Here is a 72,089-nt window from a genome sequence, read left to right on the forward strand (position 1 = left end):
CTCGAGCTAAGCCTTGCTGTTCTCGTGCAAGCGGGTTGCTCTTGCCCTTGCCTGTCCCGAAGAAGCCTTGGACACACATTTCCATGGATTTCATTTCAGATCTTCCGGTGTCTCAGGGCATGCCTGTCATCTGGGTGGTATGTGATCGCTTTTCCAAGATGGTCCATTTGGTATCTTTGCCTAAGCTGCCTTCCTCTTCCGATCTGGTTCCTTTGTTCTTTCAGAATGTGGTTCGTTTACACGGCATTCCTGAGAATATTGTGTCTGACAGAGGATCCCAGTTTGTTTCCAGGTTCTGGCGATCCTTTTGTGCTAAGATGGGCATTGATTTGTCGTTTTCGTCTGCCTTTCATCCTCAGACTAATGGACAAACGGAGCGAACTAATCAGACTCTGGAGGCTTATTTGAGGTGTTTTGTTACTGCAGATCAGGATGATTGGGTGACCTTCTTGCCGTTGGCTGAGTTTGCCCTTAATAATCGGGCTAGTTCCGCTACTTTGGTTTCGCCTTTTTTTTGCAACTCTGGTTTCCATCCTCGTTTTTCCTCGGGACATGTGGAGCCTTCTGACTGTCCTGGGGTAGATTCTGTGGTGGATAGGTTGCAGCAGATCTGGAATCATGTGGTGGACAACTTGAAGTTGTCACAGGAGAAGGCTCAGCGTTTTGCCAACCGCCGCCGCGGTGTGGGTCCCCGACTTCGTGTTGGGGATTTGGTATGGCTGTCTTCTCGATTTGTTCCTATGAAGGTCTCCTCTCCTAAATTTAAGCCTCGCTTCATCGGTCCTTACAAGATATTGGAAATCCTTAATCCTGTGTCCTTTCACTTGGATCTTCCGGTGTCGTTTGCCATTCACAACGTGTTCCATAGGTCTTTGTTGCGGCGGTACGTTGTACCTGTGGTTCCTTCTGTTGAGCCTCCTGCTCCGGTGTTGGTTGAGGGCGAGTTGGAGTACGTGGTGGAGAAGATCTTGGATTCTCGTCTCTCCAGGCGGAGGCTTCAGTATCTGGTCAAGTGGAAGGGCTATGGTCAGGAGGATAATTCCTGGGTGGTTGCCTCTGATGTGCATGCGGCCGATTTAGTTCGTGCCTTTCACGCTGCTCATCCTGATCGCCCTGGTGGTCTTGGTGAGGGTTCGGTGACCCCTCCTTAAAGGGGGGGTACTGTTGTGAATTAGACTTTTTTGGCTCCCTCTTGTGGTCACTAGTGATATCACTCTGGGATTGTCTTTCCTCAGTTTGGCACCCACCTGGGTCGTTAGTCCAGGGGTGTTGCTATATAAACTTCCTGGATTCTCAGTCCCGTGCCTGGCATCGTTGTAATCAGTTCCTTTCTGTTTGCTCCTGTCTGCTGGTCTTGGATCTTGCAAAATTAAGCTAAGTCCTGCTTCCTTGTTTTTTGGTTATTTGCATTGCTCATATTTTTTGTCCAGCTGGTACTAAATGTGATTCCTGATTTTGCTGGAAGCTCTAGGGGGCTGGTGTTCTCCCCCCGGGCCGTTAGACGGTTCGGGGGTTCTTGAATATCCAGCGTGGAAATTTTGATAGGGTTTTTGCTGACCATATAAGGCATATTACTATATTCTGCTATTAGTCAGTGGGCCTCTCTTTGCTAAATATCTAGTTCATTCTTACGTTTGTCTTTTCTCCTTACCTCACCGTTATTATTTGTTGGGGGCTTGTATCCAACTTTTGGGGTCTTTTCTCTGGAGGCAAGAAAGGTCTATCTTTTCCCTTCTAGGGTTAGTTAGTTCTCCGGCTGGCGCGAGACGTCTAGAACCAACGTAGGCACGTTCCCTGGCTGCTGCTATTTGTGGTGCTAGGATTAGATATATGGTCAGCCCAGTTACCACTGCCCTATGAGCTGGTTTTTTGTGTTTGCAGACTTGGTATGTACTTTTGAGACCCTCTGCCATTGGGGTCATAACAGGGCTGCCTATCCTTTGGGAATTTTCTCTGAGGCGAGATAGTTTTCCCTTTTCTATCTATAGGGTTAATTAGTCCTCCGGCTGTGTCGAGGTGTCTAGGATCAGTAGGTACATCCCACGGCTACTTCTAGTTGCGGTGTTAAGTTCAGGGTCTGCGGTCAGTATAGATAGCACCTTCTCCAGAGTACATCCAATGCTACTCCTGGGCCACCAGATCATAACAGTACAACTGGCCTCAATGAGTTAACCGCATCTCAGAAGAAGGGAAAGAAAGTGCTGAGCCATTTTTTTTTCTGTACTCTGTTGTGTTTTTTTCCCCTCTTTACCTCTGGGTGGTTCAGGATTTTGGCGCTGACATGGATGTTCAGGGACTTGCTTCTTGTGTGGATCAACTTGCTGCTAGAGTACAGGGTATTTCTGATTATATCGTTCAGACTCCAGCTTTGGAGCCTAGAATTCCAACTCCTGATCTGTTTTTTGGGGACAGGTCTAAATTTCTGAGCTTTAAAAATAACTGTAAACTGTTTTTTGCTCTGAAGCCCCGTTCCTCTGGTGATCCCATCCAGCAGGTTACAATTGTCATATCTCTGTTGCGTGGCGACCCCCAGGATTGGGCATTTGCCCTGGAACCTGGGAATCCGGCGTTGTTTAATGTAGACGCCTTTTTTCAGGCGCTTGGGTTATTGTATGATGAACCTAACTCTGTAGAGCATGCTGAGAAAACCTTGTTGGCCCTGTGTCAGGGTCAAGAAGCGGCAGAATCATATTGCCAGAAATTTAGAAAATGGTCTGTGTTGACTAAATGGAATGAGGATGCTTTGGCGGCAATTTTCAGAAAGGGTCTTTCTGAATCCGTTAAAGATGTTATGGTGGGGTTCCCCACGCCTGCTGGTTTGAGTGATTCTATGTCTCTGGCCATTCAAATTGATCGGCGCTTGCGTGAGCGCAGAGTTGTGCACACTATGGTGTTGTCTTCCGAGCGGAGTCCTGAGCCTATGCAATGTGATAGGATTGTGTCTAGAGCTGAACGACAAGGATTCAGACGTCAGAATGGGTTGTGTTTTTACTGCGGCGATTCTGCTCATGTTATTTCCAATTGCCCTAAGCGTGTCAAGAGAATCGCTAGTTCTGTTACCATCAGTACTGTACAACCTAAATTTCTGTTATCTGTGACCCTGATCTGCTCATTATCGTCATTTTTTGTCATGGCATTTGTGGATTCAGGCGCCGCTTTAAATTTAATGGACTTAGAATTTGCCAGACGTTGTGGGTTTCCCTTACAGCCTTTGCAGAGTCCTATCCCTTTGAGGGGCATTGATGCTACACCATTGGCTAAAAATAAACCTCAGTTTTGGACACAGTTAACCATGTGCATGGCGCCAGCCCATCAGGAAGATTGTCGTTTTCTGGTGTTGCATAATCTGCATGATGTTATTGTGCTGGGGTTTCCATGGTTACAGGTGCATAATCCGGTGTTGGATTGGAAATCTATGTCTGTGACTAGTCGGGGTTGTCAGGGGGTTCATGATGACGTTTCTTTGATGTCAATTTCCTCCTCCCCCTCTTCTGAAGTTCCTGAGTTTTTGTCAGATTTCCAGGATGTATTCAATGAGCCCAAGTCCAGTTCCCTTCCACCGCACAGGGACTGTGATTGTGCTATTGACTTGATTCCAGGCTGTAAATTCCCTAAGGGCCGACATTTCAACCTGTCTGTGCCAGAACATGCCGCCATGTGGAGTTATGTTAAGGAGTCTTTGGAGAAGGAGCATATTCGGCCATCTTCTTCTCCATTGGGAGCAGGTTTCTTTTTTGTTGCCAAGAAGGATGGCTCCTTGAGACCCTGTATTGATTATCGCCTCTTGAATAAGATCACGGTCAAATTCCAATACCCTTTGCCTTTGCTCTCTGATTTGTTTGCCAGGATTAAGGGTGCTAGTTGGTTTACTAAGATTGACCTTCGAGGGGCATATAATCTTGTTCGTATTAAGCAGGGCGACGAATGGAAAACTGCGTTCAATACGCCCGAGGGCCATTTTGAATACCTTGTGATGCCATTCGGACTCTCTAATGCTCCATCTGTGTTTCAGTCCTTCATGCATGATATATTTCGGAATTATCTTGAAATTCATGATTGTATATTTGGATGATATTTTGATTTTTTCGGATGATTGGGAGTCTCATGTGAAACAAGTCAGGATGGTATTTCAGATCCTTCGTGATAATGCCTTGTTTGTGAAGGGGTCTAAGTGCCTCTTTGGAGTACAGAAGGTTTCTTTTTTGGGCTTCATTTTTTCTCCCTCATCTATAGAAATGGATCCGGTTAAGGTTCAGGCCATTCATGATTGGATCCAGCCCACTTCTGTGAAGAGCCTTCAGAAATTTTTGGGCTTTGCTAATTTTTATCGCCGTTTCATTGCCAACTTCTCCAGTGTGGTTAAACCCCTGACCGATTTGACGAAGAAAGGCGCTGATGTGACGAATTGGTCCTCTGCGGCCGTTTCTGCCTTTCAGGAGCTTAAACGCCGATTTACTTCTGCCCCTGTGTTGCGTCAGCCGGATGTTTCTCTTCCTTTTCAGGTTGAGGTTGACGCTTCTGAGATTGGGGCAGGGGCCATTTTGTCTCAGAGGAATTCTGATGGTTCCTTGATGAAACCGTGTGCCTTCTTCTCTCGAAAATTTTCGCCTGCGGAACACAATTATGATGTCGGTAATCGTGAGTTGTTGGCTATGAAGTGGGCATTTGAGGAGTGGCGACATTGGCTTGAGGGGGCTAAACATCGTATTGTGGTCTTGACTGATCATAAGAATTTGATTTACCTCGAGTCTGCCAAACGGCTGAATCCTAGACAGGCCCGATGGTCCCTGTTTTTCTCCCGTTTTGATTTTGTTGTCTCGTATCTTCTGGGTTCTAAGAATGTTAAGGCTGATGCCCTCTCTACGAGTTTTTTGCCTGATTCCCCTGGGGTCCTTGAGCCGGTCGGCATTCTGAAGGAGGGGGTGTTTCTTTCTGCCATCTCCCCTGATTTACGAAGGGTTCTTCAGGAATTTCAGGCTGATAAACCTGACCGCTGTCCAGTGTGGAAACTGTTTGTTCCTGATAGATGGACTAGCAAAGTGATTTCTGAGGTTCACTGTTCTGTGTTGGCTGGCCATCCTGGGATTTTTGGTACCAGAGATTTGGTTAGTAGGTCATTTTGGTGGCCTTCTTTGTCACGGGATGTGCGCTCCTTTGTGCAGTCCTGTGGGACTTGTGCGCGGGCCAAACCTTGCTGCTCACGCGCCAGTGGGTTGCTTTTGCCTTTGCCGGTCCCTGAGAGGCCTTGGACGCATATTTCTATGGATTTTATTTTAGATCTTCCGGTTTCCCAGAGGATGTCTGTTATCTGGGTGGTTTGTGACCGGTTTTCTAAGATGGTTCATTTGGTACCTTTGCCTAAATTACCTTCCTCTTCTGAGTTGGTTCCGTTGTTTTTTCAGCATGTGGTTCGTTTGCATGGCATTCCGGAGAATATTGTGTCCGATAGGGGTTCCCAGTTTGTTTCCAGGTTTTGGCGGGCCTTTTGTGCTAGGCTGGGCATTGATTTGTCTTTTTCTTCCGCATTTCATCCTCAGACAAATGGCCAAACCGAGCAAACTAACCAGACTTTGGAAACTTATTTGAGATGCTTTGTGTCTGCCGATCAGGATGATTGGGTGGCTTTCTTGCCATTGGCCGAGTTTGCCCTTAATAATCGGGCTAGTTCTGCTACCTTGGTTTCACGTTTTTTTTTGTAATTCTGGGTTTCATCCTCGTTTTTCTTCGGGGCAGGTTGAGCCTTCTGATTGTCCTGGGGTGGACTCTGTGGTTGACAGGTTGCAGCAAACTTGGGCTCATGTTGTGGACAATTTGGTCTTGTCTCAGGAGGAGGCTCAGCGTTTTGCTAACCGTCGGCGGCGTGTGGGTTCCCGGCTTCGGGTTGGGGATTTGGTCTGGTTGTCTTCCCGTCATGTTCCTATGAAGGTTTCTTCCCCTAAGTTCAAGCCTCGGTTTATTGGTCCTTATAGGATTTCTGAGATTATCAATCCAGTGTCTTTTCGTTTGGCCCTTCCAGCCTCTTTTTCCATCCACAATGTTTTTCATAGATCTTTGTTGCGGAAATATGTGGTACCCGTCGTTCCCTCTGTTGATCCTCCTGCCCCGGTGTTGATTGATGGGGAGTTGGAGTATGTTGTTGAGAAGATCTTGGATTCTCGTTTTTCAAGGCGGAGGCTTCAGTATCTTGTCAAGTGGAAGGGTTATGGCCAGGAGGATAATTCTTGGGTTGTTGCCTCTGATGTTCATGCTGACGATTTGGTTCGTGCCTTCCATTTGGCTCGTCCTGATCGGCCTGGGGGCTCTGGTGAGGGTTCGGTGACCCCTCCTCAAGGGGGGGGTACTGTTGTGAATTCTGTTCTTGGGCTCCCTCCGATGGTTATAAGTGGTAGCGCTGCTGTCTGTCCTTCACAGCAGTTATCAGGTGTGTCCACTCTGGACTGGGCTATTTAGTCCGGCCTCACCCTTTAGTCAGTGCCAGTTGTCCATTGTATTCTGGAGGATTCACATCCCTTCATGGTTTCTCCTGCTTCCTGGTCTTTTCACCAAGATAAGTTCTGCTTGTTTTGCAGCCCACATGTTGTGGGCCTCATTGTTCAGTGCATTTCATGTTTTTTCTTGTCCAGCTTAATCTGTGTAAGGATTTATGCAGTCAAGCTGGAATCTCTGGAGAGGCAGATATACCCTCCATATCTTTAGTTAGATGTGGAGTTTTTTTTGTATTTTCTGTGGTGGATATTTCCTAGTATTTTAATACTGACCGCATAGTTCTCTGTCCTATCTTTCCTATTTAGCTAGATTGGCCTCCTTTGCTAAATCCTGTTTTCAGCCTGTGTATGTTTTTTCCTCTCCTCTCACAGTCAATATTTGTGGGGGGGCTGCCTATCCTTTGGGAATTTTCTCTGAGGCGAGATAGTTTTCCCTTTTCTATCTATAGGGTTAATTAGTCCTCCGGCTGTGTCGAGGTGTCTAGGATCAGTAGGTACATCCCACGGCTACTTCTAGTTGCGGTGTTAAGTTCAGGGTTCGCGGTCAGTATAGATACCACCTTCTCCAATGCTACTCCTGGGCCACCAGATCATAACAGGAAAGATGATGAATTATGTTTTGTACATGTTCAGTTTTAGAAAGTGAGCCGAAAAGAAGGCTGAGATAGCGGACAGACATTGTGGGATTTTGGTGAGTAAGGAGGTGAGGTCAGGTCTGGATAGGTAAATCTGAGTGTCATCGGTGTAGAGATGATACTGCAAACCATGGGATTCTATGAGCTGTCCCAGGCCGAAGGTGTAGATGGAGAAGAGTAGGGGTCCTAGAACTGAGCCTTGAGGAACACCAACAGACAAGGGGCGAGGTGAGGAGGTGGTGTGGAAGATGGAGACACTGAATAGATCTGTTAGATATGACGAGATCCAGGATAGGGCCAACTCTTCATGCTGGTCATGTTCTAGCAGCGTTTTAAATGTTTAAATAAAATTTTGCATTTTTATCCCGGAGCTGGATCCACACCGTTTCTTTCTACATACCAATCAGTGTTGTGGCAGCAACACTCTGTATCCGTGCTCGGACTGACTTCTACCATCTCGTCTGAACTAAGGGTGAGCTGAAATACCGTTCTTTTTTCATGTGCCAACTCTGTGATGCCAAGAGATGAGAGAATTTGTAGCAGGAGGGAGTGATCCACAGTGTCAAAGGCAGAAGACAGGTCCAGGAGAAAGAGGACAGAGTAGTGTCGCTTGCTCTTGATGGTTAGTAGGTCATTGGTGACTTTAGTTAAGGCAGTTTCAGTTGAGTGACGGGGTCGGAAGCCAGATTGTAACCGGTCAAAGAGGGAGCAGGAGGAGAGGTGGGAGGACAGTTCAAGATGGACATGCTGTTCCAGCAGTTTTGAGGCATAAGGGAGGAGAGATATCGGGCAATAGCTAGACACAGAGGATGTGTCGAAGGATGGCTTTTTGAGGATGGGTGTGATCGAGGCAAGCTTGAAGGATCAGGGGAAGAAACCAGTTGTGAGTGAGAGGTTGAAGAGTTTTGTTAGGGTTGGGATGAAGACTGTGGCGAGGTTAGGGATGAGGTGGGATGGGAGCGGGTCAAGGGTGCAAGTGTTGAGATATGATCTTGACAGGAGGGTGGAGAGCTGATCTTCTGTCATGGTGGAGAAGCTGGTTTTGGAGCAACAGGGTTGAGTGGCTAAGAGGGGCACTGGGGACTGCGGGCCAATGCTTTCTCTAGATAGATGTGAGGACATCGCATCATTGCATTGCAAACGCATTACACATGGATGACCATACGGAGAACATTTGTGTAACTCTCGGCAGAGAGAAATGGACCGATTTTTCATATGTTAAGTGTGAATCTGGCCTTATGACGAAATACTGTCACGATTTGGCTGAAAAACCAGGTCCATGAATAATGAATGTGGAGCGCCCCCACTGCCGCAGGGCCGAGGGGCACCCGGTACCGGGCCTCTGTGTCTCGGTTCTGGGGTTGTCACGGTGGCTGGGCCCGGTCCGTGACCCTGCTGAGGGGCGTCCAGTGAAAGTTGAGAATGTGATGAGGTTGTGGTGCGGTGCAGGTCGCAGTAAATAACGAGGACACCAGGTTGCAGTCTCTTTACCTCTTTACTGAAGGCTTCAGGATCCTCAGTCCGGAATACAGTTAACCGGGCTGCGTGAGTCCGGCCGGTCCGATGGCACCTCCAGAGTTCCCTTTGCAGGTGGAAATCTGTGCCTACCTTCTAGCGCTTGTGTGTTGTGGTCCTCCCCTGCTGTGCTTACAGGATAGTCCCCACAACTGTTGTGTCTGTTTCTGAAGTTCCCTCACCACTCGATTTTCATGTTCTTCTTCGTCCCCCCAGATGATATGGCTAGGACGCACCCGTATGACGGGTAGGCTCGGAGCTCTTCCGGGACCCTAGTGTCGACCCTCTCCAACTGTTGCCCCCTATGTCTTCTTAGGTGATTTGAGTGAGACAGCCCGCCTATAACTGACTGTCCTGCCGTAGGTTTGAAGTAAGGCCTGGAGCTCAATACTTCCTCGGCGTTTCCGGCCACCGGCTACGCGCCTCAGTAGGATGTTGCCTCGTCTTACAGCACGACTCCTACTGGTGTTTCTCCTTGTTGCGTTGATCTCGTTTCTCACTCAGCACAATAAACCTCGCTTCTTGTCCTTTCTTGGGGTACCGCCGCGATGAAGTGCAGGCGCGGTCCCATAACGTTCTTTCCTGTTCGCTAGGCCTCTGTCAGGATCCCACCCCTGACAGGGACCCCCCTGAATCTTCCCCTGCAACACCCTCTGCCACAGGATGTTGCCTGGTTCCAACCCAGTCAGCTTCTCTCTAACTTCCTATCTAACCCCCAGTTTTACCAGATTGTGAGGAGTGGCCTAATACATAGCACCCTTAGCTCCCCCTGGAGGCCAGACTGTGAAGTGTATTGGTGTCTGTGATACCTGGTCAGGTGAACTCCTTCAGTGCCATCAGACGTACCATAGCCCCCCTTAGCGGCGGAGCATCAGTACTGCAACGACCAGGACTCTGGGGCGCTGCAAATGCGCCTTTAGATGCTCTCATTTGCAAATTGTACCTTGGCTTTACATTGGCTGCAAAATGAAAAATATCCAGTTTCCTTTTAACTGATTTATTCCATGTCCTGTATATGTATATACAGTACTGTATCTATACAGCCTGTATGACAGTATATATAATATATATACAGGACAGGTGCTGGGGGCCTGGGCTGCGCGGCTGTTGAAATATATATACACTGCACAGTACCATCACTGCCCTGTATATATACACTGCACAGTACCCCTCCTCCTGTCCTGTATATATACACTGAACAGTACCGCTCCTCCTGTCCTGTATATATATACTGCACAGTACCATCACTCCCCTGTATATATACACTGCACAGTACCGCTCCTCGTGTCCTGTATATATACACTGCACAGTACCACTCCTCCTGTCCTGTATATATACACTGAACAGTACCGCTCCTCGTGTCCTGTATATATACACTGCACAGTACCACTTCTCCTGTCCTGTATATATACACTGCACAGTACCTCTCCCCTGTATATATACACCGCACAGTACCACTCCTCCTGTCCTGTATATATACACTGCACAGTACCTCTCCCCTGTATATATACACCGCACAGTACCACTCCTCCTGTCCTGTATATATACACTGCACACTACCGCTCCTCCTGTCCTGTATATATAAATTGCACAGTACCACTCCTCCTGTCCTGTATATATACACTGCACAGTACCTCTCCCCTGTATATATACACCGCACAGTACCACTCCTCCTGTCCTGTATATATACAGCGCACAGTACCTCTCCCCTGTATATATACACCGCACAGTACCTCTCCCCTGTATATATACACTGCACAGTTCCACTCCCCTGTATATATACACTGCACAGTACCGCTCCTCCTGTCCTGTATATATACACTGCACAGTACCATCACTCCCCTGTAATACATACACTGCACAGTACCTTCACGCCCCTGTATATATACCGTGCACAGTACCATCACTCCCCTGTATATATACACTGCACAGTACCACTCCTCCTGTCCTGTATATATACAGCGCACAGTACCTCTCCCCTGTATATATACACCGCACAGTACCTCTCCCCTGTATATATACACTGCACAGTTCCACTACCCTGTATATATACACTGCACAGTACCGCTCCTCCTGTCCTGTATATATACACTGCACAGTACCATCACTCCCCTGTAATACATACACTGCACAGTACCTTCACGCCCCTGTATATATACCGTGCACAGTACCATCACTCCCCTGTATATATACACTGCACAGTACCGCTCCTCGTGTCCTGTATATATACACTGCACAGTACCACTCCTCCTGTCCTGTATATATACACTGCAGAATTTACAATAGCTATCACTCATGTAAGAAGTGAAATCTGGCATTGTACTATAGCTATATTTCTCTGCTGTATCTGGGCATCATGAATCGTGGTATGTGTTAAAGGGGGGGGGGCCACTGAGACTCTTTCGCCCGGGGCCCTCAAAAACCTGGAGCCGGCCCTGCTGGTATGTATGGTTCCTCATCCCTATCCTAGTATGCATGGCTCCTCATCCCTCTCCTGGTATGCATGGCCCCATCAGAAAAACATTTAAAAAATAAGCCACACAACGTCTTGTTCCAATGCCAGCGGCTGCGGCGACCAGGTGATCACGTGTGTCCACTACTAAAGGAAAATTAATATTCACTATACTCGCAGTGAATATTCATTCCCTTAAGTTGCAAGCACACATGAGCAAGCGCAGTGAATATTCATGTCTCTTTAGCAGATGGCACAGGCTTTAGCTACAGCAGCCGGCTCCTGCCTCCTGTGACCCGCTGCTCCGCCACTGCCGCTCCCGCTCAGTCTTCCCGGACTCTCACTTGATTATAAGTTGAGGGGGGGTTTCAGCAGAAAAAATGTACTGAAAAACTCTTCTTATACTCGAGTATATAGGGTAAGTAAGTATTGCTGGTAAGTAGAAGATTATACACAGGGAACTTAGATTAGTGGCACCACTTCAGAGTTTGTTTGTTTTTTATATCAGTGCTGGAGTGGTGGCACTAATCTAAGTTCCCTGACCCTAGTACTGTACTTATCAGCCGCCATCTTCAGCTGCTCCCAGGGCCACCCTGGTCCTGCGCTGCCACTTTGTGACTGTAACATCTGAATAACTAGAACTCATAAGTAATGGTCACAAGCTCTCAGTGTAAGTCCATAAGAGCTTTGTTCTGGCCTCATTCTGGCTCTTGGTCTTACATTGAGTTGCTACTTCTGGATAGTCAAGCAAACACTGATATTTTAAATAAAGCTATGGCATTTGGGCAAGTGCAACAGCTCCCATGGCATTCCTCCAGCGTCGGACTGGAGCACCTTGGGCCCACCAGAGAAAATCATTCTTGGGGCGCACTATGTAGCTACATAGAAATAGATACAAGACCACGAATTGTGCAGTAGAATGCGCTAATATCAGGGTATAATATAAGGCAGTTCACGTCTTAATTATGTAGCAAGGGTTGGGGTAGCCCCCTCACAGAATATAATGTAGCCCCCTCATAAAATATAATACAGTCCCCTCTCATAGAATATAATGCAGCACCCCACAAAATATAATGCAACCCCCTCAGGTATAACGCAGTCCCCACCATAGAACAGAATATAATGTAGCACCCTCATAGGGTATAATGCAGCCCCCCTCATATAGTATAATGCAGCCCACCACAGAATATAATGTAGCCCCTGAGAGAATGCAGCCCCACCACAGAATATAATGCAGCCCCCCATAGAGTATACTGTAGCCCCCTCATATAGTATGATGTAGCCCCCCATAATATAATGTATCATACCGCTGCTGCCGCCTCCTCGCTCTCTCCCAGCCTCTGCTTCTCGTGCACGCGCGCCTACCAGGTTCAGTGCTGCGCGTGTGCACTTCTGATCTTCTGTCGGCACACATGGTCCTGGAGGACTAGTATCCGGAGGTCGGTCCTCCTTATTGTCCTCTCTATGATTCTGGAGGTCTGATACCCGGAAGTGCTACCCTGCCTTTAGGTATTTAAACTGCTTCCTGCTGTCCCTCTGTGCCTGCTTATCATTTGTTTCCTTCAGGTGTTCCTGGCCGCTCTTAGTCTCTGTGAAGTTCGGTTTCCCTCTGACTTTGGGTTTATCCTGTCTTTCCTGTATCCTGCTAGCCTCTGCGTTCCCTCAGTTCCTCCGCCAGTCCCTGCACTGCTGCAGTTTACCCACCAGTCCTGTGTCTCTGCAGTACTCACCTATCCTGTGGTCCTACTATCTCCGCCTCTTCTTGGTGTTCTCCCGTCCTGGTCCTCCAGCTTCCGTGGCGATAGTCCCTCACGGGCCTGCCCCTAACTCTCCCTGTATAGGGGGCGGTCTATCTGGTCAGCTCGTCCGTGAGGGGTTCGTCGTCGCGGTCTAGAGGGTCCACTTTCTGTTTTCCCTCTTTGAATCGTCACACTCACATTTGGACTGCACTCGGATGACATCTGAGTGCAGCCTGATTCTTACAGCATAACAGTATAACCAGGCCATGGACCCCGCTGGTGTCCATGCCACTCAAAAGGAGTTACTTTTTTTGCGGGAGAACCAGGCTAGAATCATGTCCTTTCTCAAGAACATGGAGTCTCGTCTCACGACGTTACAGTCTACCGACCCTGGTAATGCTACTCAGTTGGCGGCTCTTCAGCAAGAGTTAAGTCAACGGGACACTCAGTCCCATATTTTGAATTTTATGGCCTCTGTCGATAATCGACTTCTCTCTCTTCAGACTGCCGCTTCTGCTCCTGTACAGGCGTCCGCTCCACAGCCCTCACCCCATCTTGCCAGGCCACCTCGGTATGGTGGGGATCCTAAATTATGTTGCGGGTTTCTCAACCAGTGTCAACTACCCTTTGAATTATCCCCGCTACTGTACCCAACTGACCAAGCTAAGGTGGCTTTTGTGATGTCCCATTTGGAGGGCGAGGCTTGGGCTTGGGTGAACCCTCTTTGGGAGCGAGATGATCCAGTGGTTTCTCAACTTGCTCTCTTTTTAGACACCTTCCGCAAGGTGTTTGATGAACCTGGTCATCTGGTATCGACTGCTGAGTCCCTTTTCAACCTTAGTCAGGGGACCCTTTCTGTAGCTCAATATGCCATCCGTTTCCGGACGCTGTCCTCTGATTTAGGTTGGAATAATGAGGCTTTGGTGGGAGCATATTGGCGAGGTTTGTCTTCTCGTATTAAGGATGAGCTGGCAGGGCGGGATACTCCTTCTGCTTTAGATGACCTTATCTCTTTGGCGACTCGCATTGATTTGCGGTTCCAGGAGCGCTCTCGTGAGGTTGTCAGAGAGAGGAGATCTCCTCGTTTGTCCTCCGTTACACGTGGTACTTCTCTTTCCCAAACCACTGCAGCTTCTTCCTCTTCTTCCCCTGAGCCTATGCAGGTTGATCGCCTGAAGCCTGCCGAATAACGCCAAAAGGAGAGACTCGCACAGGGCTTAAGGTACCGTCACACTAAGCGACGCTGCAGCGATACAGACAACGATGCTGATCGCTGCAGCGTCGCTGTTTGGTCGCTGGAGAGCTGTCACACAGACCGCTCTCCAGCGACCAACGATGCCGAGGTCCCCGGGTAACCAGGGTAAACATCGGGTTACTAAGCGCAGGGCCGCGCTTAGTAACCCGATGTTTACCCTGGTTACCAGCGTAAAATGTAAAAAAAACAAACAGTACATACTTACATTCGCGTCCCCCGGCGTCCGCTTCCTGCACTGACTGAGCGCCGGCCCTAACAGCAGAGCGGTGACGTCACCGCTGTGCTGTACTTTCACTTTCACTTTACGGCGCTCAGTCAGTGTGGGAAGCGGACGCCGAGGGACGCGAAGGTGAGTATGTAGTTTGTTTTTTTAACATTTTACACTGGTAACCAGGGTAAACATCGGGTTACTAAGCGCGGCCCTGCGCTTAGTAACCCGATGTTTACCCTGGTTACCAGTGTAAAACATCGCTGGTATCGTTGCTTTTGGTGTCAAACACGACGATACACGCCAGTCTGACGACCAAATAAAGTTCTGAACTTTGTTCAACGACCAGCGATATCACAGCAGGATCCTGATCGCTGCTGCGTGTCAAACTAAACGATATCGCTAGCCAGGACGCTGCAACGTCACTGATCGCTAGCGATATCGTTTAGTGTGACGGTACCTTAATGCTTTTATTGTGGCAGCGCTTCTCATCTTCTGCGTTCTTGTCCCCAGAAGCCGGGAAACGCCTCCGCCTAGGTCAGGTAAGAGAGGCCTCCCTAGGTAGCCATGATTCCTCTCCACCTTTGATTTTGCCTGTTATTTTACACATGGGTTCCAGTCGCTTCTCTCTTGAGGCTTATGTAGATTCTGGTGCTGCTGGGAATTTTCTTCAACTTGAGTTGGTCGAGAGGCTTGAGATTCCTGTCAGATCCTTGGAGGTTCCTAGGCAAATAGCTTCTGTCGACGGTCAGCCTTTGCGGGAGGTCGTTTCTTTTGTCACAGAGGAGATTGAGATTCAAATTGGAGCTTTACATCGAGAAAAGTTGGCATTTTATGTTTTACCGTCTTTATCCCATTTCTTTTAGGACTCCCCTGGCTAAGAAACCATGAACCTACTCTGAATTGGCGTACTGGGGACGTTCTATCCTGGGGACAGTTTTGTCAAAACAGATGCCTGCTTCCCGTCAAGCCTGCTAGTGTCTCTCCCTCGGCTCCGGAATTAGCGAATCTACCCGCAGCTTATCACTCTTTTTCGGACGTTTTCGACAAAAAGGAAGCAGAGGTCTTACCTCCGCATCGCCCATACGACTGTCCGATAGATCTTGTATCCAGCTCTACTCCTCCTAGAGGTCGTATTTATCCTCTGTCACCCTCCGAGACTCAAGCCATGTCTGAATACGTTCAAGAGAATCTGGCCAGAGGCTTTATATGGAAGTCCTCCTCACCTGCAGGCGCTGGTTTTTTCTTCGTCAAGAAGAAGGACGGTTCCCTTCGTCCCTGCATTGATTACCGTGGCCTCAATAACATCACCATTAAAAACAAGTATCCACTTCCTCTCATCCCAGAACTTTTTCACCGTCTGCGTGGAGCACAAATCTGTACTAAACTGGATCTCAGAGGAGCTTACAACTTGATCCGAATTCGTTCGGGAGATGAATGGAAGACTGCGTTTAACACCAGAGACGGTCATTATGAGTATTTGGTGATGCCTTTCGGCTTATGTAATGCTCCTGCAGTTTTTCAAGAGTTGGTGAATGATGTTTTTCAGGACCTACTTTACACCTGTGTAGTGGTGTACTTGGACGACATCCTTGTGTTTTCACCGGATCTGCTTTCTCATAGGAGACATGTGCGGCAAGTTCTTCTCCGTCTGAGGGAGAATCGTCTGTATGCTAAACTTGAGAAGTGTGCCTTCGAACAGTCGTCCCTGCCGTTCCTGGGCTTCATCATCTCTGATTCTGGTCTGTGTATGGATCCGGCTAAAGTTTCTGCCGTACTCAACTGGCCACGTCCGCTTGGGGTTAACGTGATTCAGCGTTTTCTAGGATTCGCAAATTACTATCGGCAATTTATTCCTCATATCTCCTCCTTGTCGGCTTCCATCTCTTCTTTGATAAAGAAGGGTGCCAATCCTCGTCTTTGGCCAGCAGAGGCTGAAAAAGCTTTCCATTCTCTCAAAGAAGCATTCGCCTCCGCTCCTTTACTCCATCGCCCTGAAGCTAATAAACCCTTCTTCCTAGAGGTTGACGCCTCTGCTGTCGGTGCCGGAGCTGTGCTTTCTCAGAAATCTTCTACTGGTCGTCTTGTGCCCTGTGGTTTCTTCTCCAAGAGTTTCTCTTCTTCTGAAAGAAATTATTCCATTGGCGACAGAGAACTTTTGGCCATTAAATTGGCCTTAGAGGAGTGGAGATATCTGTTGGAAGGAGCCTTACACCCCTTTGTCATCTTTACGGATCATAAGAATTTGGCATACATCCGTTCAGCGCACCGACTGAATCCACCACAGGCTAGGTGGGCCTTGTTCTTTGCCCGATTTGACTTTGAACTTCGCTTCCTCAATGGAGAAAAGAACTTCAAAGCTGACGCTCTATCCAGGTCCTTCTTGTCGGTGGACACTGAGGAGGAGTCCTCGCACATCATTGACCCCGCCAGAATCATCACACTTGCTCCAGTATCTATGACCTCTTTACCTCCGGGTAAGACTTTCGTTTCTGAGAGGAACAGGAGATGTGTTTTACTCTGGGGACATGCTTCCAAGCTAGCGGGACATGTCGGTTTCAAGAAAACTCTTGATCTAATATCTCATTACTACTGGTGGCTGACTCTTTTGAAAGATGTCCAAGCTTTTGTGGTCTCTTGTTCTTCCTGTGCCAAGAACAAAGTACCCAGGCGGCTTCCTTCCGGGCTTCTTCTTCCTCTTCCAGTGCCTACCGCTCCGTGGCAACATATCTCAATGGATTTCTTAACTGATCTGCCTCGTTCCTGTGGTTGTACCGTCATGCTTGTGGTTGTGGACCGTTTTTCTAAAATGGCACATTTCATTGCTCTTCCTGGTCTGCCTTCGGCTCCTGAACTGGCGAAGATTTTTGTTCAACATATTTTTCGCATTCATGGTCTTCCACAGCACATTGTTTCTGACCGGGGAGTTCAGTTCACCACTCGTTTCTGGAGATCTCTCTGTAAGTCATTGAACATTTCGCTTGATTTTTCTTCGGCCTATCATCCACAGTCCAACGGCCAAGTGGAGCGTACCAATCAGATCCTGGTTACTTATCTCTGGCATTTCTCCAACGCTCATCAAAATGATTGGTCTGACTTACTACCATGGGCCGAGTTTTCTTATAATAACCACACCAGCGAAGCTTCTACCAAATCTCAATTTTTTGTCATCTACGGACAACACCCTGGTCTTCCTCTACCAGTTCCTCCTGTCTCTACTGTGCCAGCGGCAGATCTTCTGTCTAGAGAATTCTCCAGAGTTTGGCAGTCTGCTCTCGAACTAGCTCAGCATAGGATGAAGAGGCATGCAGATAAAAGGCGTCTCGATTCTCCTGTGTTCCATCCGGGGGATAAGGTCTGGCTTTCTTCTAGATTTATTCGCCTTAAAATCCCTTCACATAAACTGGGTCCCCGTTATATTGGTCCTTTCGAGGTTTTGGCATGTATTAACAACGTTTCTTACAAACTTAAGTTACCTGCCTCTCTTCGTATCCCTAATTCCTTTCATGTATCTCTCCTTAAGCCTGTAGTTTTTAATCGGTTTCATACCTCGACTCTTTCTTCACCTTCGCCTGTTCCCGCAGACAATGTTTTTGAGGTTAAGGACATTTTGGCCATGAAAAAAATTAGAGGTAGAACTTTGTTTTTGGTCGATTGGAAGGGTTTCGGTCCTGAGGAGAGATCCTGGGAGCCTCGGGAGAATATTCAGGCTCCTCGAATTTTAGCTAAGTTTCTTTCTGGCCTAAAGAGGAGGCAGGGATGTAAAACCGGGGGTACTATCATACCGCTGCTGCCGCCTCCTCGCTCGCTCCCGGGCCTCTGCTTCTCGTGCACGCGCGCATACCAGGTTTAGCGCTGCGCGTGTGCACTTCTGATCTTCTGTCTGCGTCTCCTCTATGGTCCTGGAGGACTAGTATCCGGAGGTCGGTCCTCCTTATTGTCCTCTCTATGGTTCTGGAGGTCTGTTACCCGGAAGTGCTACCCTGCCTTTAGGTATTTAAACTGCTTCCTGCCGTCCCTCTGTGTCTGGTTATCATTTGTTTCCTTCAGGTGTTCCTGGCCGCTCTTAGTCTCTGTGAAGTTCGGTTTCCCTCTGACTTTGGGTTTATCCTGTCTTTCCTGTATCCTGCTAGCCTCTGCGTTCCCTCAGTTCCTCCGCCAGTCCCTGCACTGCTGCAGTTTACCCACCAGTCCTGTGTCTCTGCAGTACTCACCTATCCTGTGGTCCTACTATCTCCGCCTCTTCTTGGTCTTCTCCCATCCTGGTCCTCCAGCTTCCATGGCGATAGTCCCTCACGGGCCTGCCCCTAACTCTCCCTGTATAGGGGGCGGTCTATCTGGTCAGCTCGTCCGTGAGGGGTTCGTCGTCGCGGTCTAGAGGGTCCACTTTCCGTTTTCCCTCTTTGAATCGTCACACTCACATTTGGACTGCACTCGGATGCAGCCTGATTCTTACAGTGTTATGGAAATATTAGGGTTGGATAAATATATCCCTGTGTGTGCTGTGGCCGCTCCCAATTAGACTGAGTATTTTGAGCGCTCATCAAGAATGGACTGTACACAACTGTGACAGAACAACATTCCATCAATACTGATACTTTATTGTACATACATAGTTTTATATTTTCACATAGAAAGGAGTGGTTAGGGGTTGTCAGGGGTGGTTAGTTAATTACCATATTGTCTAGCTCCTCTGTCATTGGTTATCTAAACATATATGGAATATGGTGATTAATGCTCATATGACTGCTGATTAAGCTGAGACATTCGATCAGCAGTCATCAAACATCTGACATTCTTCTGCTTTTAAGGATGGAAAACCCCATACGATCTGTCTGGTTTATATTAGTTCATGTCAGCCATTTTATGATCTGTCTAGGTTATATTAGTTTGTGTCAGCCATTTTAAACCATTGATTATAATGTATATATTAGCTGTGAGCATATAAGTATATATTTGATTATAGAGGAGTACACATGCAAGTGAGATCTACATGATATATATATTTCTATCACAAGCCCCCCTTAGATATCACTTGCCCTAATCCTAGCCTCCTGTCCCAAAGCGCTGCAACTCTTTTGTGCTGTTGGCGAACTGACACAAGCCTAACGCCTGTGCCCCACTCCATACAGACTTTTCGCAAATGGGCGGTCAGGAGATCTGTCCCTAACGGGGGTTCGTTGCAATCAGTCTCTTTAGTCAATAGCATGTGTAGTGAGCGATGTGTAGTCTTTATCAGGTAGGTCATCTTTTCCGGTCAGGCAGGGCATCCACGACATCATTCTGGCTTGGGTGTCATCTTCTGGTAGGGGAGCTTTTCTTGCCATGCGATGAGTGGATCCAAGCGAGTCTTCCCTCCAGTTTCACAGAGTTTGGTGTCATCAGCAGCACTTGAGCAGGACCATCAAATCTGGGATCGAGTGGTGTTCTCCTTACAAGCTTTTCCACCAACACCCAGTCTCCTGGCTTCTAGGAGTGCGTACCGGACACTGAATCTGGATCTGGCAATGAAGAAAAAACTCGAGAATGGATGTTAGCAAGTTTCTTGGTGAGTTCAATTACATAAGCAGACAAAGTATCATATTACATAGTCAGCTGCTGAGGGAAAAGATACCCCTAACCTGGGACTAGACACAAACAAAATTTCATATGGTGACAACTTTTCTGGGCCTCTGGGAGTGTGCCTAACACTGAGTAGTGTGATTGGGAGTGTGTAGGCCTAAGTCTGACCCTACTGCTGACTAGATCTCTCATGTGAGGTTTGCTGTGAATGCAGGTCCCTGGTCACTCTCTATCACTTCTGGGACCCCATAGCTGCACATCTCGTCTCTGAGAGTAGCTTCTTTGCAGTAGTCTTTGCTGACTGGTTCTTCACTGGGAAAGCTTCTGGCTGTCATCTTGAGAACATGTCCACGGCCACAAGGGCATATTCGAATCCTCCACTTGGCGGCATCTGGATGTGGTCTATCTGGATCCTCTGGAAGGGGTACAGTGGTCTGGCAAGTTGATGAGTGGGAACTTTCTTGATTCTTCCAGGGTTGCATTTGCCACAGGTCAGACAGCTGTTTATGAACTTGGCTGTTAGGCTGGAGATTTCTGGAGCGAACCAGTAAGCACCAATCGGATCATTCATCTGTGTCTTTAATCTGTGTGTGGGCCCATGTGCCCACTGGACCACCATAGGGTACATGCTTCGGGGTAAACAGGGTTTGTAGTCCATTGAGTATACCCTTCCTTCTTCATGTGTTGCTCTCTTCTGCATCCAGCATTCCTTCTTGTCCTTTGGGGCTTGCTCTTGCAGCTTTTTTGAGCAGATCCCAGGATGTCATCTTGTCAGGTTTCCTGTCTTCAGCCGTCCTGTAGTAGCCGTCCGGCTCTACGACCTCTTCCACTTGTCCATATTGTCTTCCCTTGACTGCTTCTTTGGCTGCCATATTGACCATGTTGTTGCCCCGTGCCTCTACTGTGTTTAGTTTTCCATGCGCTTTGACTTTTAGCATTGTCACCACTTTTGGAAGTTGAAGTGTGTTCAGCAGGTCCTTAATGGCTCCATTATGCTTCACGGTTGTTCCGCTTGCTGTGAGGAAGTCCCTTGCAGCCCAGATGGGTCCGAAGTCGTGTGCTGTGCCATGCAAGTACCTTGAATCGGTATACATTTTCTCAGTCTTGTCTTCTGCCATCTGGTAGGCCTTCATCAGCGCTATCAGTTCTGCTTCCTGGGCTGACAGACTGGGCGGCAGACTTCTGGACCACAGGATCTCTTGATTGCTGGTCGCTGCACCTCCCGTGTGGAATCTTCCTTCATCATCTGCAAATCTGGAGCCATCCACATAGAGGATCAACTCTGGGTTGGTCAGTGGCTCTTCTGCCACCTTGGGTAGTCCTGCTGTTTCCTGTTGCATGATGCTGAAGCAATCATGGTCATCCGTCCGGAGCAAATTCAGACTTTTTATCTGAGGATCCGTATCTGTATCCCCCCTTGGGAGTGGGAGTAGAGTGGGCGGATTGAGGACTGTGCATTTGGAGATGGTGACATTGTTGGGCAGGAGTAGAGAGCACTGGAGGCGAAGATGCCTGGCGGTGGAGAGATGTTTTAGCTGGGTTTGGTTGAGGATTGCTGAGATGTCATGCAGAGCCAGGATTTCCAATGGTTTTTCCACTGATGTCAGTAGTCCTGTCCAGGAGGGCATGTGCTGCAACTGCTGCTCTCATGCGGGAGGAAGAGGCTTCCCTTGCAACTGGATCCAGGCAAGCTGAAAAGTAGTCCGAAAGTCTCTGCTTTCCCCCCTGAAGCTGTGTCAGGACTCCAGTAGCAAGGCCTTCTCTTCTCATCAAGTAGAGACGGAATGGCTTCTTGTAGTCAGATAGGCCTAGTGCTGGCGCTGAGACTACAGAGCCTTTTAACTTCTTGAACGAACTGAAGGCCACATCTGTCTGGAGGAACGGGGTCACACTGACGTATTCACACAGAGGCTGCATTAGGACGGAAGCATCAGGGGTCCAGGCTCTGCAATATGAAACTTGACCAAGGAAGGCCTGTAGCACCTTTGGAGTTGTCGGAGGGACCATCTTCTCCACTGTGGTCCTCCGGTCATCTGTCAGGTATTTCACCTGGTGAGCAATACAGTGTCTCTGGAACGTAACTTGCTTCAGACACCACTGGACTTTGTTCTTTGAGATCTTGCAGTGCTGCTCCGCCAGGTAGAGTAGGAGATACAAGGAAAGGGCTTTACACGTGTCAAAGTCAACTGCACAAATGAGTAGATTGTCCATGTACTGTAGCAGGGTTACTTCTGCTTGTTCTGTGACTCAGTTGGTGAGAACTGTGGACATTGCTTTGGTGAACTGTGAAGGGCTGTTCTGGGCCCACTGTGGCATCACTGTCCATGTGTGGTGTCCCCCCTGGTGCATTAAGTCAAACAGGAACTGGTCATCCGGGTGAAGGGGGAACACTGGAGAAAACCTTAGCCAGGTCGGTCACTGTGAACACTTTTGCTGTGGCAGGCACATTTGAGAGCAGAGTGTGCGGATTCGGCATAATTGCAGTTTCAAACACCGTGGTGTCATTCACAGCTCTCAGGTTATATACCATTCTGAACTTGGCTGGCTCTCCTTTTACAGTCTTTTTCTTGACGGGGAAAAGCGGGGTATTGCAAGGCGATTTGCGAGGAACAATGATTCCTATTTCCAGGTAGACCTTCAGTTGGTCAGAGGCAGCTTGACTCTAGGCCTGGCCTGGGCCTTACGAGGGTACGGGGTACATGGCTTGAGTGACACCCGTACTGGGGCAACTTGAGGTTTTCTCACGTGCTGGGGTCCCTTAGACCATAGACTTTCTGGTACTATGTCCAGTACCTCCTTGAGTAGGCCTCATTGGTTGCTTAATGTTCTTGTAGGGCCACCAGCATGACTCTTCTTGGGTCAGGGATGAAGAAAGTGTCACTGTCCCATCTTCCTGGAACACTGTGGTTGCCTTCAGCTTCTGCAGTAGGTTCGCTCCCAGCAGGTTGAGTGGCAGGTCCTTTACACCACAAACTGGGACAGGATAGAGTGTCCTGGCTGAGTGCACACGCTCAGTGGCTTTGTAAGCTGAGAATGTCTGACTTGACCATCAATGCCCATGCGAGACACAGAGGATTCTGATAGGCAGGTGGGATCAGCGAGTTCCACAGGTGTCATCACACTTCTGGCTGCACCACGTTGGATCTGACAACGCCATCCACTTTAAGGGTAATTTGAGGTATTGGTCCTGCAGATGAAGTTTTACATGTCAGGAGCGTAGTGTCTTGCGGACCTGGCTTGCTTGCCTCTGTCCTATGGGCGGGGTACTTCACTGCTTTCTGCACTTCCTCCTTGACCTGTTTCTCTGGACCAACTCTTGGGTTGCATGGGTCCAGTCTCTTCGGGGGCGTGAGTGCCTTGCACTGGTTCTGGAAATGGCCAAACTGAGTTGCCACAAATGTAACACTTGACACTTCTTCTGTCTTTGTAGGGTGGTTGTGCTTTCAGGTCAGTGGTCACCATGAGAGGGGCTGTCTTCTGCACCCCTGGTTGGGACTCAATCCCTTTGGCTACTGTGGACAATGGCATGATGGGTACTGTAGCGGCAGCGGGGTCCGGCCTGCTGATTGAAGCTGCGGTGGTAAGACGGGGCCTGCAGGTGCATTCGTGGCGAGGCCCGGGGGTGCCATGAGACCGGCGGCTGCATCCAACCCAAGGTCTTGGGGCATTACAGGGGCTGCGGCTGCATCTGCCGTCACTTCTTACCCCTGGTCTGGCATAGCTTCTCCCCTTTGCTAACCTTATTGAGGTCGGTGTCTTCTCTCTGGAGTCTGCAGCGGTTCTTCTGGTGTGTTGGTCGGCACTTTACAGCGTCTTCACCTCTGGCTCCCCTTCTGGTGTTCTCAGCAGCACGGCACCCGTTTCCTTCTTCGTGCTCTTTGTGGTGCTATAATGGTGGCAGTTTTGGCAACAATTAGCAATAAACAGTCTCCTAGGCGCACATAAAACATTTTGCTGGGTCAGTCCACTGCTATTGACCTGTTCTCAGGCCTAGCCACTATCAGTGGTTTCCTGATTGGCTGTCTCAGTCCATGCCCAAAGGCCTGTGTATCTGGTCATGAATGGTGAAGCCCAAGTCTTGGAATACTTGCATTACTCTGCCATGAAACTTCTTTACAGACTCTGTCTTATCTTGGCTCATGTCATGTAAGCTGAGGGCCTGTCCGGCCAGCCTGCCTTTGGCCCGCTCTCTGAGCTGTTCAATTAGCTGTGGCTCTGACTCCCAAGCGTGTACGTCTGATTCTGCTGGAAATTTGAATTGTTCCTTCATGATTGGCCAGAGTGCATCACCTGCTTCTATTTTCATTCATGGCCCAGAGATCATTCCAGCTGGCTGCATATGTTTGCTGCTTCTGCTTCTGCTACATTCTTCGGTAAAATGGCATGGGATGCATCCCTGGGTCTGGAAAATTGTCACCTGACTTGAAGTGCAGTGCACATAGTGTAATGGTGGTGCCTCTATCTGCCCCTGCATTCTTGGTGCCTGTGGGTTTCTTTTCTAGTACTAGACAGCATGTATGATGTTCCCTCTTCATCTTCATCAGAGGAATAGTTGTGATAGCTTGTACTGGGGTCGTACACTGACTGATTTTGGACTTAGAAGTTGCTTTTTTGTGTGAGGATGTCTCCCCCCTTGCTGAAGCTATGATGGATTAGGATTATAGTTTCATGTTGGTGTGAATGTGGATGTAGGCAGCTCTGACCGGTGCTGAAGCTGTACATTATCAATACATGGTGATATCAAAGTTCATGTAAAACCTTAAGGGTTACAATATTGTTGACTGTGAAATGAGGTAACGGAGGATCTGTCAGTGAGCTCGTTCTGATATCACTCCTCCCCCCTCTGCACCCAGGGCTGAGCTGACTGCTGCCTGATATGTCTGGGGCTGCCCACTGTGGGGGGGGCTTTCACCTTCTTTCCCCGATATCACAACTGGCAATGGCTGGACTGTGCCAGGGACACCTTGTGCTGTAAGCACCATATTGTTTGAATTGGGCGTTGGCCCAGCCGGCAACAAGGAGGGAAAAAGAGGAAGAAGAAGGGGGAGGGTTTGAGGAGTGAGACAAAGGAATAGTCGGAGGGGAGAGAGAGAGAAAAGAAAGGTGTGGTGGGGGAGTGGATAAGGAGGGAGGAGAAGATAGAGGAGTGGAGAAGGGAGGAGAGATAGAGAGGGGAAGAGAGAGAGAGAGAATGTGGAGAGAAAAGACTGACGGAGGAAAAAGAGGGTAGATGAGAACAACAAGAATAATAGAGAGGAGCAATTATGCCTTCTCCCTGTAGGGAGAGACGGGGTGCGCCACATACTGTGCAAAAATAACTACCTATACCATGGATTCTGCTAAAAGCAGACTGCGCAGATTCTCCCGTCTCATACCCACAAAAATCACTTCCTGGTTTGCTCACATAATTTTCTGTACCAACTAAACGATGTAAGCTCTGCTGCCACTTCATACCATGTATTAGTTTTCAGCAATCTAACATCGGCTACTGTAACTTCCCTATTTTCCTTTCTACGTCATGCCACTCCGCAGCTTGAAGTCTGCCATTCTAATGAATTTCACGTACTTTATACCTTCCAAAAATCTTCACATACTTAATACCTTCGTATTCTGTCACTATCTAGGGGCTGTTTTCTCATCAGGAAGTAAAAAGACTTTCCTGTTGCTCGGCTACTTTATTCCCCATGGCAAAAGCGAAAAATGAAAATGAAAAACACACAAAAATGAGAAAAGAAAACAGTACTAAAAAAAACTTCTAAAAATGAGTATATAAAACACTAAGAAAAACTCAAAACGATAAAAAAAACCGTCAAAAACTTAGTTCACAACCAAAAAACTCCAAACTTTGATACAAGAGTAAAGAAAAAACTTTTTTCAAAAAATAAATAAATAAAAAATAAAAAGATAAAGAGATTGAAGATTGAGGAAAACTTAATTAAAAATTTTAAAATGCCGCAAAAAGGAAAAAAGACCCTTTAAGAGAGTAAAAAGAATTAAAAATGAAAACGGCTTTTCTCTTTTTTTTTTTTTTTTTTCAGAATCTCTGCGCCCAAATGCAGTCAGAGACACACTTCCTCTTTTTTAATACTATAATATTCTAATATGCAATGTCACTAAAATCCCGTTTGTCATATCAAAAATGATAGATACAATTTAAATTTCACTTCTTCACAAAAAAAAACTACGCATACCCAGCATTGCAGCTGAAAACAGTCAGGAAAAAAAACTAGATATGACAGTTTGATTTACAATGCATATCTCTCTGCTAAACAGCACGGAGAAAGAGGAAGTTCGGACAAGAGAACTATTTCTGCTTCTTAAAGCGGCAATAGTACATGGCACAAACAGACAGATAGACAATCCGAGAGATGCCCTTTTAAATTCTGTGACACATGCAGGCTGCGCTGGGAACAGACTACTGCCAATCGCACTGGACGCACCTGCGCCCGGGCCACCTGAGTGCTTGAGAAGCACAACAAGCGGGAAATCTACCACCCCGGTCCGGACGTCCTGACTGGATCGCCGGGACTACGGGAATCTGCAGTAGCCCTCTTAAGTTATCACTACCCGTGCCTGGAACATGGGACTACCTGCCCCGGAACTCTGCGTGTTCCTCCTATGCACGGGAATCCTGCAATAACTTATCGAGCGATTTGACATCCTGCGGTCTGTTTCCAGCAACCACAAACAAAAGTCACTTTTTCCTTCCTCTCTCGGATTTTACACAAACACATACACGGTCCACAGCAGACACCTCCCAGGGTGGATTCGTGGCTACGGATTTTTTACACTACCTGGGAATTTGTGACCACATCTGACTGGCAAGAGGCATAGACAAGGACTGGGCACAGGGGACTTTCAGGTAAGATGATAACATTTTCTTACCTTACTTATGGAGCTGCGCAGTCTCCTGCCCCTGTGCCAGGCCACTCTACAACTTCCGTTCCAGTCAGTAGTGGGTCCACGTGTGCGTTTCATCCGAGCCGTTGGGTGCCATTTGTTATGGAAATATTAGGGTTGGATAAATATATCCCTGTGTGTGCTGTGGCCGCTCCCAATTAGACTGAGTATTTTGAGCGCTCATCAAGAATGGACTGTACACAACTGTGACAGAACAACATTCCATCAATACTGATACTTTATTGTACATACATAGTTTTATATTTTCACATAGAAAGGAGTGGTTAGGGGTTGTCAGGGGTGGTTAGTTAATTACCATATTGTCTAGCTCCTCTGTCATTGGTTATCTAAACATATATGGAATATGGTGATTAATGCTCATATGACTGCTGATTAAGCTGAGACATTCGATCAGCAGTCATCAAACATCTGACATTCTTCTGCTTTTAAGGATGGAAAACCCCATACGATCTGTCTGGTTTATATTAGTTCATGTCAGCCATTTTATGATCTGTCTAGGTTATATTAGTTTGTGTCAGCCATTTTAAACCATTGATTATAATGTATATATTAGCTGTGAGCATATAAGTATATATTTGATTATAGAGGAGTACACATGCAAGTGAGATCTACATGATATATATATTTCTATCACAACAGCATAACATAATGTAGTGTAGTCCCCTGAGAATAATGCCGTCCCCCCACAGATTATAATGTAGCCCCCTCATAAAGTATAATGCAGCCCCTCTCCACCCCATCATTGTCCTCATCACCTCCTCCATCATTGCCTTCTCCCCTCCACCCCTATCATTCTCCCCCACCACCGCCATCACTGCCCATTCCACCACCTGCATCATTGCCTCCTCCCCGCCATCATTGTCCATTGTCCTCCGGTTCTCCGGTGGGCCAGTCCGAGCCTGCATTCCTCTTCCCATCCCCTGCAATGGTGTTTAAACACTATACTCTTTAATAACTACACAAGTTGGTTATTCCCATAATTGTCATAATGTTAATGAATACAATTAACACAAGGCAAAGAAAACCACACAAACTATTGTGGAAAAGGAATTTTTCTATGGTTAACTGTCTTAGTTTATTTTAGCCCTTTTTTATTACATTTTTGCATAAGCTTGTTAGTTCTCATTCAAATATAATAATTCTCTGGCCAAAAATAATCTGTCATTTCAGTACTTTTATGGAAAAAAACTTTTTTTTTCTTTAACTCAAATAGATTTGTATTAAGAATATCAGCACAATTTACATTTTATATTCTTATTTTCAATACAAACTTTCCCCCCTAACCAAACCCCAACATTCCCAACTTTTCCCACCCCCGCCCAAGAAGACAGCCCATCTCTCCCAATATCACCACCCACAATGATACTGAATGGATATCATCCCATGTAGGACCGCAGACCTCTTATTTTGTTCTTGCCAAGTCAGGCCTTAGACTCTCCCATCCCACATATCTACCTATCCCATTTCTAGCCACGGAGACCACAGCTTATCAAACATTTCTATTTTCCCTCTTTTCTTATAGATCCCTTTTTCCAATGTCAGACCCTGCTTCACATATTGGAGAAATTCTCTTCTTGTAGGCGGTTCAACCTTAATCCAGTTTCGTGCTATTGCCTTTCGGGCCATATACAACAATCTGGTAACTGCTATCTTCTGGGTGTTATCCACTCCAATCTCATCCACATATCCCAACAAACAGACCAATGGATCCCTTGGTACCTTGCATCTATACGCACCTTCCATATGACTCAAAACCACCAACCAAAAGGCAGCCAGTCTCGGACACGTCCACATCATATGATATATACCAGCATCTGCAGACCCACACCTCGGGCACTCAGAGTCAGCACGAAGACCTGCTTTATACAATACTTCTGGAGATTTGTAGACCCTATGTACTATATAGAGCTGTGACAGCCTATACGGTTCACGCAGGGATAGCCGACACCCAAGTTTCATTCTCCAATGGGCCCAAATCCCTCTCCCACTTAGCTCTCTCATTAATCGGAAATCCTAAAAGGTATGTATGCAGCAAATCTTTATAAAGAGTGGAGATAACCTCCCTAGTAGTCCTTTCACCGCACACATATTCCAATACTATATCTCCTTGTACTCTCATGCATCCATCCTTATTCTGAGCTCCAAATGCGTGTCTCATCCGCAAATACTGATACTCCCCTGAAGACCCAAGATCAAACTCCCCCTGCAGTTGGGAAAAGGATTTCAGCTCCCGCTGCTCAATTATTTGATACACATATTGAATTCCCTTGGCCTGCCACTCTGGTAATACCCCCAATCCCTCAAACTCAGGCAGATTATTATTTTGCCAAAGAGGGGAGAACCTGGTCAGACCCGTAAGGCCACGATTTTGTTTCAATCTACCCCACAGCTTACCTATCAAAGATATAGTTGGATACGATTTCCCCAATGCCCCCAGGGACCCATCTTCATGACACTGTACTACTGGCCTCCTTTTCCATCAATTGCTGTACCGCACTGGATGATCCCTCCCGCGCCCAGCCCTTTAAATGCTGACACTGGACTGCAAGAAAATATACTTCAGGGTTAGGCAAAGCCAAACCTCCATCCTCCTTGGGTCGCTGAAGCATCTCCAGTCTGATACGTGGATAATTTCTCCCCCATACCATCTTCCTAAATATGGAATTAATCTGCCTAAATTTTTCATGCGGTATCCACACTGGCGTGTTATGGAGAACATATAGTATTTTCGGCATCAAAGTAATTTTAATAAGATTAACCCTGCCCACCACCAATAAATGCAGCTTAATCCAAGCCTCCTCTTTTGCCTTAAGATCACCTAAAACCGAAGTCAGATTTCTAGGTACAGTATGTAGTCCGTAACAGGCATAGAGATCCATGTCCCCAAGTATTTAAATTGACTTACCACCTTAAGTCGCCCATCCTCAGGAAGCTCACTCCCATCCTCCCCCACGTCATCAACTCTAAAAAGAATCGACTTACTCCAATTTATCGTCAGTCCCGACAAGGAGCCGAATCTTTCAATAAGCCTAACAGCACCCCCCAAAGAAGCGTCCGGGTCAGCCAGAAACAGTAGAATATCATCCACGTATAGCGCTATCTTCTCTTCAATTGTCCCAAATTTGAACCCAGACACCTCATCAGACTGTCGAATTTTGGCGGCCAACGGTTCCACAGCCAGAGCAAACAAAAGAGGAGAGAGCGGACACTCCTGCCTCATCTCTCTAGCTAGATGTATAGTCTGAGATAGCTCCCCATTCACTCTAACTCTAGCTACCGGCTGCGAATACAACAGCCGAATCCAGGACACAAACTGCGAGCCAAACCCCATACATTGCAACACCTGCCAGAGATATCCCCATTCCACGCTGTTGAACACCTTATGGGCATCTAAGGATGCGATAGCTCTCTGGCCACAGTTGTAAGGCCTAAGCTGCAAATTCATATACAGCCTCCGCAGGTTAACCGCTGTGGATCTATCAGGCATAAAACCAGCCTGATCTGGGTGTACCAGGCTGGAGATGACACCAGTCAAACGAGTCGCCAACACCTTGGCCAGTAGCCTGACATCCACAGTTAGTAGAAAAATTGGCCGGTACGATTCAGGTTGCCCAAATCCTTACCTTCCTTAGGAATTACCACTATTATGGCTTCTCTCATTGATGCTGGTAGACACCCTCTACTCTTAGCCTCATCTAAAACTGCTTTTAGTCTGGGAATCAGCACCTCACCCATATTTTTATAAATTTCAGCGGGGAACCCATCCACCCCAGGAGCCTTCCCATTAGCCATAGACGGTAATGCCCGACTCAACTCCTCCTCCGTGATGGGAGCCTCCAAGCCCTCTCTGTCTACGTCACTCAGCCTCGGGAGTTCCAGTCCCTCCAAAAAGGCCACTGTGTCTCCCGCCGGCGCGTCCACCCGAGAGGAATATAGGTCTGCGTAAAAGTCCGCAAAGACCTTCACAATCTCTGAGCTTTCGGAGACTCTAGTGCCACTCCCAGAAACCAGAGAATGGACAAAAGAAGTACTCCTCTGGGCAGAAGCCACCAGGGACAGCATGTGTCCAACGGTTTCACCCTCCTGATAATAAGCCAGTCTCTGAAACTCCCGCTTCCTTTGCGCCTTTCCTAGCAAAATTTCCTCTAGATGATTTTGAGCTGTTTTCAATCTGTTCCCGGCCTCAGGAGTGCCCTTTATTACCATCTCGTCTTCCGCCACCCTCAGCCCGTCAATCGCCACCTTCTCTGCCTCTCTTGTCCTCCGCTTACATCTACTGATCTCTCTGAACAGCAGCCCTCTTAAGTACGCCTTCATGGCTTCCCATACAGTAAGAGCATCTGTACTCACATCATTCAACAAAAAGAATTCCGTCACCTCCTGTTTTATTCTATCTAAATCTACACTGCTCAACCAGTTAGGGTGAATCTTCCACTCTCTCTTGTTCGTGGCCTGTGTGCCCAGCAACCGGAACTCCACCTCAATTGGACTATGGTCCGAGAGGGCCCTCGGTAAGTACCGCACATCCCCCACCATCGTATCCAGTATACGATTGCCCAGAGCCAGATCAATTCTGGACAGAGCACTATAAGCCGGCAAATAACATGAATATCCCCTTTCCCCAACATGTCTAACTCTCCATAGGTCAATCATACCAATTTCACGAATATAAGTCCCAAACGTAGTAATGTGTCCCACCGTCCTATTCTGGGGGGTTTTATTTTTGTCCCAAAAGTCATCACATATATTATTAAGATCCCCAATGATTAGAAATAGTGTCGGGCCCCAAGATTCCACCCGTTCCAACACCTCTCTAATTTTTTTACATGAATATGGGGGCGAAATATACATTGCCGCTATACACATCACCACTCCATTTATTTTACATTTTACCACCACATATTGACCATCCACATCCACCTTCACTTTCACCTCTTCGCAATGCACTCGCAAGGGTACCAACACTGACACACCCCTAGAATACGTGGAAAAGGTAGAATGGTATGCCCTCTGTATCCAGCGTCTATTTAATACATCCACTTTCTCCCGCACCAAGTGCGTCTCCAGCAGGCATATCATTGAAGCTCTCTGATCTCGAACATACTGCAAACTCGCTGCCCGCCTGGACTTATCTGCAAGGCCTCTTACATTCCAACTCAATATCTTAATGCGACCCCCCATCATGTGACTCAGCATCCTTCATAATATCTTCACTCCCAGGTATGAGCTGTCTAATCCCTCCCATCTCCCCTATCCAAGCCCAACTTACCCCCCTAACCCTCCCAGTGCTACACATTCTGCCTCTTATCAAGAGTGGGGCTCCACCGCCCATTGCGAACACTCTCCCTGCCATAAAGATCAGAATTTCCCAGTTTTTAAACATATCACAACATTTCAATGTATATTACCACTAGCTATTGAACCCGTTCTACGCCCGGGTGGCGAGCATTTATATTGGTATATGGTCTCCATCCTGGTATGTGCTGCTCCCATCTTGCTCTCCCATCCTGTCACGTGCTGCTCCATCCTGCGCCCCCATCCTGTCATGTGCTGCTCCATCCTGCGCCCCCATCCTATCATGTGCTGCTCCATCCTGCGTCCCCATCCTGTCATGTGCTCCCATCCTGCGCCCCCATCCTGTCATGTGTGTGCCCCCATTCTGTCATGTGCTGCTCCCATCCTGTGCCCCCATTCTGTCATGTACTGCTCCCATCCTGTCATGTGCTCCCATCCTGCGCCCTATCCTGTCATGTGCTCCCATCCTGCACCCCCATCCTGTCATGTGTGCACCCCCATTCTGTCATGTGCTGCTCCCATCGTGCGCAATCATTCTGTCATGTGCTGCTCCCATCCCGTGCCCCCATTCTATCATGTGCTGCTCCCATCTTGCACCCCCATTCTGTTGTAATGTGCTGCACCCATTCTGCCTGTTCCTGTTTCCATTCTGCCATATGTTGCTCCCATCTTTCTCTCTCCGGCTCTACTGCCCGAGTGCGGCTGTGCTGAGTGCGGGCGGCTGTGCTGAGTGCGGGCGGCTGTGCTGAGTGCGGGCGGCTGTGCTGAGTGCGGGCGGCTGTGCTGAGTGCAGGTGGCTGTGCTGAGTGCGGGGGGCTGTGCTGAGTGCGGGCGGCTGTGCTGAGTGCGGGCGGCTGTGCTGAATGCGGGCGGCTGTGCGTGGCTGTGCTGAGTGCGGGCGGCTGTGCGTGGCGGTGCTGAGTGCGGGCGGCTGTGCTTAGTGCGGGCGGCTGTGCTGAGTGCGGGCGGCTGTGCGTGGCGGTGCTGACTGTGGGCGGCTGTGTGTGGCGGTGCTGACTGCGGGCGGCTGTGCGTGGCGGTGCTGAGTGCGAGCGGCTGTGTGTGGCGGTGCTGAGTGCGGGCGGCTGTGCTGAGTGCGGGCGGCTGTGCTGAGTGCGGGCGGCTGTGCTGAGTGCGGGCGGCTGTGCGTGGCGGTGCTGACTGCGGGCGGCTGTGTGTGGCGGTGCTGACTGCGGGCGGCTGTGCGTGGCGGTGCTGAGTGCGGGCGGCTGTGTGTGGCGGTGCTGAGTGCGGGCGGCTGTGCTGAGTGCGGGCGGCTGTGCTGAGTGCGGGCGGCTGTGCGTGGCGGTGCTGAGTGCAGGCGGCTGTGCGTGGCGGTGCTGAGTGCGGGCGGCTGTGCGTGGCGGTGCTGAGTGCGGGTGGCTGTGCGTGGCTGTGGTGAGTGCGGGCGGCTGTGCTGAGTGCGGGCGGCTGTGCGTGGCTGTGCTGAGTGCGGGCGGCTGTGCGTGGCGGTGCTGAGTGCGGGCGGCTGTGCGTAGCGGTGCTGAGTGCGGGCGGCTGTGCGTGGCTGTGGTGAGTGCGGGCGGCTGTGTTGAGTGCGGGCGGCTGTGCGTGGCGGTGCTGAGTGCGGGCGGCTGTGCGTGGCGGTGCTGAGTGCGGGCGGCTGTGCGTGGCGGTGCTGAGTGCGGGCGGCTGTGCGTGGCGGTGCTGAGTGCGGGCGGCTGTGCGTGGCGGTTCTGAGTGCCTGCGGCTGTGTGTGGCGGTGCTGAGTGCCGGCGGCTGTGACTGGCGGTGTTGAGTGCCGGCGGCTGTGCGTGGCGGTGCTGAGTGCCGGCGGCTGTGCGTGGCGGTGCTGAGTGCCGGCGGCTGTGCGTGGCGGTGCTGAGTCCTGGCGGCTGTGCGTGGCTGTGCTGAGTGCGGGCGGCTGTGCGTGGCGGTGCTGAGTGCGGGCGGCTGTGCGTGGCTGTGCTGAGTGCGGGCGGCTGTGCGTGGCGGTGCTGAGTGCGGGCGGCTGTGCGTGGCGGTGCTGAGTGCGGGCGGCTGTGCGTGGCGGTGCTGAGTGCGGGCGGCTGTGCGTGGCGGTGCTGAGTGCCGGCGGCTGTGTGTGGCGGTGCTGAGTGCCGGCGGCTGTGACTGGCGGTGCTGAGTGCCGGCGGCTGTGCGTGGCGGTGCTGAGTGCCGGCGGCTGTGACTGGCGGTGCTGAGTGCCGGCGGCTGTGCGTGGCGGTGCTGAGTGCCGGCGGCTGTGCGTGGCTGTGGTGAGTGCGGGCGGCTGTGCGTAGCGGTGCTGAGTGCGGGCGGCTGTGCGTGGCTGTGGTGAGTGCGGGCGGCTGTGTTGAGTGCGGGCGGCTGTGCGTGGCGGTGCTGAGTGCGGGCGGCTGTGCGTGGCGGTGCTGAGTGCGGGCGGCTGTGCATGGCGGTGCTGAGTGCGGGCGGCTGTGCGTGGCGGTGCTGAGTGCGGGCGGCTGTGCGTGGCGGTGCTGAGTGCCGGCGGCTGTGTGTGGCGGTGCTGAGTGCCGGCGGCTGTGACTGGCGGTGCTGAGTGCCGGCGGCTGTACGTGGCGGTGCTGAGTGCCGGCGGCTGTGACTGGCGGTGTTGAGTGCCGGCGGCTGTGTGTGGCGGTGCTGAGTGCCGGCGGCTGTGCGTGGCGGTGCTGAGTGCCGGCGGCTGTGCGTGGCGGTGCTGAGTCCTGGCGGCTGTGCGTGGCTGTGCTGAGTGCGGGCGGCTGTGCGTGGCGGTGCTGAGTGCAGGCGGCTGTGCGTGGCTGTGCTGAGTGCGGGCGGCTGTGCGTGGCGGTGCTGAGTGCGGGCGGCTGTGCGTGGCGGTGCTAAGTGCGGGCGGCTGTGCGTGGCGGTGCTGAGTGCCGGCGGCTGTGTGTGGCGGTGCTGAGTGCCGGCGGCTGTGACTGGCGGTGCTGAGTGCCGGCGGCTGTGCGTGGCGGTGCTGAGTGCCGGCGGCTGTGACTGGCGGTGCTGAGTGCCGGCGGCTGTGCGTGGCGGTGCTGAGTGCCGGCGGCTGTGCGTGGCGGTGCTGAGTGCCGGCGGCTGTGCGTGGCGGTGCTGAGTCCCGGCGGCTGTGCGTGGCCGTGCTGAGTGCCGGCGGCTGTGCGTGGCTGTGCTGAGTGCCGGCGGCTGTGCGTGGCTGTGGTGAGTGCGGGTGGCTGTGCGTGGCTGTGGTGAGTGCGGGCGGCTGTGCGTGGCGGTGCTGAGTGCGGGCGGCTGTGCGTGGCTGTGCTGAGTGCGGGCGGCTGTGCGTGGCGGTGCTGAGTGCGGGCGGCTGTGCGTGGCGGTGCTGAGTGCGGGCGGCTGTGCGTGGCGGTGCTGAGTGCGGGCCACTGTGCGTGGCGGTGCTGAGTGCGGGCGGCTGTGCATGGCTGTGGTGAGTGCGAGCGGCTGTGCGTGGCTGTGATGAGTGCGGGCGGCTGTGCGTGGCTGTGCTGAGTGCGGGCGGCTGTGCGTGGCTGTGCTGAATGCGGGCGGCTGTGCGTGGCTGTGGTGAGTGCTGGCGGCTGTGCGTGGCTGTGCTGAGTGCGGGCGGCTGTGCGTGGCTGTGGTGAGTGCGGGCGGCTGTGCGTGGCTGTGGTGAGTGCGGGCGGCTGTGCGTGGCTGTGGTGAGTGCGGGCGGCTGTGCGTGGCTGTGCTGGGCGCCGAGTGCTGGGGGGCCTGAGCAGGCGGGGACAACAGCGTGCTGTGGGTGTCAAGTGCCGGAGTCGCCGCTAGCTCAGGCCCCCGGCACTTGCTATATTTACCTGTCCCCCGTTCCCACGATGCGCGCTGCTCCATCCTCCACATCCTCTGGCTGTGAATTTTCAGTCAGAGGGCGGCGCGCATTAAGCGCGTCATCGTGCCCTCTGAACTGAACGTCACAGGCAGAGAATGTGGAGGACAGAGCAGCGCGCATTGGTGGAACGTAGGACAGGTAAATATACTCATCCTCCTGGCTCGTCCCTGCTTCTCCGTTGGAGATTGCGGTGTGCGTTCAGTGCTTACGCATACCGCAATCTCCTGGGAGCGTCACTCTGTGGGGTCCAGACTGCGCCGGTGCTTGCGCAGTCTATAAAGGCTTCGGACAGAGTGACGCTTCCAGCGTTATATTATAGATGTGGAAAAACTACAAACTTGCAATACCCCACATAACCCTCCTCTCCCATACTAATTAACCATTACTGCCCCCGCCGACCCTTCCCTCAATACGGTCCAGCTCAGCCCTCAACAGTTGCCCATTCCTTTAGCAATTATGCTATTAAACCATTATGCTATTGAACACGGGTCCCTCATCCATCGCCAGAGAGATATCTCCTATCCGAGTCTCCCCTGAAAGTCAATCGCCATTTCCTTTAAGTTTTTTAGCATTAATGTCAATCCACTGGGTAGCGTCCTCAGGTGTCAGGAAAAAGTGGGTTTTGTCAAAAGCCACCACTCTTAACTTTGCGGGGAACAGCATAGAGTATTGCACTCCCAATTCCCTTAGGGTACCGTCACATTAAGCGACGCTGCAGCGATAGCGACAGCGATGCCGATCGCTACAGCGTCGCTGTTTGGTCGCTGGAGAGCTGTCACACAGACCGCTCTCCAGCGACCAACGATGCCGAGGTCCCCGGGTAACCAGGGTAAGCATCGGGTTGCTAAGCGCAGGGCCGCGCTTAGTAACCCGATGTTTACCCTGGTTACCAGCGTAAAAGTTAAAAAAACAAACAGCACATACTCACCAGCGCGTCCCCCAGCCTCTGCTTCCTGACACTGACTGAGCTCCGGCCCTAACAGCACAGCGGTGACGTCACCGCTGTGCTTTCACTTTCAGTTTAGGGCCGGCGCTCAGTCAGTGTCAGGAAGCAGAGGCTGGGGGACGCGCTGGTGAGTATGTGCTGTTTGTTTTTTTAACTTTTACGCTGGTAACCAGGGTAAACATCGGGTTACTAAGCGCGGCCCTGTGCTTAGTAACCCGATGTTTACCCTGGTTACCAGTGTAAAATATCGCTGGTATCCTTGCTTTTGCTGTCAAACACGGCGATACACGGCGACCTAGCGACCAAATAATGTGCAGACCTTCTAGCAGCGACCAGCAATTTCACAGCGGGATCCAGATCGCTGCTGCGTGTCAAATACAGCGATATCGCTATCCAGGTCGCTGCAACGTCACGGATCGCTGGCGATATCGCCTAGTGTGACGGTACCTTTAGTCGTCTCTTGACCCCAGTGAACTTCATCCTGTTTCTGAACTGGAGCAGAATAATCCGGGTAGATAGCAATCTTTTGACCTCCAGCCGTCAGATCCTCCATTTCTCTAGCCTTTCTGAGGGTAATGTCTGTCCCTGTAGTTTAGTATTTTGGCAAGCATGGTATGGGGATTCTCTCCTGAGGCTGATTCTAGCTATGTGTCACTTACTGGGCTACTTGCTGCAGTTTTCATAAAGTCCCTGTTTATCAACAGGAGATTATCACAAGAGGACTAGTAAACCTGCTGCTCCATATTCATGAGCTCTGTATAACTCCGCCCCACCACTGATTGGCAGCTTTCTGCCTATGCACAGTGTACACAGTTAGCTGCCAATCAGTGATGTGGGTGGGTAATACAGACCTCAGCACTCAGGAAACTGGTAGACCTGAAGGAGATAAAACAGTGATTTAAAAAAAATGCCAGAAAGCAGCCTAGTAAGTGATACATGCCTGGAATCAGGGGCTATCATCATGCCCCTATATCATGTTACTCTCAGAATGGGTAGCAAAAACCTGGTGACAGATTTCCATAAAAAAATATAAATAAAAAGATTACATACAAAAATAAAATTTGTCATATCTCAATATATTATATAAAGCTAGATATAAAATTATTCTACAAATTGGAATGTTCAAAACCTCCTATTAGAAGGGAAACATTCAATACCGGGGAAAGGATGTATTAGGCTAACAAAACTGAACAACACATTTCCGTAAAGCATCAATTGTTATCCGAATGCCATTGTGACAGAAAGAGAAATAAAGCATTCACACAGAAGGTAAGTCATTTCCCTATACAAACCTAACATACAATATTAGGAATTGATATGCACCCTCATTTGCACACATTCATATTTCTAAGCTCTTAATTACATACATCGTCACAGAGAAGTAACATCTAAATTGTATGAAAGGCCTTTTCCTGACTGAAGATGCATGTATGCAGGTGTAAGAAGATGGAAGTTGTGACCCACATTCTCTCTTTCTGATATGTGATGTGATGCATTATAATGTTTTACATCATTATGTGGTAGAGTTGTGTTCTGCCCAGCAACAGGTAGTGAGTAAGTATGGATAGAGTTAAGATTGGGACTAGCCCAGAGCTATGTAGCAAATACAGAGAGGGCTTCCTGGTAGTGAGTCAGAGAGGGCCTAGCTCACTGCTAGAGCAGACCTTTGGTCTGAATACTCAGCAGAGTTGCTTGAGTTTGGTGTCCCCAGTATGCAAAGGACACACAAATTCATTGTTCATCACAACCACCAGTTTAAATGGGCTGTATATCACAGCAGAATAGAGTGTAATGCAACCCCACATAGTATAATGCAGCCCCACAGAGTGTAATGCAGCCCCATACAGCATATCACAGCCCCATAGAGTGTAATGCAGCCCCATACAGCATATCACAGCCCCACAGAGTATACTGCAGCCCCATAAAGTATATTGCAGCCCCACAGAGTGTAATGCAACCAAATAGAGTGTAATGCAGCTTCATAGAGTATATTGCAGCCCCATGGAGTATATTGTAGCCCCATAGAGTATATTGCTGCCCCATAGAGTGTAATGTAGCCCCATAGAGTGTCATGCAGCCTCACAGAGTATGATGCAGCCTCATAGTGTAATGCAGCCCCACAGAGTGTAATGCAGCCCCATAGTGTAATGTAGCCCCATAAAGTATAATGTGGTCTCCTAGAGTGTAACGCAGCCTAATAGAGTACAATGCAGCCCAATAGATTATAATGCAGCCCCATAAAGTATAATGCAGCCCCATATAGTATAATGGAAGCTTAGGTAGTACCCCCTGCCTTTGTGGCCACTGTGTTCATATGATCATTAGATATGTACTCCAATGTGTCCATAGTGAGGATGAGGCCTACAGTATAGTGAGCTATTGCAAGAATTCCTATGTAGCATATTGCAGCCCCATAGAGTATATTACACCAAAAACAGCCATATGCTTTGCATTCCTTGTGTGAACACGCCACATACAGAGTATGTATCTCAGTGCATTGGTGTACCACACGGCCAAACCCTGATTGAAGACTGGCTGTTTCATTAGGTATTGCACCTGTGCATTTGCTATTTTGTTTGGGTCCGCTGCACCCTGCTTGTGCATTTGTATTGAGGCCCATTCAGACAGGTAAGCATCTCTGCCTGTTTTTGGTGTATTTTCTTGAATTTTTCCTTTTTTGGTGTTTTTCACCATAGAGTATATTGCAGCCCCACAGAGTGCAACGCAGCCCCAAAGAATGTAATGCAGCCCCATAGAGTGTAATGCAGCTCTATAGATTATATTGCAGCCCCATAGAGTAATGCAGCCTCATGGAGTGTAATGCAGCCCCATAGACTCTAATGTAGCCCCATGGCATATATTGCAACCCCAGAGTATATTGCAGCACCATAGAGTGTAATGCAGCCCCATAGAGTGTAATGAAGCCCCATTTAGTATATTGCAGCCTTACAGAGTATAATGCAGCCCCATAGTGTAATGCTGTCCCACAAAGTGGAATGCAGCCCCATAGAGTATAATGCAGACCCATAAAGTATATCACAGCCCCACAGAGTGTAATGCAGCCACATAATGTAATAAAGCTCTATAGAGTATATTCAAGCCCCATTGAATATAATGCAGCCCCATATAGTGTAATGCAACCCCAATAGAGTGTAATGCAGCCTCAAAGCATATATTGCATCCCCAAAGTGTATTGAAGCCCCATGGAGTGTAATGCAGCCCCATAGAGTGTAATGCAGCCCCATAGTGAATATTGCAGGCCCAGAGCATACTGCAGCCCTATAGTTTAATGCAGCCTCACAGAGTATGATGCAGCCCCATAGAGTGTAATGCAGCCTCATAGAGTGTAATGCAGCTCCCATAAAGTATAATGCAGCCCCAGAGAGTATAATGTAGCCTCCTTAAGTATAATGCAGCCCAATAGAGTATAATGCAGCCTAATAGAGTATAATGTAAGCTTAGGTAGTACACCCTACTTTTGTGGCCACTGTGTGCATATGATCATGAGATATGTGCTCCAATGTGTCCACAGTGAGGATGAGGCCTACACAATAGTGAGCTATTGGAAGAAATCCTATGTAGCATGGTAGAAGTTTGTTTGCATTGCCCCTCTGTATGTGAAGTGTGTTTTGTGGCTTGCCATACAGTAAAAGCAATAATACGGGCACTTATTTCTGGCACAAAAAGGCAGAAGCATACACTTTTATCCTCCATGTTAAGATGGCACCCATATGACAACACTACAGTATACATATTCAAAAGCCCCCAATATGTAGTGTAGCCAGTGCACAGACACAGTGTGTAACTAGGCTAATGATTTAATTACTGTAACACTACATATTCATCAATTTACCATTTTCATTTGTTACTCACCTCTACAGGATCCATCTCCGTTCGGTTATTTTCTTCCTGTGCTCTTACTATTTGGCAGACAACCCCAGTTCACTCTTGTGAAACATTATAATCCCACCTCCTAAGAATTCATTTTGTTGCTATTCATTTTTTAGTAATTGAGGAAGATAGATCCATCCAACTGTATTGTCCCATTCCTCATTATGGTTATTGTGCAGTATCAGACATTAGAGCTAGAAATGTGCTTTTGAAATAATCATTCTTCCAAAGATGGAACAGAAGTGATTGCTCTCACTTCTCAGCTACATTTGTTGTAACTATTACACCTATTTTATTCCACTTTAGTATAACTTGAAGAGATTTCTCACATGGCAGTCTCACGTTTGAAAGTGAGTTGTGAGGGGTTAAGTGTTGGAATGTGACCTACTTCCCATTACAGCACACACAACAGAAGTTTAAAGAGTGTCCATCACCAATCTGAGGATGCCTTTAGCATGTGTTGCCGGTACCAGACTTGTCTTGTTCTTGGTATAAGTTATAACCGGGACATAGCTACTGAGCTCAGTCATTGACTGCAGCGCTATTGATGTGATGTCAGTGCTCACATACAATAAGAAACAGGGGGCAGTGGTGGAGACTCAACATTGGACGAAAGCAAGCTGGCCAAGGAAAGGTCGCATGCATCCACTATAGTGGGAGTCATTGCAATGGTAATAGTGAAAAAGGTATTCAGTCATCTGTTTAGTGTATGGTCAAAAAAATTCACTGCAGAAAAAGTCCAAAAAGAGACCAGAACTTCATCTATAATGTACTGTGAGATAGTGCTACCTGAGTGGGTTGGGGGAAACTCGCTTGGCAAAGGGAATTAAAGCACTCAGGCACGGTTTCTCCACATAAACAGTCTATCTGGTTTATTAAACATCATAAATCGTGTCACAAACAGTTCATTATGTTCGTCAACGGAACACATTAACCACCGACAGTCTGTTCCAATGGCAGATACTTCTCTGCCCATAACCCCCCGTTATCTGGAGTTACCTTACAGGCACTCTGGCTCCTCACACTGACTCTTGTCAGTCCTGGTTCCCAGGGGAAAGCTGCCTCACTGGGGTCACCATCCTTGTGACCAGGGAAACTCAGTAGTAGGAACTGTAGCTTCCCCAACACAGTAGCCGTCCCAGGCTCTGCAGATACGGCCTCTCAGTGCGCTATTCAGAAAGTCCAGTCTCAGGAACTTCCAACACACAAGCCTGAAGTCCATGGTCTCACCGTGTGCTTCCAGGAATCCAGTCCATTCCAGGACATTCCAACACACTGACCATTCAGTCCATAGCCTCAGCAAGTGCTTCCAGGAATCCAGTCCACACCAGGACATTCCAACACACAGGCTATACAGGAACTCACACTCTGAACCATGTGACCCACAAACTGGTCACATTATGTACCTGTAACCACCCCAATAGGTGGGAGGTGTGTGTGGCTTGTTCGACCCGCCCAGCTCTCAAACTAGCCCTGCAAGCCTCCCTTTATAAATTATCAAATACTTGTGGGACTACAGGTCCCAGAACAACAATACTACAGGCTTACATTGCAGACTCCCTCTTCGACACATACCGGCCATTTACAATCCTGCCGCACACTGTTTCATTATCATCATTACAAATGCGCCTCTATGCGTATCCTGAGGAGCACATACAGCACCCCCTGGCTGTAACATGTGTCACTGCATCACAGTACATATACATTTTTATAAATATGTATATATTTTTTTTTTCGTTGACTTTAATTTGTACACATGTGTATGCTAATTGATAAATTTGAGATTGCATTCATTTTTCCTGTTTTGTGTAAGCATTCAGGCTGAGACTAAGGACCTCACAAGTCAGAAACACATTGCCTGTTATATTTTTCGTGGTTTGCCTTTATGCCTTGCTGAGTACCTCTGAGTGAATTTCATTGATTTTATTATGAATTGAAATAAAGCTCCCTTTTTTATGGATGAAGGGAGTTCTAATCTCATTTTCGACTATTTCATTGTAATGGTAGGTATGTAAGGTGTTATGAGAATACATTCAGGAAGTATGTGGCCAACAGGACCCATAGCCAGGATGGCCGCCAGAGCCTTCATCCAGTAAAGGTATGCACTGAACAAAAACAAACTCCTCTTTATGATGTCATGAGCATGTCACTTCCAGGACCACATATGATTAATGAGAGTTAAGCCTTCAGCCTTCATCATATCTGCCTTTCATGGTACAGATATAGATTCCATTTTCATTATACAGGATCTTTTATACTTTACTGTTTTACAACATGGTATAAATATATTAGCAGTGGCCCTCCATATAGGACAGCGCTTTCCTCTACTGTACGTAGCATGCAGAGACACATCATATCTGCCAGACAGCAGTTACAAGAACAGTTTGGACCTCCGTCTGGTGAATATGGGCCTATGGGAATGTTACAGTTTACATTTAGAAAAGCTGCTAAAGTATACAGTAGGCTAAGTGCATATATGCAGTTAGGCTAAAATATGCTATATTACATGGTATCTGTAGGTTTATATGTTCATATGTATAGGAAAGCAAAGTATTCTCTACTTTCCTGTAAGACTAAATAACTGTATGCAGACGGCATCCAGCCATAGAGTGAAAGAATACACTTTTGTCCTGTGTATGTGTAATAAGAAGCCGTGATATCTCTGAAGAACTCTTGCAGGATGTGCCATTAATGAGGAGAGACTGTTATCTGCTGGCCAGCTGTAATCAAATGGAACCAAATTGTGCTGGAAGATTTGATGGGGGGACGACCTCGTGTGCTGGACTGGACCAGGTGATCCACAAGAAGAACATGCGCCAAGCCACGAGAAGATTTGGTGCAAGGGAGGGAAGATGGCAGAGCAGATGTGCTCCATGAGTACCACTGTGACCAGCATGACAGGCCTCAACAAGAACTCTGCGCCACCCAGGTGCCGGTCGCCGCATGGCAAGGTCTGGATTCCTCACAGGAGACCTCCAAGTACCGTCTATGCTGGTCAGAGCCAGGATCTGCGCCCTGGTCAAGCCTCCGAGGCCTGACGTCGCCTTTCAAGAGCCGAGGCCTAGTCCTCTAAGAGACTTCTGCCAATGGTCAAGCCAAGACGATTGAGGAGACTGCAACAGGCGAGGTCTGACGGCGATTGCGGAGAAACAGAGTGAGTGAACAGCTATCACCTACGGTACCAGGGTCGGCTGGGATTAGGATTACAGGTTGGGAGGGATCGGCAGGTGCGTGGGAGGCTCAACGGGCTTTGATAGATTGCGTCAGAAAGAGACTTGTAGCCTAACAGGATAACCCGTTGACCCACACTAGGGCCAGAGCTTCAGAGAAAACCTACGTGGTGACTCCTATGACTGGGCAACCCACTTTTTTTGAAAAGAACATTAACATTAAATAGTGAAAGACTTTCTTGGTTACTCTAAACGTATTGTTATTCGTTCTACTGTTGATTTACATAGTTACTAACACTAAATGTTTAAAGTTTCTGCTGTACAGAAATAGAATTATATCAATCCTTACTGTTTCCCGCCTCGTGATCTCTTCTCGTTGCATCCAGACACCTGCATTACATATGATGATGAATGGATGCTTATGCAACAGTACGTGTCTGGAAAAGATGAAGACGTGTATATATAATGTAGCCGATTACGCCTGCATACAGTTCTTTCACTGTTTAGTAAAGCGTTCCAGAGTTCCTTTACCTACTTAGTCAGGCACTACAAGGAAATGTATATTATGTGGTATCCAGTGGCGTTGCTAGAGTCAGAAAAGATCAGGGGCCCAAGCTCCATGACATATACTCCTATTGCCCTTTCCCCATTACAAGAAATGTAACACCACGAATAACACAGTGATAACTCTCAGTAAGGATAAAAACGCACATATAAATCCCAGCTGAGGGTTACTAGTTCACTCCCCTTGTGTGACACACACGTAGGGATAGAACTATCATTTAAAGGGAGTTCCTCACCCCCAAAATGCATTTTAAAGGGGTTATACAATGCTGTAGGGGAGTTAGCCCCATGACACCCATACTAGCACTCTGTTACTGGTACAGTGTCTGAGAAAATAACTTTTTATTCATATACAGTTGAGGAGCACCTTTGGTGTGGCCAAGAGTTTGGTGCACCGTTACGCCTATGCATTTGTATATTGGGGGGTCTTCCCCTGCTTCTGATTGACATCCCAAAGCGAGAACTGTCTGAGTGCACTTTTTGGAGGTCGGAGCCAAGTGATGCAGATAACCAAAAAGCCGGTCTGCCCATCACTATCTGTAACCACTGTACCATCCTCAAACTGGGAGCTGTGGTAAGGGGCAGTGGCTGGACCCTTGTGCTGACCCGTTACTTGCCAGGCACCTTTATCCCATGCAGTTTCCTGTTGACCATGTCACATCTTTCACTGGCTACTCACAATAAAGAGCATAGATTACATGTGTCTCAGAACGTTAATCCGGCTGCTATCCAATCCGGTTCATAAGCAATGTTTAACCGAAAAACAAAACGACAAGCTGCTATAATAGGAAAAAAATACATTTTAATATGTTTTATGCACTAAATGGGTAGCTTACTGCATTTAAGGGGAATCTGTCATCTTCAAAAACATTACTTACCTGCAGATATAGTGGTAATCTGCAGTAAAGAGCATTTACATCATGTCTGACTGGTTTACTGGAGCAGCAGCTACAGGGAGAAAATGAAGCTATATTCTTCTTGTAGCCACTCTATCTAAAGTCCAGCTCCTGATGGCTTCAGCACAGTCAGCTTCTCTTTTGTACTGTTCCTATGATGTTACTTTTATTTAGATATTTGGGAGGCGCTGCAATGTCCTCTCCCCAGCGGTGTTCAGTAAGTTCCAGGAGGAAGTGCCTTCTACTTCATATGAGTTCTCCTCCAGAACTTTTTGATTTGGGGCCTCCATTTCTCTCATTCTTCTCAAACTCCTCCATCCCCGGCATTCTCCAGTGCTGTTCTTCCTCCCTGACTTTAGTTCAGGTTGATCCCCGTGAACTTCAATATTAATCTCCTGGCAGTGTATCACACTAATGCTTTCCATACAGTCACTTCTGTCTTTCTGGTGGTCGCTCTGATTATCTCCTCCCGTAGTGAGTACAGCATACGTTCTGCTCTCGGTGTCTTTCCCTGCGTTGTCTCTTTGGTTTGTATTTGTCTCTGACTTTCCAAAGCTATCCTTTCTTCTATGCTTATTACTGTTCTTTTGTCCATTTTTCCCCTCCTCTGAATCAGTTACTTGCCCCCCTTCCTCCCTACCAACCAAGAGATTGCCCAGGCTGCCATTGCTTTTAGTGTCCTTAGCGGAGATAATAGCCAGACTGGTCCGTTTTCTGCTTGGCACGGGCTCCGACTGTCTTACGCAGAGTCGTCTTAAACATGAACATGAAAGTTTTTTCATAGTTGCAGTCATTCTCCTCTGATAATTATCACTGGCCAAGAAGTACAAGACTGGGTCAAAGCAGCTATTGGCACTGGCCAAGGGTCGTGTTATCTTGTATACCACATTTATCACATTGAGTAGTTGACAATTCGCATCCAGTAGTCGAAAATAATAATACAATGTACGGGTAATATGAAATGGCAGGAAACAAATGACAAATACTGTAAGGACCATGGCAATGGTTTTGATGGATTTTTTCTTGTAGGAGGGCAATGTCCTGCGAGAGCCACTTTCTACTGGTTTCATCAACTCTCGAGCCATGAGGCCATAACAGATGGCAATCACAAGGCACGGTACTCCAAAGAGAAGGCTCATAACTGCTGTGCTGTACTCAACATAGTTGTCAAAGTCCTCAGGCCTTGTTGTGTCATGGCATATCGTGTCATTACCATTAGGACTGACAGTAACAAAAATAAGATTAGGCACCAGACAGGCACTTACTGAGAACCATACCACGACACACAACATATGAGCATATTTAGCCTTCATTCTCTGCAGAGAAAATAGCGGGTGGCAGACGCCCATGTATCGGTGAACGCTGATACAGGTGAGGAACAGGATACTGCAGTACAAGTTTGTGTAGAAGAGAAAGCGGACAATCTTGCATGAAGGCTCCCCAAAGGGCCAGTTGTTACGATCAGCATAGTAATGGATCAGTGTAGGCAGTGAGAGCAGGTATAGTGTGTCGGATAGGGCTAGATGAAACATATAAACTGTTGTAGGGCTCCATGGGCGCATCTTTGCAAAAAAAATCCATATCGCTGTAAGATTTAATGGCAAACCCAGTATAAAGACTGCACTGTAAGACACCGGCAGCAAGAGAAACTTAAATTCTTCATTAAAAACACAGGCTTCTACTGTCTGATTAGATTCGTTCTGTGGAATGGTCGGCGGGTTAGCCGTAGGCGTGTAGAAATGATCCATTATATCAAGGGGCGATGGAGAGGAATTTCATGACAAACCTAAAAATGTTCTGATCCTGAAAGAGAAAGAAAAAAAAATTCAGTTCAAATTTTAACACAGGATGTGGTAATAGTAAGACCTCATTCAGACATCCATTCATCACATACAGTATAACCTATGGTGCTATTCACAGGTCCGTGTTTTGTTAAGATCGTGCGTTAATAAAAATAAATCATGGAGATCTGTCTGGTTTTGATCTGAGTCATGGATCAGCTCGAGTTAGGAGGAGGTGATAAAATGCAAGCAAACTTTTGCGCCAGAATTCTGGTGTAAAATTTTTTGAAAAGTTGCAAAAATTTGGGAGCAACTCGGAATTCTGGAAAGATTTAGCAACTTTTGCCATTTTCACACCAGTTTCTCTCAAATCTGACAAAATAGGCATAGCTGGGGCAGAATGGGGGTGCGACGCCACAGCTCCTCTAATTCATGATAAGCTGTGTCTACTCCAGAAATCTTACTCCAGTCATGAAATGGAGTAGTATTTGTGTGACGGTGAACAGAGAAGCGTACCACTCGTCAGGTACACAATTAGGGGTAGCAGAAAGTAGGTAAATAATGTCATAGGTTGGGAAAAAGTGGAGTGAATGCTGGAAAAGTCAAAGAATAGCACAAGTGCAATAATTAAGATAAAGTGACAAGACCCCTCCTATGTACGGGAGTGTGCCAGGTTAGGTTTTCACTACCTGTGAGATCTTAGTAGACAGAGCACCTGTGGCCTTAACTTTGTGTATACCAGACTGAAACCTATACCCTTTTACTGTAATTATAAGTTATTTTATAGTGTTCATAAATACATCATATTAAATATTTAAAATGAACCGGTCACCAGAAAAAATGCTATTAATCTGCAGTTATGGGGTTAATCTTCAGGTTAGTAGCATTACTTACCTGCCCGACGCCTGCAGGTTAGAAAATTAACTTTATTCTCCCCGGCAGAGTTCTACCTTCAGTCACGGGGGAGGTGCCGTCACCGCTTAGAGTGGCGAGAGCGGTGGCTGTATCCGTGCCACCAGCCCTAACTGCCAGCCGGCCATAATGCTCAGTTTGCTCTATTCATTGCAAATGACACGGCCATTCACATAAGGTGCAGAATAAATGCCCAACTTAGCCAAAGAATGTGTGCCTACTGGAGTTTGTTTTTTGCTGTCCCATCTGACAGCAGCACAATGTAGGACCAGAAATCCTGATTCCAGCAATGTATTACTTACTGGGCTGCTTGCTGCAGTTTTTATAAAATCATTGCTTTCTCTGTTGCATAAGTAGCAGTTCTCTGAATGCTGAGCTCTGTATAACCCCATGATTCGCATCTCTCTGTGTACACTGTGCATAGGCAGAAAGCTACCATGGGGGACGAATTATACAGAGCTCATGAATATGGAGAACATGGTAGAAGGTTTGCTAGTCCTCTAGTGATAATCTAATGCTGATAAAACATTCATTTTATCGAAACTACAGCAAGCAGCCCAGTTAGAGATGCATCGCTGGAATCAGGCTTTCTGTCTCTATTATGTTGCTCTCAGATTAGTTGGCTAAAACGTGATAACAGATTAACTTTAAACATAGGTCAAAAGCTTAAATATACTGTAATGATGTGTTCCGCTAAAATCTTGTTTTTCTATGAAAAAGAGCAGTATGATTTGAACACAGCTATTACCATTGAATGTGGCTCATAAGCTAAAATCATTTTGCAACCTTCTGTTTTTAGATAAATATACAGTCATGGCCAAAAGTATTCACACCCCTGCAATTCTGTCAGATAATACTCAGTTTCTTCCTGAAAATGATTGCAAACACAAATTCTTTGGTATTATTATCTTCATTAATTTGTCTTAAATGAAAAAAACACAAAAAGAATTGTTTTAAAGCCAAATTGGATATAATTCCACACTAAACATAAAAAAGGGGGTGGACAAAAGTATTGGCACTGTTCGAAAAATCATGTGATGCTTCTCTAATTTGTGTAATTAACAGCACCTGTAACCTACCTGTGGCACCTAACAGGTGTTGGCTATAACTAAATCACACTTGCAGCCAGTTGACATGGATTAAAGTTGACTGAACCTCTGTCCTGTGTCCTTGTGTACCACATTGAGCATGGAGAAAAGAAAGAAGACCAAAGAACTGTCTGAGGACTTGAGAAACCAAATTGTGAGGAAGCATGAGCAATCTCAAGGCTACAAGTCCATCTCCAAATACCTGAATGTTCCTGTGTCTACCGTGCGCAGTGTCATCAAGAAGTTTAAAGCCCATGGCACTGTGGCTAACCTCCCTAGATGTGGACAGAAAAGAAAAATTGACAAGAGATTTCAACACAAGATTGTGCGGATGTTGGATAAAGAACCTCGACTAACATCCAAACAAGTTCAAGCTGCCCTGCAGTCCGAGGGTACAACAGTGTCAACCCTTACTATCCGTCGGCGTCTGAATGAAAAGGGACTGTATGGTAGGAGACCCAGGAAGACCCCACTTCTTACTCCGAGACCTAAAAAAGCCAGGCTGGAGTTTGCCAAAGCTTACCTGAAAAAGCCTAAAACGTTTTGGAAGAATGTTCTCTGGTCAGATGAGACAAAAGTAGAGCTTTTTGGGCAAAGGCATCAACATAGAGTTTACAGGAGAAAAAAAGAGGCATTCAAAGAAAAGAACACGGTCCCTACAGTCAAACATGGCGGAGGTTCCCTGATGTTTTGGGGTTGCTTTGCTGCCTCTGGCACTGGACTGCTTGACCGTGTGCATGGCATTATGAAGTCTGAAGGCTACCAACAAATTTTGCAACTTAATGTAGGGCCCAGTGTGAGAAAGCTGGGTCTCCCTCTGAGGTCATGGGTCTTCCAGCAGGACAATGACCCAAAACACACAAAAAGCACTAGAAAATGGTTTGAGAGAAAGCACTGGAGACTTCTAAGGTGGCCAGCAATGAATCCAGACCTGAATCCCATAGAACACCTGTGGAGAGATCTAAAAATGGCAGTTTGGAGAAGGCACCCTTCAAATATCAGGGACCTGGAGCAGTTTGCCAAGGAAGAATGGTCTATAATTTCAGCAGAGCATTGTAAGAAACTCATTGATGGTTACCGGAAGCGGTTGGTCGCAGTTATTTTGGCTAAAGGTTGTGCAACCAAGTATTAGGCTGAGTGTGCCAATACTTTTGGCTGGCCCATTTTTGGAGTTTTGTGTGAAATGATCAATGTTTTGCTTTTTGCTTCATTCTCTTTTGTGGTTTTTCATTTAAGACAAATTAAATGAAGATAATACCAAAGAATTTGTGTTTGCAATCATTTTCAGGAAGAAACTGAGTATTATCTGACAGAATTGCAGGGGTGTGAATACTTTTGGCCATGACTGTATCATAAAACTTTTATTAGTGGGTGGTTGGCTGCTGGGAATCAATTGATCGCATCTCTTGATGTGCAATTCTAGAGAAAAAATACTATGTTTTGCCATTTTCTGAAAATCTCATTGATGGCCTCCAGAAAGCAGTTTGTGTTTTATTATTTTTACAATGAAATGTCAATTAAATTATATTGTAAAGTCTCACTTAAGATCCTATATAACTATCCTAATACAGTGTAACTGTCCTAATTTACTAATGATCATCCCTGAAAACACTGTATTATGGCTAGAATCCTAGAATCCTAGAATGTTAATGTGGGAAGGGACCTCCAGGGTCATCGTGTCCAACCCCCTGCTCAATGCAGGATTCACTAAACCGTCTCAGACAGACGTCTGTCCAGCCTCCGATTGAAGACTTCCATTGAAGGAGAACTCCCCACCTCTTGTGGCAGCCTCTTCCACTCATTGATCACCCTCACCGTCAAAAAGTTTTTCCTAATATCTAATCTGTATCTTCTCCCTTTCAGTTTCATCCCATTGCTTCTCCTGTTTCCATGTACAAATGAGAATAAGGATGATCCATCTACACTGTGACATTCCTTCCGATATTTGTAGATAGTTATTAAGTTTCCTCTTAGCCTTCTTTCCCAAATGCTTTAACCGTTCCTCGTAGGACAAACTTTGCAGTCCGCTCACCATCCTGGTAGCTCTTCTCTGAATTTGCTCCAGTTTTTCAATGTCGTTTTTAAAATGTGGTGCCTAGAACTGGACACAGCATTCCAGATGAGGCCTGACCAAGGAGGAGTAGAGGGGGATAATTATTTCATGTGATCTAGACTCTATGCTTCTCGTAATACATCCTAGAACCATGCTTGCTTTTTTGCCTTTTTTGCTGCTGCATCACACTGTTGACTCATGTGCAGTCTGTGATCTATTAGTATACCCAGGTCTTTTTCACACGTGCTGTTACTTAGTTCTATTCCTCCCATTCTGTAGATGTCATTTTTATTTTTTTCCTAGATGTAGTACAGTGCAGACTGTGCAAGTCCCCAAGGGTGATGCATGGCTCTGCAATTCAAATAGCTCCAATCATCTGGGGGCATTCACCAGTTACTAATGCTGAGCCTTATACTACTTTCTCCATAAAATCAGGCAATCTGTTAGATGAAGGTCTCAAATTAAAGTCCAAAATGTTAAGTTTTGGATTACATTATAAAGTCTTGATATCCTTTCATTCATTATCTGGAGCGCTGGGACCCATTTCTTTATATCAGCAATTCAAAGGTTTTCAGAAAGAGTCCCTTTGCCATGCTCCTACCCCTAAGGCCTTGTACTAGCCATATCACAGAATTTCATTAACCCAGATTGTTCCCCCAATCAACATGCTGATTATAGAGATTGTAACAGTATATTTCTAATTCTGTGCTAAGTTAAGGTTGTGGGGTTTTTGTTACTAGTAGACGCTTTGTTTGAATACCATTTATGGATGAATTAGTTTGCAAATTAGGGCTTAAGCAGATGCTTAGACTAAACAGAGGAATTAATTACAATTATTTTTTGTAGCCAGGGCCAAAGTAAAATATTTGCTTTGCTTTTAAACAATGTTGATACAAAGGAATAGTAGTATATTGTGCAGTTGGTCACGTTCACTACTGGTAGTTGTCCATCAGCCGTCAATGTAATTCATTATGATTTTAAAATGGAGATTTATGTTCTTTTTCCGTAATGTGCAATAGATGCATCTGGGGCCTTTTTTTTGTGCCCATAAAAATTATTGTCTGTCTGGGATTTTTTGATAAACTGTTCCGAAAAAATAAACAGTCAAGTTGGAAACCCTTGTGTGCACTTAGAGGAACATGTCCAAACCGAGGCATGCAACTAGACCGATACCCAATTATGGCGTGTACTAAAATAATAATAATAATAATAATCTTTATTTATATAGCGCCAACATATTCCGCAGCACTTTACAATTAAGCGGGGACTTATACAGACAAATTCAATACAAGTTAAGACAATTTAAACAGTGACATTAGGAGTGAGGTCCCTGCTCGCGAGCTTACAATCTACAAGGAAATGGGGGGACACAATAGGTGAAAAGGGCTTGTTATTTCAGGTCTGGCAATTATAATACATAGGGATTTTCATATAAAGCTGCATGATCCGGTCGTCAGCCCGTGTGTTTAAGTGCAATAGTCAAGTATCAAGTGCAGTTATCATGTGCATGGAGGGTGTGGAGACAGATGAATAGTAGGGTGCAGATTCAGAGTGATATTTGGAAGGAGGGAACAGGGCAAAGTTAGTTTACTGAGTAGTTGATGTGGTAGGCTTGTTTGAAGAGATGGGTTTTTAGAGCGCGCTTGAATAGGTCGGGGCTAGGTATCAGTCTGATCGTCTTGGGAAGTGCATTCCAGAGAGCTGGCGCAGCACGAGAGAAGTCTTGTAGACGGAGGTGCGAGGTTCGGATTATGGGGGATGTTAGCCTTAGGTCGTTTGTAGAACGGAGGGCACGTGTAGGGCGATAGACAGAGATGAGAGAGGAGATATAAGGCGGTGCAGAACTGTGGAGGGCTTTGTGGGTGAGAGAGATGAGTTTATACTGGACCCTGTAGCGAATGGGTAGCCAGTGTAATGACTGGCACAAGATGGAGGCATCGGTGAAGCGGTTAGACAGAAATATGACCCTGGCTGCTGCATTCAAGATGGATTGGAGAGGAGAAAGTTTGGTAAGAGGGAGACCGATCAGAAGAGAGTTGCAGTAGTCCAGACGAGAATGAATAAGAGTGACAGTAAGAGTCTTAGCAGTTTCAAAGGTGAGAAAAGGTCGGATTCTGGAGATGTTTTTAAGATGTTTTTAAAAGCATTATGGTGGAAATGATTCTCTGTGAAAAAAGAGAATCTTTCCCATTACATAATGACAGAAAATTAAATGTTCGGGGAATAAGAACACGGTTCAGAGAGTGAACAGCTGTTACTGAATTACATCCCATTTTATGTTCCTGACACAAGTCCATCAACAGCTGGAAGCCATAATGGACCTCTTATGACTTCAGCGACAGCTTCTGTATGCGCCTTCTTATACTAACAAGGATGCTTTTCTTTTATTCTGTATGCATAGGAGAATACAGGTCAGGAACATATAGGAAATGTCATGACGTTATCAGCCATGGCTTCCAATGTCGAATATTATGTAAAGCCAGATGGGCACAGCTGTTGGGATTAGCCACATTGCATACGAGGAACAGACTGGTTACAAAGCTCTGTGCAGTGTACGGCTGTGCACCGAGTTTGTAGTTTTCCCTATCGAGAGGCACTTCTTTGTTACACTCTGCAGACCTCCGTATGAAGGCGTTTGTACCACTATGGCAGCGTTATCATGGCTGCCTACAAATACATATAATACAGCTGTGTGATTAAGCCCTTTGTCAGACCTGTGTCTGAACACACTGCTGCAACACCTGCCCTGGTCGCTAGATGGTGCTACACATCCATGTCTGAACGTACTACTGCAACCTCTGCTCTAGATGCTGCCGATGTCCAGCAGTAACAGAATGTTAGTACGGCACCACCCAGCGACCAGGGCAGAGTTTGCAGCAGAATGTTCAGACATAGATATTGTGATGCAACTGCAAGGCAGCTGCACGCAACCTCCCCCAGGAGGTGCAGGTAAGGGGGACAAGGTAGCACTCACCGTGTAGCACCACAGTGCAAGGCGCAGAGCACCACTAGGAGGCGGCAGAGTAGTCAGACAGGCCGGTCCACAACAAACAGGAGACGAGGTACTAGAAGTAACAGCAGAGCACGTAGTCAGAGACAAGCCAGAAGTCAGAGCCAAATGGGAGCGCGGTATCCAAAACGTGAGACGTAAGACGAAGTCGAGATACAAGCCAGAGAGTCAAAAGCCAGTCAGAGAACGTGGTACAAAGACGGAAAACAAGAGGCGGGGTCAGAGATGAGGCCGAGTCGTACACTGTAGGGAACGGGTCTAATACAAATAAGGGAAGTCAGAGGCAGAAGGAACACCAGGGTATACAGTTCAGCTGCTCTAGCCAGGAAGCATGAACTATAACTGACATTGGCCAGCAGACTACAGAGGACTTTCAAAGCCCAGCCAGCTACAAAACGAGGCTGAGGGAATTAACTCCTGCATGACCAGTCCAGAGAGGGAACAGCAGAAAACAAACTCCAAACTGGATCATGACAGATGTGACACCATTAGGCTGAAAGTGATGGCACAGAAGTGTTACTGGTACAACTACATCTACCTAAGTCTCTGCGGCGGTCATCTATTACCATATCTTCTTACTAATAAGAAAAGGACCATGATTGTTTGGCCAGCCCTAAGCTTTTGAAAGCCCCCTAGGGTGTCTTGTTCACTGGGTAAAAGTGACAAAGTGACGGTTCTCACTAATTACTATTTTAGGAAATATCTAAAGGTACCTTCACACTAAACGATTTACCAACGATCACGACCAGCGATACGACCTGGCCGTGATCGTTGGTAAGTCGTTGTGTGGTCGCTGGGGAGCTGTCACACAGACAGCTCTCCAGCGACCAACGATGCCGAGGTCCCCGGGTAACCAGGGTAAACATCGGGTTACTAAGCGCAGGGCCGCACTTAGTAACCCGATGTTTACCCTGGTTACCATTGTAAAAGTAAAAAAAACAAACACTACATACTCACCTTCTGCTGTCTGTCACACGTCCCTTGCCGTCTGCTTCCCGCACTGACTGTGATTGCCGGCCGTAAGGCACAGCACAGCGGTGACGTCACCGCTGTGCTCTGTACTGCCGGCGCTCACAGTCAGTGCGGGAAGCAGACGGCAAGGGACGTGTGACAGACAGCAGAAGGTGAGTATGTAGTGTTTGTTTTTTTTACTTTTACAATGGTAACCAGGGTAAACATCGGGTTACTAAGCGCGGCCCTGCGCTTAGTAACCCGATATTTACCCTGGTTACCACTGTAAAACATCGCTGGCATCGTTGCTTTTGCTGTCAAACACGACGATACACGCCGATCTGACGACCAAATAAAGTTCTGAACTTTCAGCAACGACCAGCGATATCACAGCAGGATCCTGATCGCTGCTGCCTGTCAAACACAACGATATCGCTATCCAGGACGCTGCAACGTCACGGATCGCTAGCGATATCGTTTAGTGTGAAGGTACCTTAAGGCCACGTTCACATGTTCAGTATTTTTTCGGTATTTTACCTCAGTATGTGTAAGCCAAAACCAGGAGTGGAAGAGTCAGAGGAAAACTATAATAGAAACATGTCACCACTTCTGTATGTATTACTCAATAGATCTTCAGAGATCAAAACCACCTGCACTACAGGATTACCAACTTTATTTTTTATTTTTTGGGGACAGCTTCTCAAAAAATCACAGACAACTTTTTACTGATACAATACATAACTGTAGTGAACCATTAAAAATAGAAGTGATACATCTACAGACCACAAATCCTATGTGAAGACATGTGAACTGTAAAAGGGTGATAAATGTTGGCATAAAAGTCTCTCCAGCTTAAAAAAAAAAGCACAAACAAATCAATTTTTTATGACAGGGTAAAAAAGTGCCTTATTTTTACGGACTGTCCAGGAATTTATGGCCAAGTGGCTACCCTGTCTACCTGTCAGATATACAGAAATATGTCATGAGGACACAAGTATGTTTTTAATCAACTTTATAGTTCTGTTGTAGTAAATGAGCTGTGAATATACACTACATAATACATAGAGTAGCTGTACAATGTCTATCTGCATCCCGACAAATCCTGATGGATGCAAACTGAAACATTGGAGTTCTGATGTCTCTGACGGGTAGAACAGAACTAAGAATTGCAACAAAAATAATAGAAAATCAGTAAAACAGCCTTTTAGGAAAAGCTGTATAACACAAAATATTTCATGAAATACATGTATATCGTAAGCTATGACTGTCCTTCCCTAAAGTCCAGTATGACAAATCTGCCCAGTTATGCAGAGCAGCTCCTCATATTGATGAATGATGATGAGGCATTCTCCTCGTTCAGGAGTCTATAAAAGTAATATTTGTATGATCGCATATCTAAATCTGTACATTTAAAATGTAAACTATTCAATATTAGAAGCGAACATCACACAAATTAATTCTAACAATCTGATCAATGTCATTAACTTTTTACTGGATGCTAATAATAAATGGCCAGTGCATTCTGTATAACTTGCAATCAATATTGTGTTTCATAATATTATTAAATAAATGATGTCTGCTAAAGTTCCTAACAATTATACTGAATCCAGATCACAGAACACAGTCATTGTGGTAGCACATAGGTGTAATCATAATGTATACGAACAGCCATATCCATAGGTGTAATCATTATGTATATGGACATCCCCATCCATAGGTGTAATAATTATGTATACGGACATCCCCATCCATAGATGTAATCATTATGTATATGGACATCCCCATCCATAGGTGTAATAATTATGTATACGGACATCCCCATCCATAGATGTAATCATTATGTATATGGACATCCCCATCCATAGGTGTAATAATTATGTATACGGACATCCCCATCCATAGATGTAATCATTATGTATATGGACATCCCCATCCATAGGTGTAATAATTATGTATACGGACATCCCCATCCATAGGTGTAATCATTATGTATATGGACACCCCCATCCATAGGTGTAATCATTATGTATACGGACATCCCCATCCATAGGTGTAATCATTATGTATATGGACATCCCCATCCATAGGTGTAATCATTATGTATATGGACATCCCCATCCATAGATGTAATCATTATGTATATGGACATCCCCATCCATAGGTGTAATAATTATGTATACGGACATCCCCATCCATAGATGTAATCATTATGTATATGGACATCCCCATCCATAGGTGTAATAATTATGTATACGGACATCCCCATCCATAGATGTAATCATTATGTATATGGACATCCCCATCCATAGGTGTAATAATTATGTATACGGACATCCCCATCCATAGGTGTAATCATTATGTATATGGACACCCCCATCCATAGGTGTAATCATTATGTATATGGACATCCCCATCCATAGGTGTAATCATTATGTATATGGACATCCTCATCCATAGGTGTAATCATAATGTATACGAACAGCCAAATCCATAGGTGTAATCATTATGTATATGGACATCCCCATCCATAGGTGTAATAATTATGTATACGGACATCCCCATCCATAGATGTAATCATTATGTATATGGAGATCCCCATCCATAGGTGTAATAATTATGTATATGGACATCCCCATCCATAGGTGTAATCATTATGTATATGGACATCCCCATCCATAGGTGTAATCATTATGTATATGGACATCCCCATCCATAGGTGTAATCATTATGTATATGGACATCCCATCCATAGGTGCAATCATTATATATATGGACATCCCCATCCATAGATGTAATCATTATGTATATGGACATCCCCATCCATAAGTGTAATCATTATGTATATGGACATCTCCATCCGTAGGTGTAATCATTATGTATATGGACATCCCCATCCATAGATGTAATCATTATGTATATGGACATCCCCATCCATAGGTGTAATCATTATGTATATGGACATCCCATCCATAGGTGTAATCATTATGTATATGGACATCCCCATCCATAGGTGTAATCATTATGTATATGGACATCCCATCCATAGGTGTAATCATTATGTATATGGACATCCCCATCCATAGATGTAATCATTATGTATATGGACATCCCCATCCATAGGTGTAATCATTATGTATATGGACATCCCCATCCATAGGTGTAATCATTATGTATATGGACATCCCCATCCATAGGTGTAATCATTATGTTTTGGCACATCCCATCCATAGGTGTAATCATTATGTATATGGACATCCCATCCATAGGTGTAATCATTATGTTTTTGGACATCCCCTTCCGTGTGGTCCTCCGCAAGCAGCATTGGTGCACATCTATCATGTAGGCTTACCTGTGAGTGTGGTCTGGAGTCTCCGCTTTACTTCCCAGCATCTTTATGGTCCGCTCTTCACAAACATAGCAGCTCCTGTCAATCAGCTTTAGAAATCTGATATGTTCCCTGTTGAGTTATTCTCCGCACTGATAATATTCGCACACAACCGGCTCAATGAGAAACTGATGTTATGACCAGGAGATGTCTTCTCTTCACATGTGCTCAGTAACTGGGTCTCCTCTAGTGTCTGCTCCTGTGTTTCTACATGAAGACATTCTTGTGAAGCTCATAGTGATGTCACCAGGGGTGGGATAAACAGTTATTGGGGGCAGGGGAAGGGACAGGGTAATGCTTGGGTAGATCACAACAGATACATGCACAGAAAACCACACAGTTGTGTGCAGGAATGTAGGCAAGAACACTATTTCTTGAAAAAGGCATGTTTAACGTGCTAAAGTTTACTTTTTTTTTTCGTAGTAGAGAAAAAAAATAACATTACAAAAGTGTATGAGATAAATTTGGTTACTTTTTATTGTAAATGTATGGAAAATAAGAGATTCCAATATATATGCGACTATATACCCTAAGTGTACACACCTCATTAAATATCGGTGTCAAAGACATACGTCTGTAAAGAGCTGTGGAATTAATACATAAGCAAGTAAAATGAAGAAAAGTTCTATTTTTTAATTGGTAAATATCATCTATACTTAAAAAAGCTATCATGACATATACAACAAAATACTATCAGAAGAAAGCACGTCTGCAGCATACATTTAGACATCTCAGGAATACGCCAGGAATATCGGCTTATTTTCATTTCTTTTACATTTTTGTACTCTTGGATGTACATAATTCACAGCCAGGTGCGTAACTTGGGTGCTATGTGCCCCAGGGCAAATTTTGGATCTAGGCCCCCTGACCAGAACAACCAGGTTTTTGGTTTGATGTTAGTCAACAGAAAATGTCCAACATGTAGAAACGTAAAGCCTACAGAAAATCAGATATAAACACCACCCGAAAAACACAGTCTCGGTACAAAAAGCCACATATGCAAAGTTAAAAATATATATAATTTTTATTGGAAAATTTCTATTAAAAGGTAAGCTTGTAACTCCATCAGGCATACCAATCTGTAGCAAGTTGCAGTAGACAAGATCTATGCACAATTGTATAAACACTAAGGCAATAACAAAATAATATTTCAGTATATTTATCGATCAAACCAGTACCAGATGGTTAAACAGAAAAGATATACAACTTAGGCTGGTTGCACATATGCGGACGAGGGCTTTGCGTCGTGTTCACGCTGCGCCGACCTGCATCGAACACAACATGTTGCATTTTGGTGCGGTTGGCGCAGCGTGAAAACGACGCATGCGGAGGCATCTGCATACATCCGCATGGCCTGCGTACCCAATCTTAAAGATAGGTATGCAGGACGCATGCCGACGTAGGCGGAGCTGAAGGAAGAGGCGTGACAGTGGGCTGGGCTTAACGGAGGAAGTACGCTGCCCTCCGCAAAGCCCTCATCCACAAATGTGAAACTAGCCTTAGGGATAGAAAAAAACACAAAAATTGAGCTTGATTTAAGTTGGTATACCTGCAGCAGATAAACACATGTTCACATTGGCCCTAAAGCATACAAAACCTACAAGAAACAAAATGAACTAAAACCCTGCTGTAAATAAATAAGTAAAAAGCAAAAGTGCATTTACATAACACAGGGTTCTTAGTAATACTGTCTTTGATGAAAAAAAAATAGCAAAAAAGCCATCCCACCGTCGACAAGGTGACCCTGATCGGGATGGTCCTGCGCTGTCGAATATTAAAAACCTTACCATGTGTCAGAGTTGACCTCAGTGTGTGAATAAGGGCAGACAAAAGGACCGGGTCCCGATCTATGGACACCAGTCTGGGGAAGCCTTTAAATGTAATTTCTAGCTCAGGAGAGGGAGGCCACACCCCGGCTTGCACAGAATGCAAAAATACAAAGAAAAAACACAAAAATTGAGCTTGAATAAAGTTGGTATACATGCTGCACATAAACACATGTTCACAATGGCCATAAAACATACAAAACATACAAGAAACAAAATGAGCAAAAACCCTGATATAACTAAATAATTAAAAAGCAAAAGTACATTTAAATAACACAGGATTCTTAGTAATACTGTTTTGATTTAAAAAAAAAATAGCATAAAAGCCATCCCACTGTTGACAAGGTGACCCTGATCGGGACGGTCCTTTGTCTGCCCTTATTCACACACTGAGGTAAACTCTGACACATTGTAAGGTTTTTAATATTAGACAGGGTCGGACCTTCCCAATCACGGTCACCTTGTCGATGGTGGGATGGCTTTTATTTTTGATCAAAAACAGTATTAATAAGAACCCTGTGTTATTTAAATGCAATTTTGCTTTTTACTTATTTAGTTACAGCAGGGTTTTTCTCATTTTAAGCATTTCCTTTTTAAAATAAGATGATCTTGTTTTTCGTTTTAATCTTTTTATCATTACACCTACTACATATTGGGATAGGATCTTGGAGATGGGAAGACCTCTTTAAGCTTTTAGATCCACCTGGCTTTTTCTTCTAGCAGTGCTCTATCTAGATTACGCTTTCTAGGTTTCAATGTAACATGCCTAATACCCCAAAATTTAGTGTCCAATGGATCAGATGCATGGAACGTTCTCATACTTACGTATAGATGAAGGAATGTCAATCTTGGTTGTCATAGAACTAACATGTTTAGAAATCCTCCTTCTGAACTTCTGTATTGTTTTACTAATTGTCATGATCCAGGCCGGGTTTTGTTTCTTGCTATTCTCTCCCTGGTGTGGTCATGTGGGGGTTAACCTTCTTTGCCTCATTTTGGGATCTGTTTTGCTATTTCAGTCCATGGCTGCCTGCAGGCAGTGTCAGCTATAGTTCTTGCTCCCAGCTTGTCTGACCACTCTTCCGCCACCTAGTGGCGCCTACGCTGCCGCACTGAATTGTTACGCCGTTATGTCGTATGTGCAACCTATCTACCCTCTCCAGCACCGCCTGGTTTTGGAGGCACAATACGGCGCTGCGGCAGCATTGCATTATGCTGACCTTTACATTTAAAGGGTTTTCTCATTTTTCTTCTCTTGTCTTGGATCCGCTTCATAACCTGGCGGATCAGGTGTACAGTTTGACTCAGATGATGCGGGATTTGTCTGTGGAACATAGGGTCCTGTCAATGTCCCATACTCAATTGCAGAAAGAGTTGACGAAGACTGTTAATACGGTGCAGGGTACCACCCCTCACATTGTTAGTAGGTCTGGTCATTCTGTTGATGTCGCCTTGCATTCTCCTGAACCCTCAGTTAAACTTCCTGACACCTTTTCTGGTGAGAAGGATAAGTTTTGTACGTTCAGGGAGAAATGTAAATTATTATTTTCGCTCAGACCTCAATCTTCTGGGGATGAGAGTCAGCGGGAGGAGATAATTATTTCCTTACTCAGGGAGGGTCTCCAATCTTGGGCTTTCTCGCTGCCCTCTACTGCCCCTGAACGGATGTCGGTGGATAGGATTTTTGAGGCCTTAGGACTTATCTACGACAAACCGGACCAGGTCAGGATGGCTTAGGACACTATCATGGTTCTTGTTCAGGGGAAGCTCTCAGCCGAGTGGTATTGCTCTGAGTTTAGACGATGGTCTCCGGAGGTGTCCTGGAACAACTCTGTGGTCAGATGTCATCTGAAGGACGCTCTGGCTCTCCATCCACCACCTAGTAACTTGGAGGAGGCTATGACCCAGGCTATCCGGATGGATCGTAGACTATGGGAGAGGGGCGTTATGCAGCGAGATGTTCCTCTACTCCCAAGTAATCCTGTTGCTATGCCACATTCCGAGCCCATGGAGGTGGGGGCCACCACCATCAAGGAAAAGGAGAGGAGAAGATGACGGGTGGGAAGGGAGACTCTGCTTCTACTACAGTTGTCCGGGACACTGGAAGAAGGACTGTCCCTCCTGTTCTCCGATTTACAAGGCATCGGGAAATGTCTAAGTCTGGGTAACTATAGAGGAGGTTGCCCAGACGCTCAGGTACCTTTTTCCTCATCGCTTAAGTTACAGCTGGAAGTGGAACTTTATGTTGAGAACTGTTATACTCCCACTTCAGCTTTTGTGGACAGTGGGTCATCTCTGAACTTGATTGACTCTGACTTGGTGGCCAAATGTAAGTTAGTGACAGTCAGGTTGGAAACCCCCATCAATATTGTGGCCATTGATAAAACTCCTCTTGCTAAGAATGTGGTTAAGTTGGTCTCCAAGGAGTTTATCGTCAAGGTGGGGTATCATCATCAAAAACGTATTACATGTTTTGTGCTGGACAATCATCCTACGGGATTGCTGTTGGGGTTTCCCTGGTTACAAGTACATAACCCGGTCATTGACTGGGAAGCTCGGGACATTGTTAATTGGGGTCCTAATTGTTCTAAGGGGTGCCTTGTTAATGTATCTGTGTCATCCGTCAGTCTGGAGGGTATTCCGGAATACCTGAAGGATTTTGAGGATGTGTTCTACGAAAAGGAGGCTAAGGTTCTTCCACCACACCGCCCATTCGATTGTGCTGTTAATCTTGTTCCGAGTGCCAAAATGCCCAAGGCCCGTTTGTACAACCTCTTTGGCCCTGAGCGGGCTGCTATGAAAGAGTATATCTCTGATAGCCTTCGTAAAGGGCACATTCGGCCTTCTGTTTCTCCCGTGGTGGCGGGGTTCTTTTTTAGTTAAAAAAAAAGATGGTGGTTTACGCCCATGCCTCAATTTTCGAGAATTGAATAAAATTGAATACCAGCTCCCACTTATTCCTGATTTGTACAATCAATTGCCTGGGGCCAGGTGGTTCTCTAAGTTGGACCTCAGGGGAGCATATAATCTCATCGTATTCGGGGGGGGGATGAGTGGAAAACTGCATTCCTCTCCTCTGAGGGTTTGTTTGAGAACTTGGTTATGCCCTTTGGCCTGACTAACGCACCAGGGATATTTCACAATTTTATTAATCATGTTTTTTTCCGATTTTATTGGGTGCTTCATGGTAGTTTATCTGGATGATATCCTCATATATTCCACTGATAAACTGAACCATATGGGTCACCTCCGTGCTGTCCTCCAGAGGCTCAGGGAGAACTCATTCTTTGCTAAACTGGAAAAGTGTTCATTTTTTTTTCAAGAATTGTCCTTCCTGGGGTTCATTTTGTCTGCGGAGGGGTTTCGTATGGACCCTGGAAAGGTATGGGCTGTTGTGGATTGGGTGCAACCCAGAGATCTCAAAGGTCTGCAGCATTTTCTGGGTTTTGCCAATTACTATAGAAAATTCATCAAGGGGTTTTCTCAGGTGGTCAAACCCCTCACTAATTTAACGTGTAAGGGGGCTGATCTCATAATCTGATCAGCTCCAGATTTGGTGCCGTTTTCTTCTTTAACCCCTTAAGCCCCGAGGGTGGTTTGCACGTTAATGACCAGGCCAATTTTTACAATTCTGACCACTGTCCCTTTATGAGGTTATAACTCTGGAACGCTTCAACGGATCTTGGCGATTCTGACACTGTTTTCTCGTGACATATTGTACTTCATGTTAGTGGTAAAATTTCTTCGATATAACTTGCGTTTATTTGTGAAAAAAACGAATATTTGGCGAAAATTTGGAAAATTTCGCAATTTTCCAACTTTGAATTTTTATGCCCTTAAATCACAGACATATGTCACACAAAATACTTAATAAATAACATTTTCCACATGTCTACTTTACATCAGCACAATTTTGGAACCAAAATTTTTTTTTGTGACGGAGTTATAAGGGTTAAAAGTTGACCAGCAATTTCTCATTTTTACAACACCATTTTTTTTTAGGGACCACATCTCATTTGAAGTCATTTTGACGGGTCTATATGATAGAAAATACCCAAGTGTGACACCATTCTAAAAACTGCACCCCTCAAGGTACTCAAAACCACTTTCAAGAAGTTTATTAATCCTTCAGGTGTTTCACAGGAATTTTTGGAATGTTTAAATAAAAATGAACATTTAACTTTTTTTCACACAAAATTTATTTCAGCTCCAATTTGTTTTATTTTACCAAGGGTAACAGGAGAAAATAGACCCCAAAAGTTGTTGTACAATTTGTCCTGAGTACGCTGATACCCCATATGTGGGGGTAAACCACAGTTTGGGCGCATGGCAGAGCTTGGAAGCAAAGGAGCGCCATTTGACTTTTCAATGCAAAATTGACTGGAATTGAGATGGGACGCCATGTTGCATTTGGAGAGCCCCTGATGTGCCTAAACATTGAAACCCCTAACAAGTGACAACATTTTGGAAAGTAGACCCCCTAAGGAACTTATCTAGATGTGTGGTGAGCACTTTGACCCAACAAGTGCTTTACAGAAGTTTATAATGCAGAGCCGTAAAAATAAAAAATCATATTTTTTCACAAAAATGATCTTTTCACCCCCAATTTTTTATTTTCCCAAGGGTGAGAGAAGAAATTGGACCCCAAAAATTGTTGTGCAATTTGTCCTGAGTACACTGATACCCCATATGTGGGTGTAAACCATTGTTTGGGCGCAGGGCAGAGCTCAGAAGGGAAGGAGCGCCATTTGACTTTTCAATGCAAAATTTACTGGAATTGAGATGGGACGCCATGTTGCGTTTGGAGAGCCCCTAATGTGCCTAAACATTGAAACCCCCCACGAGTGACACCATTTTGGAAAGTAGACCCCTTAAGGAACTTATCTAGATGTGTGTTGAGCACTTTGACCCAACAAGTGCTTCACAGAAGTTTATAATGCAGAGCCGTAAAAATAAAAAATCATATTTTTTCACAAAAATGATCTTTTCACCCCCATTTTTTTATTTCCCCAAGGGTAAGAGAAGAAATTAGACCACAAAAGTTGTTGTGCAATTTGTCCTGAGTACGACGATACCCCATATGTGGGTGTAAACCATTGTTTGGGCGCATAGCAGAGCTCAGAAGGGAAGAAGCGCTATTTTACTTTTCAATGCAAAATTGACTGGAATTAAGATGGGATGCCATGTTGCGTTTGGAGAGCCCCTGATGTGCCTAAACATTAAACCCCCCCACAAGTGACACCATTTTGGAAAGTAGACCCCCTAAGGAACTTATCTAGATGTGTTTTGAGAGCTTTGAACCCCCAAGTGTTTCACTACAGTTTATAATGCAGAGCCGTGAAAATAAAAATTATTTTTTTTTTTCACAAAAATGATTTTTTAGCCCCCTGTTTTGTATTTTCACAAGGGTATCAGGATAAATTGGACCCCAAAAGTTGTTGTCCAATTTGTCTGGAGTACGCTGATACCCCATTTGTGGGGGGGGACCACTGTTTGGGCGCATGACAGAGCTCGGAAGGGAAGGAGCGCCATTTGGAATGCAGACTTAAATGGATTGGTCTGCAGGCGTCACGTTGCATTTGCAGAGCCCCTGATGTACCCAAACAGTACAAACCCCCCACAAGTGACCCCATATTGGAAACTAGACCCCCCAAGGAACTTATCTAGATGTGTTGTGAGAACTTTGAACCCCCAAGTGTTTCACTACAGTTTATAACGCAGAGCCGTGAAAATAATTTTTTTTTTTTTTCACAAAAATGAAATTTAGCCCCCAGTTTTGTATTTTCACAAGGGTATCAGGATAAATTGGACCCCAAAAGTTGTTGTCCAATTTGTCTGGAGTACGCTGATACCCCATTTGTGGGGGGGACCACTGTTTGGGCGCATGACAGAGCTTGGAAGGGAAGGAGCGCCATTTGGAATGCAGACTTAAATGGATTGGTCTGCAGGCGTCACGTTGCATTTGCAGAGCCCCTGATGTACCCAAACAGTACAAACCCCCCACAAGTGACCCCATATTGGAAACTAGACCCCCCAAGGAACTTATCTAGATGTGTTGTGAGAACTTTGAACCCCCAAGTGTTTCACTACAGTTTATAACGCAGAGCCGTGAAAATAAAACATATTTTTTTTCCCACAAAAATGATTTTTAGCCCCCCAAATTTTTATTTTCCCAAGGATAACAAGAGAACTTGGACCCCAGAAGTTGTTGTCATATTTGTCCCTAGTACGCTGATACCCCATATGTTGGGGTAAACCCCTTTTTGGACGCACGGGAGAGCTCGGAAGGGAAGGAGCACTGTTTTACTTTTTCAACGCAGAATTGGCTGGAATTGAGATTGGACGCCATGTCGCGTTTGGAGAGCCCCTGATGTGCCTGAACAGTGGAAACTCCCCAATTCTACCTGAAACCCTACCCCTAACCTCACCCCTAACCGTTTACTGAACATTTTCTGACAGTCATAAGTGCCACGTATATAAGTGCCACGTATATAAGTGCCACGTATTTAAGAGCCACGTATTTAAGTGCCACGTATTTAAGTGCCACGTATTTAAGTGCCACGTATTTCAGTGCCACGATATTTCAGTGCCACGTATTTCAGTGCCACGTATTTCAGGCACTGAAAAATACGTGGCACGTAAATACTTCAGTGCCACGATATTTCAGTGCCACGATATTTCAGTGCCACGTATTTCAGTGCCACGTATTTCAGGCACTGAAAAATACGTGGCACGTAAATACGTGGCACGTAAATACGTGGCACTTAAATACGTGGCACTTAAATACGTGGCACTTAAATACGTGGCACTTATATACGTGGCCACTGAAATATCGTGGCACTTATATACGTATATACGTATATAAACGTATATTTCAGTGCCACGTATTTCAGTGCCACGTATTTCAGGTTAGGGGTAGGGTTAGGGGTAGGGTTAGGGTTTTTTGTTTTTTTCTTGTTTTCTTGTGTTTTTCTATAAAAACGCATGCGTTTTACCGCGTTTACATGCATTTTTTCACACATGCGGTTTTTTTAAAAAACGCATGCAGATAAAAACGCAAGTGTGAAACCAGACTAAAAGACGCTTTTTATAGCAAAAAAGTTTTTGCGTCTCCACATTTTGAGACCTATAATTTTTCCACATTTTGGTCCACAGAGTCATGTGAGGTCTTGTTTTTTGCGGGACGAGTTGACGTTTTTATTGGTAACATTTTCGGACACATGACCATTTTTTATCACTTTTTATTCCGATTTTTGTGAGGCAGAATAACCAAAAACCAGCTATTCATGAATTTCTTTTGGGAGAGGCGTTTATACCGTTCTGCGCTTGGTAAAATTGATAAAGCAGTTTTATTCGTCGGGTCAGTACGATTACAGCGATACCTCATTTATATCATTTTTTTATGTTTTGACGCTTTTATACGATAAAAACTATTTTATAGAAAAAATAATTATTTTGGCATCGCTTTATTCTGAGGACTATAACTTTTTTATTTTTTTGCTGATGATGCTGTATGGTGGCTCGTTTTTTGCGGGACAAGATGACGTTTTCAGCGGTACCATGGTTATTTATATCCGTCTTTTTGATCGCGTGTTATTCCACTTTTTGTTCGGCGGTATGGTAATAAAGCGTTGTTTTTTGCCTCGTTTTTTTTTTTTTCTTACGGTGTTTACTGAAGGGGTTAACTAGTGGGCCAGTTTTATAGGTTGGGTCGTTACGGACGCGGCAATACTAAATATGTGTACTTTTATTGTTTTTGTTTGTTTTTTTTAGATAAAGAAATGTATTTATGGGAATAATATTTTTTTTTTTATTATTATTTATTTAGGAATTTTTTTATTTTTTTTTTACACATGTGGAAATTTTTTTTTTTACTTTTTTACTTTGTCCCGGGGGGGACATCACAGATCGCAGATCTGATAGTGTGCGCAGAAGAAAATTCTTCCTCTTTTTTTATTTTGGTCACTGTGAGATCCTATCACAGTGATCAAAATAAAAAAAATAGTAAATAACCCCCCCTTTTATCACCCCCTTAGTAAGAAAAAAGTAATATAATAAAAAAATGTATGAATTTCTATTTTCCAAATAGGGTTAGGGTTAGGGTTAGGGGTAGGGTTAGGGGTAGGGTTAGGGTTAGGGTTAGGGGTAGGGTTAGAGTTAGGGGTAGGGTTAGGGTTAGGGTTAGGGGTAGGGAGGGGTAGGGTTAGGGTTAGGGTTAGGATATGTGCACACATAGAATGGTTCTCTGCGGATTTTTCCGCAGCGGATTTGATAAATCCGCAGGACCAAAATGCTGCGTTTTTCCTGCGGATTTATCGCGGATGTACCGCGGTTTTTGTGCGGATTCCACTGCGGTTTTACACCTGCGGTTTTCTATTATGGAGCAGGTGTAAAACCGCTGCGGAATCAGCAGAAAGAATTGACATGCTGCGGAATGTAAACCGCTGCGTTTCCGTGTGTTTTTTTCCGCAGCATGGGCACAGCGTTTTATGTTTCCCATAGGTTTACATTGTACTGTAAACTCATGGGAAACTGCTGCGGACCCACAGCTGCGGAAACGCTGCGGATCCGCAGCAAAATCCGCAACATGTGCACATAGCCTTAGGGTTAGGGTTAGGGCTTGGGTTAGGGTTAGAGCTAGGATTAGGGTTAGAGCTAGGGTTAGGGCTAGTATTGGGGCTAAAGTTAGGGTTAGGGTTGGGGCTAGGTTTAGGGCTAAAGTTAGGGTTTGGGCTAAAGTTAGGGTTAGGGCTAGGGTTGGGGCTAAAGTTAGGGTTAGAGTTGGGATTAGGATTTGGATTAGGGTTGGCATTAGGGTTACATTTGGGATTAGGGTTAGGTTTGGGATTAGGGTTAAGGCTAGGGTTGGGATTAAGGATAGGGGTGTATTGGGATTAGGGTTAGGTTTTGAGGTTAGGGTTGAGATTAGGATTAGGGGGGTGTTGGGTTTAGGGTTTTGATTAGGGTTATGGTTAGCTTTGGGATTAGGGTTAGGGGTGTTTTGGGGGTTAGGGTTGTGATTAGGATTATGGATCGGGTTGGGATTAGGGTTAGGGGTGTGTTGGGGTTAGGGTTGGAGTTAGAATTGGGGGGTTTCCACTGTTTAGGTACATCAGAGGGTCTCTAAACGCCACAGCCAATTTTGTGCTCAAAAAGTAAAATGGTGCTCCCTACTTTCTGAGCTCTGCCGTGCGCCCAAACAGTGGTTTACCCCCACATATGGGGCATCAGCGTACTCGGGATAAATTGGACAACAACTTTTGGGGTCCAATTTCTCCTGATACCCTTGTGAAAATAAAAACTTGGGGGCTAAAAAATCTTTTTTTGTGGAAAAAAAAATATTTTTTATTTTCACGACTCTGCATTATAAACTTCTGTGAAGCACTTGGGCATTCAAAGTTCTCACCACACATCTAGATAAGTTCCTTGGGGGGTCTAGTTTCCAAAATGGGGTCACTTCTGGGGGTCTCTACTGTTTAGGTATATCTGGGGCTCTGCAAATGCAACATAACGCCCGCAGACCATTCTATCAAAGTCTGCATTCCAAAACTGCACTCCTTCCCTTCCGAGCTCAGCCATGCACCTAAACAGTGGTCCCCCCCACACATGGGGTATCAGTGTACTCAGGACAAATTGGACAACAACTTTTGGGGTCCAATTTCTCTTGTTACCTTTGTGAAAATAAAAATTGGGGGGCTAAAAAAATATTTTTTGTGAAAAAAATATTTTTTTTTGTTTTCACGACTCTGCATTATAAACTTCTGTGAAGCACTTGGGCATTCAAAGTTCTCACAACACATCTAGATAAGTTCCTTGGGGGGTCTAGTTTCCAAAATGAGGTCACTTGTGGGGGGTTTCTACTGTTTAGGTACATCGGGGGCTCTGCAAACGCAACATAATGCCTGCAGACCATTCTATCAAAGTCTGCATTCCAAAACGGCGCTCCTTCCCTTCCAAGCTCTGCCATGCACCCAAACAGTGGTTTATCCCCCACATATGGGGTATCAGCCTACTCAGCATAAATTGCACAATACATTTTGGGGTCCAATTTCTCCTGTTACCCTTGTGAAAGTAAAAATTTGGGGGTGAGAAGATCATTTTTGTGGAAAAAATATGATTTTTTTTATTTTCATGGCTCTACATTATAAACTTCTGTGAAGCAGTTGGGGGTTCCTAGTGCTCACCACACATCTAGATAAGCTCTTTGGGGGGTCTAGTTTCCAAAATGGAGTCACTTGTGGGGGGTTTCTACTGTTTAGGTACATCAGGATCTCTGCAAATGCAACATGACACCTGCAGACCATCCCATCAAAGTCTGCATTCCAAGCGGCGCTCCTTCCCTTCCGAGCCCTGATGGGTGCCCAAACAGTGCCCTCCCCCCACATCTGGGGTATCAGCGTACTCAGGACAAACTGGTCAACAGATTTTGTGGTCCAATGTCTCCTGTTACCCTTGATAAAATAAAAAATTGCAGGCTAAAAAATCATTTTTGAGTGAAAAAAAAGGATTTTTTATTTTCACGGCTCTACGTTATAAACTTCCGTGAAGCACCTGGGGGTTTAAAGTGCTCACCACACATCTAGATAAGTTCCTTAAGGGGTCTAGTTTCCAAAATGGTGTCATATGTGGGGGGTTTCCACTGTTTAGGCACATCAGGGGCTCTCCAAACGCGACATGGCATCCGATCTCAATTCCAGCCAATTCTACATTGAAAAAGTAAAACGGCACTCATTCTCTTCCAAGCTCTGAAGTGCGCCAAAACAGTGGTTTACCCCCACATATGGGGTATCGACGTACTCAGGAGAGGTTGCACAACAACATTTGTTGTCTAATTTCTCCTGTTACCCTTGTGAAAATAAAAATTTGGGGGCAAAAAGATCATTTTTGTAGAAAAAATGCGACTTTTTTATTTTCACGGCTCTACGTTATAAACTTCCGGGAAGCAACTGGGGGTTTAAAGTGCTCACCACACATCTAGATAAGTTCCTTAAGGGGTCTAGTTTCCAAAATGGTGTCATTTGTGGGGGGTTTAAACTGTTTAGGGACATCAGTGGCTCTCCAAACGCGACATGGCGTCCGATCTCTATTCCAGCCAATTCTACATTGAAAAAGTAAAACGGCACTCCTTCTCTTCCAAGCTCTGCGGTGCGCCCAAACAGTGGTTTACCCCCACATATGGGGTATCGACGTACTCAGGAGAAATTGCACAACAACCTTTGTGGTCTAATTTCTCCTGTTACCCTTGTGAAAATAAGAATTTGTGGGCGAAAATATCATTTTTGTGTAAACAAATGCGATTTTTTATTTTCACGGCTCTACGTTATAAACTTCCGGGAAGCAACTGGGGGTTTAAAGTGCTCACCACACATCTAGATAAGTTCCCTAAGGGGTCTAGTTTCCAAAATGGTGTCACTTGTGGAGCGTTTCCACTGTTTAGGCACATCAGGGGCTCTCCAAACGTGACATGGCATCCGATCTCAATTCCAGCCAATTCTGCATTGAAAAAGTCAAACGGCGCTCCTTCTCTTCCAAGCTCTGCGGTGCGCCCAAACAGTGGTTTACCCCCACATATGAGGTATCAGCGTATTCAGGAGAAATTGCACAACAAAATGTATGGTTAAATTTCTGTTTTTACACTTGTGAAAATAAAAAAATATGGTTCTGAATTAAAGTGTTTGCAAAAAAAAGTTAAATGTTCATTTTTTCCTTCCACATTGTTTGAGTTCCTGTGAAGCACGTAAAGGGTTAATAAACTTCTTGAATGTGGTTTTAAGTACCTTGAGGGGTGCAGTTTTTAGAATGGTGTC

The 72,089-nt window shown here is 46.1% G+C and overlaps 1 protein-coding gene across 1 annotated transcript; it reads right to left on the minus strand.

The window, feature by feature from the left end:
• Window positions 1–45,163: 45,163 nt before the first annotated feature.
• Window positions 45,164–58,647, minus strand: P2RY4 (pyrimidinergic receptor P2Y4). Its single transcript, XM_077284951.1, has 2 exons — window positions 58,421–58,647; window positions 45,164–47,079 (listed from the first exon to the last, which is right to left on the minus strand). Exon 2 carries the CDS (start codon window positions 47,022–47,024, stop codon window positions 45,447–45,449), a length of 1,578 nt encoding a protein of 525 aa, XP_077141066.1. The 5' UTR covers window positions 47,025–47,079; window positions 58,421–58,647; the 3' UTR covers window positions 45,164–45,446.
• Between the last annotated feature and the right edge of the window lie 13,442 nt (window positions 58,648–72,089).

Source organism: Ranitomeya variabilis, chromosome 2 (genome assembly GCF_051348905.1).
Source record: "Ranitomeya variabilis isolate aRanVar5 chromosome 2, aRanVar5.hap1, whole genome shotgun sequence".
In the NCBI taxonomy this organism is placed as follows: Eukaryota; Metazoa; Chordata; class Amphibia; order Anura; family Dendrobatidae; genus Ranitomeya; species Ranitomeya variabilis.

Excerpts from the sequence above, each read along its gene's own strand:
- P2RY4 (XM_077284951.1), bottom strand. The coding sequence starts at position 47,024 with ATGGATCATTTCTACACGCCTACGGCTAACCCGCCGACCATTCCACAG.